The sequence below is a fragment of the Hypanus sabinus genome, chromosome 13 (genome assembly GCF_030144855.1).
Source record: "Hypanus sabinus isolate sHypSab1 chromosome 13, sHypSab1.hap1, whole genome shotgun sequence".
NCBI lineage: Eukaryota > Metazoa > Chordata > Chondrichthyes > Myliobatiformes > Dasyatidae > Hypanus > Hypanus sabinus.
Window position 1 is genome coordinate 103,812,803 of NC_082718.1, and position 72,089 is coordinate 103,884,891.

Consider the following 72,089-nt stretch of genomic DNA (forward strand, 5'->3'; position numbering starts at 1 on the left):
AAAAAACACAGAATATAAAAGCTATAAGACTGGGAAAAGTCTATAGTCCAAGACCATATCCAAAACACGGAAAACCTGGGGAACACTGTCCAGGCCCGGCATCAGACCTTCAAAGCCGCATTTATCCAGACCAGTGGAAAGTATGCTCACACCTTCTAGTCTGTCCCTTGGAGAAGGTGGAAAGACTTCGGAGGGAAGATCTGTTACCTGCCTTTCAACAACTTATTCTCTTGTAGACATGGTGTTTATATGCAAGATTCAGAATTGTTTTATTGCCATTCCTTAGCACACAAATGCAAAGGAAACAAAACGATTATTACTCCAGATCCAATGCAACATAAAAAAACACAATAAGCATAAAGAACATTTTTTAAAAACACAATAAATATAAAATATAAGCCTTGGCTGACTAAAATCCCTGACTAAAAACTTTGAAGCACTGTCTAAGAATTTGAAACTAGCACCATTATTGGGAGGTGGAAAAGCCATTGAGCTTCTCTGCATCACCGTTCATTAATGAGTTTGGTCTGCTGTGAAGCTCAAATTCCTCAACAACACCCCAGCATTCCCCTGGAACATCAAGGGAAATGGCTGACCTCACTTACATTCCAGATGGTTACTATGTTGTGGTTGTGTGGCACTTGTAGTGCTACCCATTTACCATCCAACGCTTGAATATTGTCCAGCTCGGGCTGCAATGACTACGTCAGAGTCTGAAGAGCCTAAGGTGGAACATCAACCTTTCAATAGGCTGCTATTATAAAATCTTTTAACACCTAATGAGTAGGAAGTAAATCAGTGAATTATATAATACATTTACGTAACTTATAGCCAATACACATTAATTTTGACTTCCAATGCATTTTTATTCGAAGATTCAAAGTATATTTATTATCACATTACATATTCATCCTCCTGCAGACAGCCATGAAACAAAAAAAACACCATGGATTGAGCCTGATGAAGGGTCTCACCCGAAACATCAGCTGTTTACTCTTTTCCACCATAGACGCTGCCTGGCCTGCTGAGTTCCTCCAGCACTTTATGTGTGTTGCTTGGATTTCCAGCATCTGCAGATTTTCTCATCTTATTCCAAGTGCAGTCAAACCATACACATACTCTTTCAAGGTTTACTGTTTTATTTTAATCTTTAAGTACTTTGTTGATACATATTGCTTATTTATTTATTATTTTTATATATGTTTGCAGAGTTTGTTGCCTGTTGCACATCAGTGTTTGTCTGTCTTGTTGAATGCAGTCCTTCATGGATCCGATTGTATGTCTTTGTACTTACAGTGAATGTACACAGGAAAATGAATCTCAAGCTGAAGGCATATGTACTTTGGTAATACATGTATTTTGAACTTTGAACTTCTGCCATCTCATTATATTTATTTTATTTAGAGATACAGTGCCGAACAGGCCCTTCCTTTCCAACGAGGCACGCTCCCCAACAACCCACCTGTTTAACACTGGCCTTAATCACGGGGCAATTTACAGTCACCAATTACCATACTAACTGGTATGTCTTCGGACTGTGGGAGGAAACCAGAGCACCAGGAGGAAACCCATCCGGTCCACAGGGAGAATACTCAATCACCTAACAGACAGTGATGGAATTGAACTCTGACCTCTGGAATGGCCTGAGCTGTAATAGCGTCATGCTAACCACCACATTACTGTGACACAAATTTTGAAACCTTTACTGTGGAAATTAGTTCACCAGCATCTCTCCTATCTATGCCCCTCATCATTTTGTTTATCCCAATTATGCTCCTCCAAAACAAAACAAAGGCTGCCTATCCAGTCTCTCCTCTTAACTAAAAGGTTCCATTCCGGGCAACATCCCAGTGAGCACTGCATCCTCTCCAATCCAATTATATCCTTACTGTATTGCGGAGACCAGGCAGTGTACTCTTAACCTTGCCAATTTGGAACAGGTTAACGGTGGAGCCCTCTTGTACCCTGCTGGCTTGCTCCCTATCAGCAACTGAAACTGGAGCAAGTATGCTTCATTCCTGCTTTAATCCATTGTGAGTTTGTAAAGTGTCATTCTACCCTTCATCATAGAGGTAATTTCCGAGATTGAGTTGCACACAGGACGGCTGCGGTTTGCACATCAGTGATGTGGCCTTTTAGCTTTTGCCAAGCAGATTAACCAGTTTGATCATGCTGAACAAAGAAGTGTTGTAATAATATAGACAAACTGGCATTTGTCAGCCATCTTAAAGAATTAAAGCACAAGACAAAACCTGTCTAGGCTGCTAATTTATTCCAAGAATCTAAAATAGGGACAAGGCTCATTTAACTACTGTACAAGTTACACAGCCATATGACTACCTAACCCATCACACAGTGATTACTATTCTCAGTTTTATAGTTACAAAGATGAGTTGTTTCCGCAAAATTCAAAGAAAGCCCCAATGCCATCTTAATTCAAATTGTGTCATTTTACCATGAGGATCAGCTACTTGAACCTTTGTAGCATTTGGATTAAAACTGGAATTAATGCTTCCAAAAATTCCATTGGCATGTTATCCATCTGCAGTCAAGCCTAATTGTACCTTCTCCAAGGCCTGAAAGTCTAAAACATTGCAGAATGCTCCCACTGTAACTTTACCATCATGTTGCTTTAGATCATTATTTGTTCTTGGGTGGTAACAAACAAAACTACGTTTGCTGGAATCTGAAACACAAACAGAATTGCCAGACAAACTCAGAATCAGGCAGCATCTGTGGAAGGAGAAGCCAGTCAACATATCAGATCAGAGACCCTTGCTCAGAAACACAAGAGATTCTGCAGATGCAGGAAATCCAGAGCAAAACAGATTCAATGGTGAAAGTAGTCAGCATCTATGGAGGGGAATCAACGTAATGCCACTGTGACACTTAATAAAGTATCTGTCTATCTATCTATCTATGTTTTGGGCTGAGACTCTTCCTCTGAACTTGAGGGAGAGTGGAGACTTTACAGTTTTCAATCAGACCTAGGAGAAGGAATAAACTGCTAGACCAAAGAATACATGGAGAGTGGTTAAGGCTGATCAAGCTTTGAGAAGCATGAGCAATAACCATTAGGGAGTCATTTTATAGGAACAGTGTGAGAAGCAGACAGGATGATATGATAATGGATAATTATGAGAAAGCAGTTCATCCGAAGCTGTAAAACAGGCTCATTCCAAAAGGTTGCAAAGCATCCAGACAGAAGATGAGATATAAACTTCTAGCTTTCTAGTTTGGTGAGGTGGGAGGTGGGGAGGCAGGGGGGGGGGATCTCATTGAAACCTACCAGATACTGAAAGAATTGGAGAGGATGGATGAGGAGAGGCTGTTTCCATGAGGAGGAGAGTCTAGGATGTGAGGGCACAACCTCAGAACAGCTTCTTCCCTCAGCCTCAGATACCTGAGCTGTCCATGAACACTACCTCACTGTTCCTCTATTCCTCTATTTATTTTTTGTAACTTATAGTAATTTTTAATGTCTTGCACTGCAAGCCACTGCTGCCACAAAACAATGAATTGGCATGACACATACCCATCAGCGATAATAAACCTGATTCTGATACTGATTGGCCTCCATGACCTTTTGTCATGGAAATTCATACAAGTTCACCATTTAGAGCGAAGAAATTTCTCCTCACCTCAATCGTAACTGGTTTATTGCTCGTTATTTGACTGAAAACTCCACCCATCTTACAGAATTACCCTCCCTACATCAACCTTTTACAAACGTAAGTCTCTGTCAAATTTTTTATCATTTCCAATGAGGTGCTCTCCCATCAAAATTCAAGCCTAGTTCCTTTGGCATATACTGCAGGAAGTAACCAAGCAACACAGACAAAAAGCTGGAAGAACTCAAAAGGCCAGGCAGCATCTATGGAAAAAAAAAATACAATTTTTCACCTGTGAAACTAGAAACAGTGGTAGAAAAATTATTAGAAAAAGTTCAGAGACACAATAATAATCGACATTGGGAAAGACAGGGAATAGCGACAATCAGCATCCCCTTCTTAGTAGGAGATCTCAAAGAGATTATATAACAGATCAATAAGGGCAGTTGATGTAGCCTATATGAACTTCAGTGAAGCCCTTGCTAAGTTTCCATGTGGGAAACTGCTTTCAAAGGTTAAAAATAATGCACCCAAAGTAAAATGGCAAATTGGATCCAAGATTGGTTAAGTGCAAGGGGGCTAATGGTTGTTTTTAGGATCTTAAGCCCATCACCAGCAGTGTAGAGCAGGACTGGTGGTGGAACATTTACTGTTTGATTGAATGCATCACTGATTTGGATATGAATGTAGGAAATGTGATTAGTAAATTCAAATGAGAAATCATTTGATAGTGTTGTTGATAGGTACAGAGACTTAGACTACTGGAATACCAGCTGTAACTACAAACCTTGCAGTAATACCCCTAACAGTTTATTTTTATTTCCAAACTCCAAAACCTGTAGTTCTTTTTTTGTTCTCAGATCTTGCATGTGTATTTTCCAGACGCTCCAGTTTGCTCCCACAGGAAAAATATCTTCATGGTGAATGATACCTTTCGAGAAAGTATACATAGCTCCTTCATTGAGAAAAACCATGCTTTTCATCCAATCTAGTATCATAAGACCATAAGCCGTAGGAAGCATTTGTTCTGTTGCTGTGTGAACAAAGTTAGTGGAGAAAAGTAGCTCTGAGGAACAGCAGATATCATATTGTGATTCTTTCGGAGGAAGAGGCCTATTAGATCCAACACTACATGATATTTTATTTGCAAAAGATCAAAGAACTGTTCTATCATTACAATGTATCTACAATGCTTTCTTTGAACCACCCATAACTCACACACACCCCTCTTCGCACCTACCCAACATTGTCTGGTCCTTCAATCAACTGCTGTTCTCACAGCTCTAGAATCCCATGGTCCAGAGCTCCACTTTAAAATTAATCTACAGTAATCTACACTCCATATTCAGAACTGAAGATTGGAGGCGGAAGTTATTTGTTTTATGTCCTAACCCCAAAAACCACTAACATAGCCCATTGAGAATACTCCAACATGTGATTGTGGCTGATATTTTATCCCACTCAACCCCATTCTCCTGCCTTCTCCCCATAATATTTGACAGCCTTACCAATCAAGAACGTAGTGACCTTTGCTTTAGTCCAGAACCTATCAACATCCATCACATCCTCCTTATAGTGTGGTGACCAGAACTGCACACAATAATCCATCTATGACCTGATCAATGATCTATAATACTATATCCTAACCTCCTAATTCATATATTCTATATCCCAGTTAATAAAGGCCAACATCCCATTTGCCTTCCTCATCACCTTAAGTACTTGTGCCACTACTTTCAGGAATCCTCTAGGACCCTATGATTCATTATGTAGACCTACCCCTGTTAGTCATCCCAAACTTCATGGCCTTTTACCAACCAGAATTAAATACCATATGTCATCAATCAGACTATTTTAACCACTGATTAAGATTAAGAGTGGCCAAACCACTGTTGGGCATCTTCAACAGTAGGACCTCATAAACACAAGAGATTCTGCAGATGATGGAAATCCAGAGCAACACACAGAAAATGGTGGAGAAACTCTGCAGGTCATGCACCATCTGTGGAAAGGAGTAAACAGACAACATTTCAGGCTGAGGCCCTTCACCAGGACGGGAAAGGAAGGTGGAAGAAAACAGAATAAGAAGGTGAGGGAGGGGTAAGAGTACAAGCTGACAGATAATAGGTGAAATAAAGTGAAGGGGAAGATAGGCTGGTGGGGGAGGAGAATCGAATGAGAAGATGGGGTGATACATAGAAAAGGTAAAGGGTTGGAGATGAAGGAATCTGTTAGGAGAAGAGAGTGGACCATGGGAGAAAAGTAAGGAGGAGGGACACCAAACGGAGGCGACAAGAAGAGAAAGGGTAAGAGAGGAGCCAGAATGGGGAACGAAGAAAGAGAGAAAGAGGAGGGCAGAGTGTGGTGAACTACATATACCTGTCTGGACACGCCCCTCTGCTGACTGCTCCTGTGGCTCCTCCCACGGACCCCTGTATAAAGGCGATTGGAGGCACTGCTCCTCCCTCAGTCTCCAGGATGCTGTGTGGTGGTCACTTGCTGCTAATCGTGGTCTCTTGCTGCTAATAAAAGCCTATTGTTCGCCTCCCGTCTCCAAGAGTTATTGATGGTGCATCACAGAGAAATTACCTTGCATTAGAAAAAACAATTTTCACACCATCAGGTTGGAGGCTACCCAGGTGTAATATGAGGTTTTGCTAAGAGTGGCCTCATCTTGGCTATAGACTGACATGTCTCTCAAAGTTTGTTTAATGTAACGAAACCCCTTTACTTATCCACTCTATCCCTCATTCCTGATGTCTGTGAGGAGCAGACTGTTGGTTCACATACTGGTCCCACCATCGCTCACTTGTGATACAAACCTGACAGATCAGAACTCAGAAATTTAGATCAAACACATGGACGTCGAAAGCTGACAACGTAACTTCATTTCAAGCATTGCAAATATATTCCCTCACAGAATCAGGCATGAAGATTGTGTTGGATTCTGATGTTTCTGTGATCCAAAGTTTCTCAAAGTTAAGAGTGGGCATTAAACTTGTTGCTAACAATTCTATTCAATGTTACAAGAGTGGAAAATGTACAAGAGGGGGCAAAAGAACAAAGGAAAGACAAAGGATAAACGTTGTCATGGTGTTCTCATTCACAAACAGAGATGACACAAAAATTCTAGTGATAATTATTAAAATATAAAATAGCTAGATTCAGTTGGTGTGAAACTTGCTACAGAAAACTAAGAAACTTCTAGAAAAATAGAGAAGCAACTGTACCATCTTTGCTGGAAAAGATCACTGAATGATTACATTATATAAAAATATGAGCAAGCATAGGAAATTTAAACTACAAGAAAAATACAAAATCCAACACTAGCCATGAAGTTTCTGCACTTTTTGGCATAACTTCCTGACATGTCTTCAGCCTGTTCAATTGTCTTTACATTCTTGTCTTCCTTTCACTGGCAGGTTCCAGGAAGTCCAGGGAACAAGAACACTCATGGTTAAAATGTAAAGGCTGTGCTTGTATGTCTCCAGCTGAATTGAGTCTCCACCTCTCTCGAGGGATTTGCTCATTTGCAACCTAATGCCCTGCTATTAACTTTGCGAGTTTGTGGCTTTGACTTGGCTCCCTAGTGCAATGTACTCTCCCCTGCCCACTACCCACTCCCAGACACACAGAAACCTGCACAAGTAAAGTTCAAAGTAAATTTAGTATCAAAGTGCGTATAGCATATACAACCTTGAGATTCAGCTTCTTGCAGGAACCAATGGAAAAAAAGGAACACAACAGAATCCATGAAAAATCAAGACCGACAAGCATCCAGTGTGCAAACTAGTAAGAAAAAGCAAACAAGAAATACTGAGATGCAGCATTCCTGAACGTGAGTGCACGGGCTGCAGAACCAGTTCAGCGCGAAGGCAAGTGAAGCAGGTCCTGAAGCCCAGTGGCTGAAGGGCCACAACTGATCCAGAAGCAGTGGCGTGGGACCCAAGCCTCCTGCACCTCCCCCACTCCACCCCATGATAGGAGCGAGGAGAAGAGGGAGACCCCGACAAAATCTTTCGCCAGTTTTCTTTGCTCTGTTTCGGATTGTTCTCTCTTTAATTGGCTTGATGCTTGCTGAGGTTGCTCATTTCTACACGCCTCAGCATTGAAACATGCAGGCTGACCTGAGCTCATCTTTAATTTCAGTGATTCACTCATGGGATGTGGGCATCCCTGGTTAAATTAGCATTCACTACCCAACACTAATTATGTCTACGTTGAATGGCTTTGTGGGCCATTTCAGAGAGCAGATACCAGTAAAGAACAACACTGAGAGATTGAGGTCATATCAAGGCCTATCAGGTTCGACTAAAGGTTTCCTTTACTGAAGGCTGCTAATGAACCATTTGCTTTGTTTTCTGCTGACATTCAAACCACAATCACCAACAATCCATTACTCAATGCTGAACATAACGCGCACATTGCAAAATCCAGCGTAAAGTTCAGGACCAGATGCCAAGTACGTCCTGCCCCTTTGCCGAACATGATCTCATGCAAAAGCCGGGGGAGACTAGGTGGTTAGGTCAAAGTCTTAGAGATAGTAAATTTATTATCAAGGTACATGTATGTCACCAGATACTACCTTGTGATTCATTTTTTTGCAAGCACTTACACAAAAAACTCTAAATAACTATAAACTTTAGAATAGAAAGACTATATCTAAAAAGACTGACAAGCAAACAATGTGCAAAAAAGACAAATCATGCAAGTAATAAAAAAGTAAATAAATAATACTGAGAAATACTGTGGAATCAATTCATAGTTGTGGCAAGCAAAGATATCCACAGCCCTTCAGGATGATTGAAGGGTAATAAATGTTCCTGAACCTGGCATGTGGTACCCAAGGTTCCTGACTTTTGCCAGTAGGTGGAGGTGTGCCAGTAGGTGGAGGTGTGTCAGTAGGTGGAGGTGTGCCAGTAGGTGGGGGTGTGTCAGTAGGTGGAGGTGTGTCAGTAGGTGGAGGTGTGCCAGTAGGTGGAGGTGTGTCAGTAGGTGGAGGTGTGTCAGTAGGTGGAGGTGTGTCAGTAGGTGGAGGTGTGCCAGTAGGTGGAGGTGTGCCAGTAGGTGGAGGTGTGTCAGTAGGTGGAGGTGTGCCAGTAGGTGGATGTGTGCCAGTAGGTGGAGGTGTGTCAGTAGGTGGAGGTGTGCCAGTAGGTGGAGGTGTGTCAGTAGGTGGAGGTGTGCCAGTAGGTGGAGGTGTGCCAGTAGGTGGGGGTGTGTCAGTAGGTGGAGGTGTGCCAGTAGGTGGAGGTGTGCCAGTAGGTGGGGGTGTGTCAGTAGGTGGAGGTGTGTCAGTAGGTGGATGTGTGCCAGTAGGTGGAGGTGTGTCAGTAGGTGGAGGTGTGTCAGTAGGTGGAGGTGTGCCAGTAGGTGGAGGTGTGTCAGTAGGTGGAGGTGTGCCAGTAGGTGGAGGTGTGTCAGTAGGTGGAGGTGTGTCAGTAGGTGGAGGTGTGCCAGTAGGTGGAGGTGTGTCAGTAGGTGGAGGTGTGTCAGTAGGTGGAGGTGTGTCAGTAGGTGGAGGTGTGCCAGTAGGTGGAGGTGTGTCAGTAGGTGGAGGTGTGTCAGTAGGTGGAGGTGTGTCAGTAGGTGGAGGTGTGCCAGTAGGTGGAGGTGTGCCAGTAGGTGGAGGTGTGTCAGTAGGTGGAGGTGTGTCAGTAGGTGGAGGTGTGTCAGTAGGTGGAGGTGTGTCAGTAGGTGGAGGTGTGTCAGTAGGTGGAGGTGTGCCAGTAGGTGGAGGTGTGTCAGTAGGTGGAGGTGTGTCAGTAGGTGGAGGTGTGCCAGTAGGTGGAGGTGTGTCAGTAGGTGGATGTGCCAGTAGGTGGAGGTGTGTCAGTAGGTGGAGGTGTGTCAGTAGGTGGAGGTGTGTCAGTAGGTGGAGGTGTGCCAGTAGGTGGAGGTGTGTCAGTAGGTGGATGTGTGTCAGTAGGTGGATGTGTGCCAGTAGGTGGAGGCGTGCCAGTAGGTGGATGTGTGCCAGTAGGTGGAGGTGTGCCAGTAGGTGGAGGTGTGTCAGTAGGTGGAGGTGTGTCAGTAGGTGGAGGTGTGTCAGTAGGTGGAGGTGTGTCAGTAGGTGGAGGCGTGTCAGTAGGTGGAGGTGTGCCAGTAGGTGGAGGTGTGTCAGTAGGTGGAGGTGTGCCAGTAGGTGGATGTGTGCCAGTAGGTGGAGGTGTGTCAGTAGGTGGAGGTGTGTCAGTAGGTGGAGGTGTGTCAGTAGGTGGAGGTGTGTCAGTAGGTGGAGGTGTGTCAGTAGGTGGAGGTGTGCCAGTAGGTGGAGGTGTGTCAGTAGGTGGATGTGTGTCAGTAGGTGGAGGTGTGTCAGTAGGTGGATGTGTCAGTAGGTGGAGGTGTGTCAGTAGGTGGAGGTGTGTCAGTAGGTGGATGTGTGTCAGTAGGTGGATGTGTGCCAGTAGGTGGATGTGTCAGTAGGTGGAGGTGTGTCAGTAGGTGGATGTGTCAGTAGGTGGATGTGTGCCAGTAGGTGGAGGTGTGTCAGTAGGTGGAGGTGTGTCAGTAGGTGGAGGTGTGTCAGTAGGTGGAGGTGTGTCAGTAGGTGGAGGTGTGCCAGTAGGTGGAGGTGTGTCAGTAGGTGGATGTGTGTCAGTAGGTGGAGGTGTGTCAGTAGGTGGATGTGTGTCAGTAGGTGGAGGTGTGTCAGTAGGTGGAGGTGTGTCAGTAGGTGGAGGTGTGTCAGTAGGTGGAGGTGTGCCAGTAGGTGGAGGTGTGTCAGTAGGTGGATGTGTGTCAGTAGGTGGAGGTGTGTCAGTAGGTGGAGGTGTGTCAGTAGGTGGATGTGTCAGTAGGTGGAGGTGTGTCAGTAGGTGGAGGTGTGTCAGTAGGTGGATGTGTGTCAGTAGGTGGATGTGTGTCAGTAGGTGGAGGTGTGCCAGTAGGTGGATGTGTCAGTAGGTGGAGGTGTGTCAGTAGGTGGATGTGTCAGTAGGTGGATGTGTGCCAGTAGGTGGAGGTGTGTCAGTAGGTGGAGGTGTGTCAGTAGGTGGAGGTGTGTCAGTAGGTGGAGGTGTGTCAGTAGGTGGAGGTGTGCCAGTAGGTGGAGGTGTGTCAGTAGGTGGATGTGTGTCAGTAGGTGGAGGTGTGTCAGTAGGTGGATGTGTGTCAGTAGGTGGAGGTGTGTCAGTAGGTGGAGGTGTGTCAGTAGGTGGAGGTGTGTCAGTAGGTGGAGGTGTGCCAGTAGGTGGAGGTGTGTCAGTAGGTGGATGTGTGTCAGTAGGTGGAGGTGTGTCAGTAGGTGGAGGTGTGTCAGTAGGTGGATGTGTCAGTAGGTGGAGGTGTGTCAGTAGGTGGAGGTGTGCCAGTAGGTGGAGGTGTGCCAGTAGGTGGAGGTGTGTCAGTAGGTGGAGGTGTGTCAGTAGGTGGATGTGTGTCAGTAGGTGGATGTGTGCCAGTAGGTGGATGTGTCAGTAGGTGGAGGTGTGTCAGTAGGTGGATGTGTCAGTAGGTGGAGGTGTGTCAGTAGGTGGAGGTGTGTCAGTAGGTGGAGGTGTGCCAGTAGGTGGATGTGTCAGTAGGTGGAGGTGTGTCAGTAGGTGGAGGTGTGTCAGTAGGTGGAGGTGTGTCAGTAGGTGGAGGTGTGCCAGTAGGTGGATGTGTCAGTAGGTGGAGGTGTGTCAGTAGGTGGAGGTGTGCCAGTAGGTGGATGTGTCAGTAGGTGGAGGTGTGCCAGTAGGTGGAGGTGTGTCAGTAGGTGGAGGTGTGCCAGTAGGTGGATGTGTCAGTAGGTGGAGGTGTGTCAGTAGGTGGAGGTGTGTCAGTAGGTGGAGGTGTGCCAGTAGGTGGATGTGTCAGTAGGTGGAGGTGTGTCAGTAGGTGGAGGTGTGTCAGTAGGTGGATGTGTCAGTAGGTGGAGGTGTGTCAGTAGGTGGAGGTGTGTCAGTAGGTGGAGGTGTGTCAGTAGGTGGAGGTGTGCCAGTAGGTGGATGTGTGCCAGTAGGTGGAGGCGTGTCAGTAGGTGGAGGTGTGCCAGTAGGTGGAGGTGTGTCAGTAGGTGGAGGTGTGCCAGTAGGTGGAGGTGTGTCAGTAGGTGGAGGTGTGTCAGTAGGTGGAGGTGTGTCAGTAGGTGGAGGCGTGTCAGTAGGTGGAGGCGTGCCAGTAGGTGGAGGCGTGCCAGTAGGTGGAGGCGTGCCAGTAGGTGGAGGCGTGTCAGTAGGTGGAGGCGTGTCAGTAGGTGGAGGTGTGTCAGTAGGTGGAGGTGTGCCAGTAGGTGGAGGTGTGTCAGTAGGTGGAGGTGTGTCAGTAGGTGGAGGTGTGTCAGTAGGTGGAGGTGTGCCAGTAGGTGGAGGTGTGTCAGTAGGTGGAGGTGTGCCAGTAGGTGGAGGTGTGTCAGTAGGTGGAGGTGTGTCAGTAGGTGGAGGTGTGCCAGTAGCTGGAGGTGTGTCAGTAGGTGGAGGTGTGTCAGTAGGTGGAGGTGTGCCAGTAGGTGGAGGTGTGTCAGTAGGTGGAGGTGTGTCAGTAGGTGGAGGCGTGTCAGTAGGTGGAGGCGTGTCAGTAGGTGGAGGTGTGCCAGTAGGTGGAGGTGTGCCAGTAGGTGGAGGTGTGTCAGTAGGTGGAGGTGTGTCAGTAGGTGGAGGTGTGCCAGTAGGTGGAGGTGTGTCAGTAGGTGGAGGCGTGTCAGTAGGTGGAGGCGTGTCAGTAGGTGGAGGTGTGCCAGTAGGTGGAGGTGTGCCAGTAGGTGGAGGTGTGCCAGTAGGTGGAGGTGTGCCAGTAGGTGGAGGCGTGTCAGTAGGTGGAGGTGTGTCAGTAGGTGGAGGTGTGTCAGTAGGTGGAGGTGTGTCAGTAGGTGGATGTGTGCCAGTAGGTGGAGGTGTGTCAGTAGGTGGAGGTGTGTCAGTAGGTGGAGGTGTGCCAGTAGGTGGAGGTGTGCCAGTAGGTGGAGGTGTGTCAGTAGGTGGATGTGTGCCAGTAGGTGGAGGTGTGTCAGTAGGTGGAGGTGTGCCAGTAGGTGGAGGTGTGTCAGTAGGTGGAGGTGTGCCAGTAGGTGGAGGTGTGTCAGTAGGTGGATGTGTGCCAGTAGGTGGAGGTGTGTCAGTAGGTGGAGGTGTGTCAGTAGGTGGAGGTGTGCCAGTAGGTGGAGGCGTGTCAGTAGGTGGAGGTGTGCCAGTAGGTGGAGGCGTGTCAGTAGGTGGAGGTGTGTCAGTAGGTGGAGGTGTGTCAGTAGGTGGAGGTGTGCCAGTAGGTGGAGGTGTGTCAGTAGGTGGAGGTGTGCCAGTAGGTGGAGGTGTGTCAGTAGGTGGAGGTGTGTCAGTAGGTGGAGGTGTGTCAGTAGGTGGAGGTGTGCCAGTAGGTGGAGGTGTGTCAGTAGGTGGAGGTGTGCCAGTAGGTGGAGGTGTGTCAGTAGGTGGAGGTGTGTCAGTAGGTGGAGGTGTGTCAGTAGGTGGAGGTGTGCCAGTAGGTGGAGGTGTGCCAGTAGGTGGAGGTGTGTCAGTAGGTGGAGGTGTGCCAGTAGGTGGAGGTGTGTCAGTAGGTGGAGGTGTGCCAGTAGGTGGAGGTGTGCCAGTAGGTGGCTTCCAATATGTTTGAGACTTCCATGTTGCCACATTTCACCAGATTATTGAGACACAAGAGGGTGCAGATGTTGGAATCTGGTGCAACAAACTATCAGCTGGAGCAGCTCAATGGATCAAGCAGCATCTCTGGGAGAATAGAAATGATGTGCGACCACCAGCAATGGAAGAATGCTTGGCTGTAATGGCAAGTCTTGGTAAGAACATGATCAAAGAGCCAGAGAGCAGTGGGAGTGACAGAGGCACAGTGGTCTCACGAAATTTCCGGTCAGAATCAGGATTATCCCTGGCATATGCTGTGAAATGTGCTATTTTGCAGCAACAGCGCAGAGCAATACATAAAAATTACTATAAAATGCAAAAAGAAATAAATTGTGGAGAAGACAAATAATCAGGCAGTGTTTATGGGTTATGGGCCATTCAGAAATCTGATGGTGGAGAGGAAGAAGCTGTTATTAAGACATCAAGTATGAGCCTTTCAACTCAAGTACCTCCTCCTCAGTGAAAGTAACACGAAGCCAGCATGCCCAGGATGCTGAGGGACTCTCATGACAAGCACACCCTCTTAAGGCACTGCCTCTTGAAGATGCCCTTGGCGGTGGGGAGGCTTATGCACGAGGCTTGAAGAAGCTTTGCAGAGGAGCACTACAATGGAGACAGAGGTGGAGAGTGCAGATGCTGGAATCTGGAGCAACAAACCACTGGGGGTGTAGGTTGTGGCAAATAGAATGAAGTGAGGTGTTTTATGTTTAATGAAACCTATGACACATTTTATTGAACTCCAAGACCTAAACGCCAAATCATGCCAAGAATCCTTATGTAATGACATCATCACGTCAGATCAGCCTCTTAAAGTGAAACCCCAACTCAATATTGGTGCTTATGAATTATGTACATTCTCCAAATTCTGTTACCCTACACACCAGAATTTACTAAAGCTGGCTCTGTGAACCTGTCTGGAGCTGAAGCTCGGAAGAGGCACCAGGCTCGGCTCCTGTGTTTGGTGGGTGGAGGAACAGCAGGTGCCCCTAGCTCGTCCAGAAGTTTGTTGAGGCACTCATAGTCATGTTGTGATGCCAGGGGCATGGCAGTGGAATACTCCCAATCTTGGTGGGCCAGTTTAAGGCAATCTACCAAAATACATTCAGGTTTACCCCTCTGATCAACGTTAAAAGTCTTTTCTCCCCGTTCCAAAATGCAGAACAGGCCATCGTAAGGAGACCTAAGGGGGTGTTGGTGTGCGTCAAGGGGACAAAATCAAACAAGGTGGGATGTAGGTCAACAGGAACCCAAGTGTACTGAATGCCATGATAGGAGAAAGGAATAGATGAAAAGGAATTGAATTTAATGAGGAGGGTGGAACATGGCTGAGGCCAGGCAGTCATGGTGTCATGAATAAAATAACCTGGCACTCATAACCACTGTCCAAATGCCAGCTCAACCAGGGTCAACTGCAGCTCCTCTTTTGGAGCAGTTCTGCGCTCCAGCAGGACCCACAGGGGATGATCATGCCAACACTTATTGGTCAATGTTTCAAGATGAAACCCTGAATCAGTTCCTCCAGTAGATTCAGCCAGATACTTGATTTTCTCTCCAGAACTACAGAAGAGTGAACACTGTGATCAGCATGATCTGGTAAGACTAAAGGATCCATACTGTATTGCTTGATGACTCTATATCTACCGATTTCCATGGCAACTTGCCATGCAGTCTTTTCTAACTAACCCTCATGCCCTTATTATGCACCATGCAAGTGCAATTGCTTAACTCCTTGAAATTCCTTCATGTGGTTCTAAGTAACCATCTAGTTTTAAACAGCCGAATAGCAATGATTTCGTCTTGACTCCCAGTCTCAGACTTTAGTTCTAAAGCAGCCAAACCAGGCCAGGCAATTTGTTCCACCTGAGCTAAAGGCATCGGAGAAAAGCAGTATATTCTGAGGAGGGGACTGTGTCCTAGTAGTGATGTGAGATGCTGAAATTAAGTTCACTTGTCCACCTGATCGGTGTGGTACCTTTCCAAAAGCGAATCTGGAAAGCCAAACTACTTTTTGCATTTGAAAATATTCCCAGTTCTCAGGATCAGGTTCAATTACCTTCTACCTGAATTTTTTGTCCTCTGGCTAACTCCACCTTCAATCAAGCTGTAGCTACCCCTTATAAAACTTGTAGTTAAACGTAGCTAATTTAATCAATGGGCAATCTGGCTTCCAGTGCCGCTCCCTTTCAATGGTTCATTTCCTTTAATACTTGACTAAACATTTCCTAATGTGTACCTATTTGTCAATGTGACTTCCACAACACACCTCCTTTACTTTTTGTAAAACATTAATCCAACAGCCCTGACAAGTATTTGATAAAATTAAGATTTTTCAGAAGATTATAATACTTTTTAAAATGTCCACTTTCTTGTTTTCAGAAGATCTTTAGCAATATTGCCCTGACATGGATGAACTGTGTCATCATACACACAGACAAGATTTCAAGGCAGATGCCTTTAATTTCTTTCTCTTGTTTTCTTTGCCTGGAGCAGCAAGCTTGCAATGGGTTATGATAAAGAACTGGAACCCAAGCTTGAGCATACTTATTAGTTGCTGTATATGAATAGACTCGAGGTGGATCTTGCCAATGAACTCTGGGAGGCTGTCCTATTTGAACAGCAATTGCTTTTTCTGTATAAATAAAACAGGGAATTATTTCACTACAAAGCAAGAAGGGAGATTGGCAAACTTTGTATCTGGGTTAAAACTGTGGTACATTCAGGAACCAGTGAATAAAGTTTGCTGTCTCCGCTTGAATTCTCCTTTTATTTCAGATTCTGATTGATTTATCACATGTACGTTGAAAGGTACAGTGAAATGAATCTTTTGCATTAAACAGCCAAAATAACCTAAGGATATACTGGGAGCAGTACGTAGGTGTCGCCACACATTCTGGCGCCAACATAGCATTCCAATGATGCTCGGAAAAACAACACTGAACACATAAAACAGAACGTGACAAACAACAAAACAACAACAACAAAGCGATCAATCCTCAATCCTCCCTCCAACCTCAGAACAGGCCAGCTCCAGCAGACTTGCAGAATTACTTCATTCTCACATTAAATTGTACCACCAAAACACATACATTTTTTCTTTTCAATAACTATGAAATTATTTTCAATATTTATAGAATAGAATTTGCATTATTCTGCAGTTGAGAAACAGAGAGGCAGGAAAGTCACCAAATGTGAACAGAAGCCACCTAGAATCAAATAGATCACACCCCTCTGTATTCAGTGGCACCTGGAGAAAATAATTTGATTAATTAATTAATTAATCCAGAATTTTAAAAACCCAATTATCTGTAATAGTAATTGTGAGCTGTTGCCAAATTCTGCCTTGTTCACTATTACCCTGGAGAATAAAATCTATTGTGCTTACCTGACCTAGTTTTTGCACAAGCTCTAGGCACACAGCAGAACAGTTGACACTAAAGTGACCCAAAAGGGCCATGCAGTTAGATCGAACCCCCAACCAGTTTGTCATAATAGTAGCCTGGTAGTTAGAAATGGCCAATACCTGCTGAAGTCTTGCAGCACAGTAACAGGAACTTCTGGCTCACTGAGCACCAACTGGTAGTTATCTTCATTCTACACTACTCTCATGTTATTCTCCCCACACGGCTATCAACAACCATATCCGATGGATGGATGTTAGAAAACACAATTTATCCATATCCTACCAAAATATTTCTGTTGGCTCAGTATCTGTGTGAATCCATGCTTTATGACAACAGAGTTGTGTTATGTGAAAACTGAAGCATCAGTGCAGCTCCTGCTGAACAAATACACACGGAAATGTAAAGACCAGGGGACAAAACGTATTCACCGGGGGACAAAAGTCGCTAGTGAGGGATGTGAATGTCGCCTATAGGCCCTGGTAATTAAAAATGAGGTGGGTATTAAAACCAAGCAATGAAGAGATAGAGTATACCTTTAACTACATTGAGCAACCATTTTCTACAGACTTTTTATAAAGAGCAAGAAAGTGTTGGAATCATTTGTGTTTACATAGCTTGCCCAGATCTGCTTCAGGTTTGAATTGGAGCCAAGGTAACTCTCATAAAAAAAAAGGTCAGGCTCTGTCCAGGCAGGATTTATCCTATGCAGGATAATATACTAAATTTCTAGATTTTGATAATTGTACAAGAAATTAAAACAGAACAACCTTTTCATTGTCTTTCGTTTTGCTTTAAATCTGGCTGGGATCAGTAGGATTAGGTTTTCCTCTTCCTGCCAATTGAAATGATCCCAATCACAGCGTGAATAAGAAAGGTCGACTGCAGCTGGAGAATCACGTTGTTGAGTTGCCCAGAAGGTGGCACTAAATCACCCGATGTGACCAGGAGTGTGGCAAACTATAATGCCAATTGAAACACTGTTAGCATGCATTAACAAGTCACAGGAACAGCAGTTAAGTGGAAGAGACAACCATATGTCCAGTCCTGTTTACTCATTCAGCTCACATTGATTCCTGATCTACCAACTATGCAGAGTTGGAATTTTGATTTTTGAAGTCAGGTCACTCCAGTGCTTTCCCCACCATCTCCATCTGCAACTATTCCCTATTTTCTCTGATTTTCTGTAGGCTGTAACTTCCAAGAATCCAAATATGTTTAAGAAGTATTTAGGTAGACACTAATCTAGACATGGCACAGAAGGATATGGAGTAACAAACACATAATTATGGAGTTCTTGAGTCCCTCCAGCATTTTCTGCATTTTGCCTTGGATTTCCAGCTTCTGCAGAGTCTCTTGTGTTGACCATAGAAGGATATGTTCCTATTTTCAGGAAAATGGGATTAGAGTAGGTGGGAAAAAGGTCATCATAGATATAGTGGGATGAAGGGCCTTTTTCTGTATTGTACAACCACATAACTCTATGATTTTAAGATTCAAGATTGGTTAATGTCATTTCCAGTACAAAAGTGTAAAGGAGAATGAAATAATTATTACTCCAGATCTGAAGAAGCAAAAAAAAAACACAATAAGATAAAGAACACAATAACAATAAAATACACAATGAATATAAATATATAAGGTAGCTTATATACAAATATTGATTGTATGTCTATAAAGTGATGCTAGGCACTGGAGTCTCTGTACATAAGGTGACTAACAGAAAAAGATAAAGTAGTGGTGTTTGGGGGTGTGGGGAGGGGCAGTTTAGTGGTGGAGGTGTTGATCAGCATTACTGCTCGGGAAAAGTAACTGGATTTAGAGCCTGGCGGTCCTGATGCGGATGCTACGTAGCCTCTTCCCTGAAGAGAATGTGACAAATAGTCCATATGATGTTACTGGCCCTTTTCCAGCGCTTTTCTGTATGTCCTTGGTGGCGGAGAGGCTGGTGCTGGTGATGAGTTGGACTACCCATTGTAGAGCTTTCCAGGCTGACACAGTACAGTTTCCATACTGTGCAACGATGCACCTTCTTCAGCTGCTCTCTACTGCGCCTCTGTAGTATGGTCCAGCTCTCTTCAGCCTCCGCAGAAAGCAGAGGCGTAGACGAGTTTCCTGATTGCGTACGTTGTGTTCCTGGAGGTTGTGTGAGACTGGCACTCCAAAGGGTTTGAAACTGCTTGCAGTTTCCTCTGCTGTGCTGCCAATGTAGACAGTGTTGCAAGTCAAGCGAGTTCTTCTGAAGTTGATAACTTCTTACTTCATCCTGTTGAGGAAGATGTGGTTTGCTTGAGCTCTTCTATAACTCTTCAGAACTCTTTACTCCTGCGTCTTTAAAAAAAAAATGAGTTTTCTGCATCCTCGCCTCTTTTTAGCTGGTCATTGGCATCACTGCCTTCAGTCATTTATAAACTCCGGAATTCCTTCCCTACAACACCCTGACAGATAAGGTCCTAGGCTTTTTTTGACCAAGCTTTTATTTATCTTCCCTAATTTCTCCATTTTTAGCTTGGTGTCATTCCAGTGAAGCACAATGGAAACATATAGAATCACTTTGGAAACGTTCTTATTGTTGTCGCTGCTGGTTCTGTTTGTTATCGAGAGCATGTTGGCCACTTCATTGCAGCAAAGTCTCAGTGCTTTCTCAAGTGCAACCTGGACAACTTTAAAGCGCAGTAGTCTTTACTGCAGGATCTTCAACAATGCAGTGCTAAGATGTAGAAAGTTCAAAGTAAATTTTATTATCAAAGTACATATATGTCATCATATACGACCCTGAGATTCATTTTCTTGTGGGCATGCTCAGCAAATCTATAGAATAGCAACTGTAACCAGATCAACCAGAGTGCAGGACTCAACAAACTGTGCAAATACAAATATAAATGCCCTACATTTTACTTACCCCGGGAGATTTTTGTGATTGTTTTTGTAGCAGTATACATTCCACCTCAGGCCTATGTCAAACAGGCTCTAGATGATCTGAGCAATGGGATCAAAATGCATGAAACAGCACACCCTAATGCCTTCAGCATCATTTTGGGGGATTTTAACCAGGCCAGGCTGAAAAAGTCACTAAATAATTCCCGTCAGCAGATCACTTGCAGTACTAGAGGAAACAACAAACTGAACCACTGTTACACCACCATCAAGAATGCCTACCGTGCTATTCCACGCCCTCACTTCAGAAAGTCTGATCAGCTGGCTGGACTTCTACTGCCGGAGTACAGGCAGAGACTGAAGACTGCAACACCAGCAGTGAGGATCAAGAAGGAATGGACAAGGGAAGCACAGGAGCGCCTACAGGACCGCTTTGTTGGTGGACTGAACTGTTTTCAGGGATTCATCTTTGAACTTGGATGAGTATGCTGCAATTATTACTGACTTCATTAAAACCTGTGTGGATGAGTGTGTGCCTCCTTGCTGTACATTCTCAAACCAAAAGCTGTGGATGAACCAGGAGGCTAGATGGGGTCTCGGTCAAGTCTGATTTCTCAGGTCTGGACCAGAAAACCAGTTATGACTGGCGGACGGCTATTTCAAGGGTGAAGAGACAATTTTGAGTGCGGCTGAATGCAATATTGGATGCACCTCAACTTTGGCATGGTTTGCAGAGCATTACTTTCTACAAGGTGAAACCCAAAGGCACAAATGACAATGATGCTTCACTACCAGATGAGCTCGGCTCCTTCTATGCCTGCTTTGAAAGGGTGAATATAACTACAGTTGTGAAGATCCCTACTGCACCCAGTGACTCTGTAATCTCTGAATCAGAGACCAGTGTAAGGCTGTCTTTAAAGAGAGTGAACCCTCGCAAGGCAGAAGTCCTTTGTAATTGGTGAGGCTCTGAAAACTTGTGCCAACCAACTTGTGGGAGTATTCAAGGACATTTTCAACTTCTAACTGCTACAGTCAGAAGCTCCAACTTGTATCAAAAAGGCAACAGTTATACCAGTGCCAAATAAGAGTAGAGTGAGCTGCCTTAATGACTATCACCCAGTAGCACTCACATCTACGGTGAGGAAATACTTTGAGAGATTGGTCATGGCTGGAATGAACTCCTGCCTCAGCAAGAACCTGGACCCACTGCAATTTGCCTGTCGCTACAATAGATCTATGGCACGATGCTGTTCATAGACTATAGCTCAGCATTAATCACCCATTCCCACAGTCCTGATTGATATGTTACAGAACTTGGGCCTCTATACTTCCTTCTGCAATTGGATCCTCAACTTTCTAACCAGAAGACTCCAATTTGCGTGGATTTGTGATAATATCTCCTCCTCGCTGACAATCAACATTGGTGCACCTCAGAGTGGAGCTTAGCCCACTGCTCTACTCTCTCTATACCCTTGACTCTGTGGCTATGTATAGCTGAAATACCATCTATAAATTTGCCAATGATACAACCATTATTGGTAGAATCTCAGGTGGAGATGAGAAGGCGTACAGGAGTGAAGTACATCCGCGAGTTAAGTGGTGTTGCTGCAATAACATGGCACTCAATGTCAGTAAGATGAAAGAGCTGATTGTGGATTTCAGGAAAGGTAGGACAAAGGAACACACTCCATTCCTCGTGGAGGGGTCAGAAGCGGAGAGAGTGAACTACTTCAAGTTCCTAGGTGTCAAGATCTCTGAGGACCCAACCTGGTCCCAGTGTATTGATGCAGCTATAAAGAAGGCAAGACAGTGGCTATATTTCATTTGGAGTTTGAAGAGATTTGGATTATCACCTCAAACACTTGAAAGCTTCTATAGATGTACTGTGGAAAGCATTCTGACAGGCTCCATCACTGTCTGGTACGGGGGTGGGGGCTGGGGTTTGCTACTGCACAGTACAGAGAAAAGCTACAGAAAGTCATAAAATTAGTCATCTTCATTTGGGTACTAGCCTGCATAGTACCAAAGACACTCTGAAGGAGCAGTACCTCAGAAAGGCAACATCCATTACTGAGGACTCCCATCACCAAGGACATGCCCTCCTCTCATTGTTGGTTGTCTTCAGGAAGCCAATACAGGAGCCTGAAGACACACACACAGCGATTCAGAAACAGCTTCTTCCCCTCTGCTATACGATTCCTAAATGGACATTTAACCCTCGGACACTACCACACTACCTCATTTTTTTAATATATATTATTTCTGTTTTTACACTATATTTAATCTATTCAATATAAGTATATATACTTACTGTAATTGATTTTTTTTTCTTTTTATATTATCATGAACTGCATTGTACTACTACTGATAAGTTAACAAATTTCACAATGCATGCCAGTGATAATAAACTTGATTCTGATTCTGATATAAATAAATAGCGAGAACATGAGATAATGAGATAACGAGTCCTTAAAGTGAGATCATTGGATGTAGGAACAGTTCAATAACACGACAAGTGAGTGTATTTTATCCTCTTTTATTCAAGAGCCTGGTGGTTGAGGGGCAGTAACTGTTTCTAAATCTTGAGGTGTGAGGTCTGCGGCTCGATATGTCGACATTGTATCAAATATTGAAGTTCAAAGTCAAAGTTCAAAGTAAGTTTATTATCAAAGTACATTTATGTCACCATATCAAGTCAAGTCAAGCCAAGTCACTTTTTATTGTCATTTCGACCATAACTGCTGGTACAGTACATAATAAAAATGAGACAACATTTTTTCAGGACCATGGTGTTATATGACACAGTACAAAAGCTAGTCTGAACTACGTAAAAAATACAACACAGAAAAAACCTACACTAGACTACAGTCCTACCCAGGACTGCATAAAGTGCACAAAACAGTGCAGGCATTACAATAAATAATAAACAGGACAATAGGGCAGTAAGTTGGTGTCAGTCCAGGCTCTGGGTATTGAGGAGTCTGATAGCTTGGGGGAAGAAACTGTTACATAGTCTGGTCGTGAGAGCCTGAATGCTTCGGAGCCTTTTCCCAGACGGCAGGAGGGAGAAGAGATTGTATGAGGGGTGCATGGGGTCCTTCATAATGCTGTTTGCTTTGCAGATGCAACATGTAGTGTAAATGTCTGTGATGGCAGGAAGAGAGACCCCGATGATCTTCTCAGCTGACCTCACTATCCGCTGCAGTGTCTTGCGATCCGAGATGGTGCAATTTCCGAACCAGGCAGTGATGCAGCTGCTCAGGATGCTCTCAATACAACCCCTGTAGAATGTGGTGAGGATAGGGGGTGGGAGATGGACTTTCCTCAGCCTTCGCAGAAAGTAGAGACGCTACTGGGCTTTCTTTGCTATGGAGCTGGTGTTGAGGGACCAGGTGAGATTCCCCGCCAGGTGAACACCAAGAAATTTGGTGCTCTTAACGATCTCTACTGAGGAGCCGTCGATGTTCAGCGGGGAGTGGTCGCTCCATATGTTATCTTGAGATGCATTTTCTTGCAGACGTTTATGGAAAGATAAAAAAAAAGCAATAGAGTTTATGAAAAAAGCTATACATAAGCGAAGACTAACAAAGACCCAAAGTGCAAAAGAAGACAAGATATGCAAACTAAAATAAAATAAAATAAATAAATCATACTGAGAATATGAATTTGTAGAGTCTTCAAAAGTCAGTATGTAGGTTGTGGAATTCATTAAGAGTTGAGGTGAGTGAAGTTATCCTTGCTGGTTCAGGAGCCTGATGGTTGGAGGGTAATAACTGTTCCTGAACCTAGTGATATGGGACATAAGGCTGCTGAATTTTCTACCTGATGGTAGTAGTGAGAAGAGAGCATGGTCTGGATGGTGGGTGTCCTTGACGATGGATGTTGCTTTCTTGTGGCAGCACCCTTTGTAAATGTGCTCAATGGCTGGGAGAGCTTTTCCTGTGATAGACTGGACTATATCCACCACTTTCTGTAGACCTTTCCATCCCTGGGCATTGGTGTTTCCATGCCAGGCTGTGATATCACGGTGCACTCCACTGTGCACCTATAGAAGTTTATCAACATTTTAGATCACATGCTGAATTAATTCAAACTTCTAAGAAAATAGAGACTCTGTAGTGCCTTCCTTATGATGGCAGATACATGCTGGTCCCAGGACAGATCCTCTGATATGATAATACCAAGGAATTTAACGTTCCAAAGTGTGCCTTAAATCCACATTCAAATCACACAAAGACAGCCTTAGTTTGGATCATAATTTCACCAATCAACATCAGTAATTTTATCTTAAAGTAATACAAACTGCATACACTGATCTTTTCTCAGTATTATGCAACCATACACGAGTATTATCACGAGAGATTCCAGAGTAACACAGACAAAATGCTGGAGGAACTCAGCAGGCCAGTCAGCAATTAGTGCTGTTATGTTTATTTTGTTGTCCTTTTTACACGCATGTAAGTTATGTAAAAATTGCAGTAATTTAAGTTTATGTTAACTTGTGATTGTCCTCATCTTCTAATACACTGTGGTACTGCTACTGCATGAAGCTAATATTCCTGGCATTTTTGCCCTGTGTATAGTATGTATGCCTATGACAACAATAAACTTGAACATTTTTTCCCAGAGGAACTATATCTCAGACATTTTGAGTCACTCCAGTAATTTGACCGGGCACATTCAAGCCTGAGTTATCCTGACACAGCCGTGTGATTTCCACATCAGACATCGATGGAATGATGTCATTCATCATGTAGTGCTCAGGAACATTGCCGGATAACTTAGATTCTATTATCCTGGGAAAGCCAGCTACTGGATTGTCCCAGGGCAAGCCAGCCTTTCTAAAATAGTTTCAGACTGGGATTCCTGTCTGGGAAGCGAATTACAAGCATTGATCATGTTTCAGACTCCCCCGTCTCGATACCGCACTGACAAACTCAACCAACCATCTCCCAACCTCACTGCCAGAGAGCCTCACGACTGATCCTCTGCCCAGCCACAATCGTCCAAGGCCCATGCTACAATCTGCTGCCCTCTCCATCTCCAGCCATCTAAAGATTCAACATCAACTTCCTCCTGCAGCACAGGCCTAAACAGGACTCCAAATCAGTACAGCGTGGCACAGTTTGGGCACTGAAAACTCCCATTTTCTTGTCAGTTCAAGACTTTTGTCCTTGCTTCAGATTTGACTGTGGTTTTCAACAGAAGGTCATGTTACTGGTTCTCTATAGTTTGTTCATCTATCTACCCATTGGCAAAAGCTACACCTTTACACTATTAAATGAAGCTGCAAGTTTTTGCAATCCCTATGTATCAGTCTGGTTTTCTCACCCAAGCAGACACACCACATGCCTTATTTAGATAGTGATGGCACTCGGGTTAACGTAACCAATAGTCTGGTGGCATGAATGGTTACGCTCACCCAAGATTGAGTACTTAGAGAAAGTAGGTTCGAGATACAATGGCCATAACGTGCAATTACTGAGTACAAAAGGGAAAAGTGAGCCCAATTCCACTTCTTGTAATTCTGAGATAGCATTTGTGCCACTTTGATCTACAGAGCCAAGCCTTCTATATGAAGCAGTCATGCATCATTGGTAAAATAGCTTGGCCTGTCTAAAGACAGGAGCCCCTGAGTGGGACACAATAAAAGTCCTCTATACTTTCAAGATTCAAGACTGTTTAATGTAATTTCCAATACACAAGTGTAAAGGAGAACAAAATAATTGTTACTCTGAATCCAGTGCAGCACATAAAAACAAGGAGATAAAGAATACAAAAATACAACATACAGTAAGTACACTGTAAATAAATAAGATAGCTTATATACATAGATAGTATGCCCATAAAGTGACGCTAGGCACGGGGTGTCTGTACTGTACATAAGGTGACTGACAGAAACAAATAAAGTGGTGGGGTTGAGGGCTGGGGGTTAGTGGGTAGAGCTGTTGGTTAGCCTTACTGCTTGGAGAAAGTAGCTCTTTTTGAGTCTGATGTACCTGGCATGGATGCTACACAGCATCCTGATGAGAATGGGACAAACAGTCCATGATCAGAATGGGTGGCATCCTTCATGACATTACTGGCATTTTTTCAGCCTCCTCAGAAAGTAGAGGTGTTGGTGAGCTTTCCAGATTCCATGGAATGTTCTGGAACTATTAGAGGACGTGTGAGATGTCTCCATTGGCAACTTCCATTGCATCTGACCAGGAATATTTGAGTGACTGGACAGTCTATAAAAAAGAAAGCAAGTTGTGGTCGAAGCATTTATGTCCACATATTTAGAAACCAGAAACTAAGGCAGATGCTTAGTCCTGCATTACATCAGCCTAGATAGCATCCTGTTTCCTGGAACATTAATCCTCTCTGAAACACCCTATACCTCACTTGCAGACCCCAGCCAGGTCTGATTGATAAGAATATCTCCTCCACAATCACCATCACCTTGAACATCTGAATTTTAAAGCTAGGTTGTAATACTAATGTTAATGACCAACAACCTCTGTATCAATTTAATTACACTCCCAATTTATTATTCTAGCTGCATACCAAATGAAGTCAGCTTCAAACGTTTCAGACGTCTCTTATTATTCATCACCACCCCGTCCGATCTGCATACTGATCTAATGCATTGTGTTAATTGAAAGTGACAATTTATGTAGTTACTGTGAATGTTGCTGGCTTTAGTAACATGCTTTATCTTTTCGAGGACTTTGCTGAGATCCATCACAATGCCACTCCAACCTTGAAACATGGCCATTGCCAACACACATGCTAATACAGTGAACTTGCCCTGTAGTGACTGTCTCATTGCATATCATCAAAGTCAAATCTAAGTGCTTAAGAGCAGAGAAGCAGATATAGTTATGTGTCAGAAATCCTCAGCATAAGTATTTGACGTAATTGTTTAATTTGACAGAGACATTTCAATTTCAGATTTCCTCATACCTTTCTCTTAAAAGAACCTTGCCACAGAGAATGGCAGGCACTGTCCACTAAAATGCCTGAAACTGCCCTCTCCACACTCAAAGTTCAAGGTAAAATTTATTATCGGAGTACATGCACGTCACCACATACAACCCTGAGATTCTTTCAGCTGCGGGCAAACGCAGCAAATCTACAGAACAGTATCTGTAAACAGGATCAATGAAAGAGCAAGAGCTTAGAAGACTACAAACTGTGCAAATGCAAATATAAATAAGTAACAATAAATAACGACAGCATGAAATAACAAGCTGAAGTGAGATAATTGGTTGTGGGAACATCTCAATAAATGAGTGTAGTTATCCTCTTTGGTACAAAAGCCTGATGGTTCAGTGGTAGTAACTGATGTTGAACCTGGTGGTGCAAGTCCTGAGGCACCTGTACCTTCTACCTGATGGCAGCAGTGAAAAAAGTGCATGGCCTGGGTTGTGAGGATCTTTGATGATGGGTGCTGCTTTTCTATGACAGCATTCATGTAGATGTACTCAATGGTTGGTAGGGATTTATCCATGATGTACTGGGCCAAATCCACTACCATCTGTAGGAATTGCCACTCAAAAGCATTGGTGCTCCCATACCAGGCTGTGAATACACTTCCCGTTACATGTCTACAGAAGTTTGTCAAGGTTTTTGATGACATGCCAAATCTCTGCAGACTGCTGAGGAAGTGGAGGCACTGTTGTGCTTTCACTCTCAGTAGTTTAGTTGTTCTGATCTACCAGTAGCAGAGCCTTTCATTGTCTCTTCCTGCTCTCTCAAACAATTGCTTTAAACCCCTCTGCCTCTTACACTTTTAAAATCACTAACTTAGGTGAGAAATTTCGTATGTTTCAGAAGTGTGATTCTCACAGTCAGTGTAGAAACTGTTTCCTTCATCTTCTTTACTGACTGTTCAGTCCTAGCCAGAGGACAAGCGGTAAAGGCCTGGATGACTGTTCCCATCCCCATGTTCAGACAGCAGCTCCTTGGCATGGCTGGTGGATTCAGATTGATTGATTGGCTGATTAAATCATTCATTCATTCAGATACAGTGGCCCCTCGAGCTACACTGCACGGAAACCCACAATTCAACCCTAGCCTCATTAAGGGACTATTTCCAATGACCAAATGTTAGGTCTTTTGTCTGTGGGAAGAAACTGAAGCACCCAGAGGAAATCCACATGGTTACAGGGAGAACATACAAACTCCTTACAGGCAGAGGCGGGGATTGAGCCCGGGTGGTTGGTGCTGTAAAGCTTTGTGCTAACCACTACACTACTGTGCCACCCCATAGTTTTACATCTCCCCAGTGGGAAATTGCACCCCGGTCTCCCGCCTGACAGACAGGGATACTGACCACTATACTCTGAGGACTCAATCACGTCTCCATCGAAATAGGCATCATTTATGCTAACACTCCAACTAAACCTACCAACGTGCTTAACTTGCCACACATTCTGGCGCCCACCATGTTCACAGAACACATGAACAACAACAACATAACAGCAGCCGCAAACAACAAGAGAAGAACAAACCCCTTTCCTCTATCCCACCCAAACGTGCACACTGATGGACAGTTCTCTGTACCCAGGACTGGCCGTCTCTGAGTCGCCAACATCTAGTGGACTTGTGAATTCTCAGACACTGGGCCTTTGACTTTCCAAGTGGACTGACAGATTCACAGAGCTGCTATCCCACAGGGAGGGCTGCCGCCACATAGCCCCAGTGACCTGGTTTTGATCTGAGTCTCTGTCTGTGTGGAGATTGCAATACTTCCTTTTCCCTCCAGGGTTCCACCCTACTCTACACTCCCACATCACGTAGATCGGTAGGTTAACTGGCCACTAAAAACTATGCTTGGCATGCAGGTAATTTGTGGTCAGTGGGTTATGGAGTGGAGGGGTGCGGGATGAAGAATTGATAAGAATGCATGGAGCATGAAATGGGATTAGTGTACGTGTGTGTGAGGGTCCGTATGGATTGAGTGGGCTGAAGAGCCTGCCTCCAAGCTATATGATTCCATTGCTCTATGACTTTCTTCCTGTAACATCGAAGTTCGTGCTTGTTTCAGCAGCACAGATACTAACATTGAAGCCATAGAGGGAAGGTCCCAAAGGAGAAGCCCTTTCCTCCTTGCTCAGTGGTAGGAATGGACGAGCAGGGACCTCTGTCAGATGGCTTCATCCTGTGCTCGGTCTCTCTCTCTCTCTCCACATAATGCCACGTTAGGTCAGGGAATCAGCCCATCATTTCTGTGCTGACCATCAGTTCACACACTCCCAGTAACTCGGGTCAGGCTCCACCACTAAGCTACACACTGGGGGCAGATTACTACAGCCAATTCAATGTACATTTATTAGTGAAGTTCATATATATCATCATATACAACCATGAGATTCATTTCTTGTGGGTATTCACGGCAAATACAAGAGAGACAATAGTGCGCCTGACAGTAAGGACAGAAAACAGACAGTACAACAAACTGTACAAATACAAAAAGAAAGAAAGAAAAAGGAACCATGATATTAACAAGAAAAGAAAACACATCATAGTCCCATGATGGAAAAACTGTCAACAGAATTTACTTCAAAGCTTTAGAAAATCTCCCAAACCGAGCTCAATAATAAAAATATAACAAAGGCAATAAACACTTCCACTATACCCATATTAACATATTCTTTTTTGCATAATATCTTGGTCCAAAACCATTCTAGAAAATTTACAAAGAAAAGTAAGAAATGAAATTGCAAATTTTAAAAAACTCTATGTACACTCAAATTAGCACTATCCAGAACAGAAGGAGGGAGAGGAATAACAGACAGAAAAAATAAATTATACAACAGTCAGATAAAAAATTTCTAAGGATATATTTTCATCAACGAAAACAGGATCCAGCACTGCATGTGGGCATATGCAATTCTGATAAGAAGTACTCACCACTAAACTTAAATGAAAATGCAACCTGAAACAATGAAGGAATTATCACTACAGAAGAAAAAGTTAACCAATAAAAGAGCATGAGCTTCCATGGAAGATATCCCCACAATCTGAGCGGACTAGACATCGATAAGGAAGCGTTGAATGCCTGACTTGGAGTTGGAAACTTCTTCCCAAAAACAGATGGGTTCCTTCTGTCAATACAGGACCGGATGGTTAACACAAAACAAAATATCACAAACAGATAATAAAAGACCAACAAATTCAAGATGATAAATGCAGAAAATGCATAGGGAAACTAGAAACACATTACAGGATCCTGCAGCAGTTTCGCTCAATCTGATTACTCACACAGACACAATCAAGTCACAAACATCATTCAGCGAAACCTTTTTTCAAAGTACCATCTCATAAAAGACACCATACCTTACTATAAATATAAACCTTGTCCAGTTTTAGAGTCAGAGTCCCACACATTATATTACGGCTGATCTGTTATTACAGATATGACAATTCCTAATAACTGTCAGGATATAACTATACATGATAAACAAGCAAGAACAACTTACTTAATATATATAACCATTCCAAACACACAAAACATACAGAAATCAGTAAGTGGAAAACACCAGAAATATAGTGAATTAAAGAGGAAATTTAAAAGACTGTGGAGCATGAACAGGGTATAACTTGTCCCAAACTATTATTTACATCTGGTATCAATCCAAAGTCACCACACAATGGCATTAAACAATTAGGCCTACACAGCAATATTTATGTAAATCTTCAGAAACCCACAATACTAAACGCCACTAGAATGGGACCACTTGGTGAAGGAAGCCATTGAAACAAGATTAAAGAATAAGAATTTCAACAAAGATGAAGGTCTTGCTCTAAGTAAGAACTGGAATATGATTTTAAACAAGGTGGGACAGAGGAAACATGACTGGTTTAAGTCAAACCAGTCAGGAGGGAGATGATAGGAGACAGACCTGACATGCCTAGGCCACCATTCCTAATGAAGATGGTGGAGTTTGGCATCAAAACATCAGTTAAAATTGACACTTGGACTCGAGAAGAGCTTATGCACCAGCAGAATAGTCCGACAGTTCCTAGCAAATGAGAAATGAATGTGCTTGGTTGTGCCTGTTCCTCAGGTTTTACCTGAGCTTGAACTGAAAAATATAACAATAATAATGATAATAAAACAGTAAATACTGAGAACATAAAATGAGGAGTCCTTGAAAGTGAGTCTATAGGTTGCGGGAACAGTTCAGTGAGGGGCCATTGAGGTCTAGTGAAGTTATCCCCTCTGGCTCAAGAGCCTGATGGTTAAGGGCAATAACTACTCTTGAACCTGATCATGTGGGCCTTGAGGCTCCAGTACCTTCTTCCTGATGGCAGCAGTGAGGAGAAAGCATGGCTTGGATGGTGGGGGTTGTTGATGACCAAAAACAAAAACAGACCTGTGGGCAGGCACAGTTTCTGAGAGGTGAGTGGTAACACTGCTTTAGTCCAAATGCATAAACGTTAATGGACACAATGGAGGTAAAAGTGCTTCACTTGGGTATTTACTGAGCAAACTTCTAACACTATTCAGTAACCAGGGAAATAGAGCACTCACAACAAGAAGCATTATACTAGCCTCAGCATTTTTTAACAGAACTTTAAAGGTTCTGGAAGATAATGTTAAGATTTGCAGCCTTATATCTTTATAGCAGGCAGAAGAATCTATTGAATTCTGAGGGGGAGGGGGAAGGGTTTGCACTATTCATTTGCTCTGCTTTCACTGGGGGAGAACCTCCCAAACCATTGAAAGTAGTCCCATAAATCTTGGCAGGCAAGGAATGTGGTTGACAATGGCCATTGTGGCTGTGTCTGATAGGTGAAGTGTTTTTATTTTGGTGTTAAATCATTAACACATTTCCTTCTTTGAGCCTTCTCCTATATATAGCAGCTTATAACAAACCCTATAAAACTGTCCCAATTAAATCTTTGGATTGGTAACTGTTTTCTGTCCAGCTTTAAGAAGCCCTTTCAGGGTTTTTGTGCATGATTTTGTGCTGAGAAGCTGTGGGTGCCTTTGCCCCTGCACCATCTGTGCGTTGAGATTTATTGCAAGAACCTTTCTCGTGTTGTGTTCCAAAAAGGTGGTTGATCCATGGCAGAGTAGCTGGGTGCTGAATATCTGCCGAATTTCTTCATGGTTTTCCTTGAGTTACACAAAATGGGCACGTGGGGGCTTAGTATGCCTCCCACTTTGGTATTGGAAATGTTTTATTATAATCACATGGACTAAGATGCAGTGAAAAGCTCATATTGCACACAGTATATACAGATCAAATCATTACAAAATAGGTTAATTGGTCCTTGTAAATTGTACCGTGATTAGGCTGGGGTTAGATCGCGGATTGCTGGGCGCACAGCTCAAAAGGCTTAAAGGCCTATTCCGTCCTGTATTTCAATAACTTTCATATTTTTGCCATTTCTTAGATCTTTATGTTTTTCACATTTTTTTCTCTGGAAGCTCTTCTCTTGGACTGGGTGCACAAGGTACTGGTATTACAACAGGACACGCTCAAACTTGGCATTGTCTCTAAAGAGCTGTTGTATGGCCATTCAGAGCAAAGCAAAACCAGAGAATTCTTTACTATTTGCCAAGTATTGTATATGTTAATTATAGTTTATTTTCGGTGTCTGCCTCATGAATTTTGATACAGTTTTGGAGACTATTGTCCAGAATTTTCACTCAATAAGTGTATGCACATTCTGTGTGAAACTGGGATGTTCAAATAAGTCCTCATAAGTACATCAATTATATTTAACAGCCTTGAGCCATTATAGTTTAGATTATATGTTGAAACTGAGCAAGTTTAGTGACCTATTTGCTTTCATTAGTGGTACAACCAATTTTAAAATGGCTAGCAGTTGTATCCATTTCTATTAACCTAGATTACTGGGTTATAACCAACTGTCTTGGAGCAGAAATTCCCCATTATTGGTATTGGTTTATTATTGTCACATATACCAAGATGTAGTGAAAAGCTTGTTTATACAGATCAAGTCATCACCCAGTGCATTGAACAAGGTAATATAATAACAATGTAGAATAAAGTGTAAAAAGCTCCTGAAAAAAAGTGCACCATAGGTAAATAATAAAGTGCAAGATCACAAGGTAGATTGTGAGGCCAAGGATTCATGTTTCTGTACAAGAGATCCATTTATAAATCTGATAACAATGGAATAGAAGCTGTCCTTGTGCCTGGTGGTGTGTGCTTTCAGGCTTTTGTAATTCCTGCCTGAAGAAGAACAAAGGCATGATTCCCTCCATCCTGGCCATTAAATCTCCCCAGCCAGTGTCACTCAGTATCAGATTGCAAGGTTGTCTAGCTCTCTCCAACTGCCCTCCAAAAGAAGCAGGAAAACCCCTCTAGGGTGGTTTGAGGGTGTAATGCTGTCACTAATGGATAATCAAGATTTGTGAATGAATATTATAAGGTGTTGTTCTTCATAATTGTCATGTGTTTTTTACTGACAGGAAAAGATCATGTATCTAGACAAGTCCCAAAACTTAAACAATCGGTGTTCTACATTCTGGCACATTTACGTACCTTCCTTCCTTGAAGTTAAGCCAGAAATGTTCAAAATGAAAAGGTGCTGGCAAATTTAAGAACACAGGACAACTGGAGTCCTTGTTTGATGTTGCATAGTTGTAAGGGTGATACTCTAAAATAGAAGGTTAATCAGAGGTAGAAGCTTTTTATGAAGTTCAAACTATGTGATTATTTGCTTTGAAAATCTATTTCTACACTGGCATATCCCTTCCTTATTGCTGTAACAATAATCTCCACGGCTTGTTAATAACAATGGGAAAACCACTTTGTGTAACCAACCTGATGTTGTGACAGTCTCTTTAAATTGTGTTGAATTTTTTTTTAGATAATATAATTTTCTATATTTACATCCCAGAGTTGGTGCACATTATATAATAGCAAGCAATAGTTTTCAGTAGACAAATGAGGAGGGAGGGGGCTTTAATGTTGAACATATCTACCGGATAGAGAGATTTTCTTCATTAAACTGTGCTTAGCAGGACTGCACTGGGTTACTGAGAAGACCCAACTTTATGTTGCAGCCCTGCGTGAGAAACATTTCTGGAAACTTCATCTGAGTCGTCAGGAGTGAGCACGATGTGCCTCATCAACAGACAGCAGGAGGACAAAGTTTAGTGAGGGATACAGGAGACAGCAGATAGTGGATGTCTGGAGCAACATACAAAGGAGGTGAAGGAGCCCAGTGAATCAGGAGGCATCTATGGTAGGAAATGGGCAGCTGATGTTTCAAGTCAGAATGTCATCTGTCTACTTCCCTTCATAGGTGCTGCCTGACCTACTGAGCTCCAAGATTTAGTTGTGGCTTTCAAGAGCCAGTCACAACATGGGCTTGTTGGAGGAAATGTAAAGTCCAACTTGCTCATCAGTTTTGGCCATGAGAAAAGTTCAAGACTTCATTATCTGTATGAGCTGAGTTAAGGAGGTGGGAATTGTTCCAGGTCTGTGAGACTCACTTGTTTCAAATGTGTGTAGTCACTGTCCATCATATTCAAACATGGGTTTGAAGTCCATTTCTCCCAAGCAAACAAGAGACTGGGATCTGACCATTTCACATTCAAAACACCGGGATGAAAAAAGGCAACAAAATAGTTATTGCTTGGAATACTTAATCACAAGCATTTCAGATTAAATGCTTCTATGATTATTTTACTTTGAATAGAGATAGGAGGAATGTTGCACAGTGATCATGACCTTTTGAAACCAGCAAAATAAACTGCAAGGAAACAGCTAGACAGACATGCCACCTTGTTAATAGATAACTGAGTGAAGTACTATTATCACTGTAAGTTGGTCAACTACAAATGAACTGAATGTCAACCTTATCACTGCGTACAAAATGTAATAACTTCCTTGTTAACATAAATCTAAGAACATTATCAGCTGCCGAGGAAGGCGTGATTTCGATCTTTCCTAGTAAAATATACTTAATGGAGAAAAAAAATGAGAACTGGGCACATATTCACAAGTCCAAGTCAATGTGAGCAAACGGAGTGAAAATGGTTAATGTCTATAATGTGGGTGGATTTTCCCACTGGACACTTCACAGGCAGTAAGAAAGGACTTATTAGATTCCAACATTTACCCACACCACTTGATGTGCTGTAAAGATTTTGACCAAATAATTCTGGAATTACAGTTTATGAGATAGAAACAAGATCCAAAAGCTAGACATAAAAACAGCAAAAGCTGGGAACACTTAGCAGGTCAAGGAGGGTCTGTGGAAAGAAAGAACAGCTAGCATTTTAGGTCAAAGATCCTTCTTCAGAACCAGAAAAGAAGGAAAATTGTTATTTTTAAGTTGCAGAGAGAACGGTGGGGGGGGGGGGGTAGAGAAGAATGCTACATCAAAGGGAGGAGCTGCGCTGATAAGACTGTAAATGAGGGTGGGTCGTGAGGAAACTAAGAAAGGAACACATGAAAGCAGAGAAACACAGGACAGATCACAGGAAATGCCCAGCAACTCAGGCAGTATCTGTGGAGAGAGATAACCTATGACAACAGAACTGTAGAGACCTTATCTAAACAAAATAAGTTAGCTATGTGATGTTGTTGAATTTCTTATTGTGTACAAAAGGCTGCGACATATCCAGAGGGAATATAGACCAAAGACAAGGAAATCTGCAGATGCTAGAAATTCAAACAACAACACACACAAAATGCTGGTGGAACATAGCAGGCCAGGCAGCATCTATAAGAAGAAGCACTGTTGACGTTTCGGGCCGAGACCCTTCATCAGGAATATAGACCACATTATGTCAGTGCAGGATACCACAAATGGCATGGCAGTAGGTCACAGGTAGGAGTGGTTGAAGAATTAAAGTAGCAAGTAATTGGAACATTGGGATCATCACTTCAGACTGAACACGGATACTCCACGAAGCAGTCACCCAATCTGCACTTGATTTCTCCATTATAGCAGAGAGCACTGAATGCAATGCATTTGACTGGAGGAAGCACAAGGGAATCACTGTCTCGCTTGGATGTTGGAAATGGATGAAGTAACAAGACAAGTGTTACAACACCTACAATTGTATGGGGAAGTGGCATGAGAAGATTGCTGAAAGGAGAAGCGAAAGGGAGATGTGTGTGGTGATGAAATCTCTCCAAAAGTAGTAGAAATTGCAGAAGTTCACATTTATCAAATGTACATGATGAAAGATGGAAATTGAGGATCAGGGAGTTCTAATCTTCTTCTGTTTGGGTGGAATGGTGTAAGAGGTGAGGAGAGGGAACTAAAGAGATGTGAACATGAGCCCTGTTAAACTTGGGAGAGAGGAAGCTCTGAAAGGAATCTTTGTGTAAAGTCATATCAATAGAGTGTACTTTATGGAGACAGAAGACCTGGAGAAAGAAATGGAGGCATTGTAAGGTTCTCCATGGAAGGAGATATTGTCAGGGTAGCTGTGGGCTTGAAATGGATGCATGTAGTTAAGCTACCTTCTGAAATAAAGACAAGTCAAAGATAAGCAATGTGAAGATGAGAGTTTTGTGGAAATTAGCAGCAGAGCTATAAAATTATCAAGTTCTCAGCTAATACTAAAGGGCATAATTTTATGGTGATTGGAGGAAAGTATGAGGGGGGACACAGAGGGCAAAGGGTATGTGGAACATGTTGCCAGGTGTGACAGTAGAGGCGGACACACTCGAAGATTTAAGAGACTCTTAGATCGGCACAAGAATGAAAGAAATCGGAGTGCTAAGTGGGAGGGAAGTATTAGATTGATGTTGGAGTAGATTAATAATCTGTACTGTGCTGGCCTGTTCTATGATTAAATGCAACTCTCCTACATTCATCTATGTACTAAAGTTGCAAGAAAGAACCTGAGTAAGGATGAAGTAAGAACAATTTGCCATACCTCAGTGCTCCTACCACTCATGAGGAAGTGGGCACTCTCCACTCTCCTCGAGCTTACTGAGGAACAGAGTCTCCCTTTTTTATGTGTGTGTGTGTGTGTGTATGTGTGTGTGTGTGTGTGTGTGTGTGTGTGTGTGTGTGTGTGTGTGTGTGCGTGTGTGCGTGTGCGTGTGTGTGTGTGTGTGCCTGTGTGTGTGTGTCTGTGTGTGTCTGTGTGTGTCTGTGTGTGTCTATACATGAGTAGGTGTCAGGTTTGAAAAGCAGCATTTATGCGCTTTGGGGGTTACCTTTGACTTCTGCAATGATATGATGCCTGCAATGCACTAATATCCATTGGCCCTCCTGCCATGTTCTTCAATGTGAAGAACCTTGGTTCACTTTTTGTGTGCTCTCCAGCTTCTCCCTTCCACAGCAGTCATTATACATGCTGCTATCAGATTGCCATGGGGAGTGCATCTTATAGGAGTAGGGCAGTTCCGATTAGGATCCATGCTACATACTCAAGGGTCAACTTACCTCACCATATACATTTATACATATTAGGAATTTGCTGTTGTGTGTTGGTGTGATGTGCAACCAAAAAACAACGTTCAACAATTATAAAAAACAATGATAAAAAGTATGGATATGGAATAAAATGTACATAAATGCATAAATGTCATTGTATACTTATGATGTAAACAACATTATAAAAAGTGGTTCAAAGTGAGTTCAGGTTAAGTTCAAGTTTAAGTTCAAGTTTATTGTCATTTCAACTGTATACATGTAGAGCGCCAAACAAAACATTCCTCTGGACCAATGTGCATCACGTGGTGTGTAAAACTCTCTCACACACACACACACACACACACACACACACACACACACACATACACACACTAAAACTAGCAACACACACACACACACACACACACACACACACACACACACACACACACACACACACACATACACACACTAAAACTAGCAGAAATAAATTAACAAATAATAAGGTGCATTTATATCATAAGTTAAAAAACAAACAGTCTAGCACTATTGGGACTTCATATTTAGTGAGATGAGGTGGTGGCAGGGAATTCAGAAGGCTCACGGCCTGGGGGAAGAAGCTGTTTCCCATCCTAACAATCCCTGTCCTAATGCTATGGTACTATGTGCCTGATGATAAGGAATCAAAGAGATTGTTGGACAGACGAGAGGGATCACTGAAAACGATAACGGCCCTGTGTATGCAGTGCTCCTGGTAAATATCTCTAATGGGTGGAAGAGAGACGCTAATGATCTCACAATCCTTTGTACGGTCTCGCAGTCGGATGCCTTGCCATTCCCACACCAGACGGTGATGCAGCTGGTCAGTACCCCCTCAACGGTGCACCTGTAAAGCTGGTTATAATGGGGATAGATTGCTTCACTCTGCTCAGACTCCTCATGAGGGTTAGTAATCAGAATCCCAATTAGCTTTAATACCACCAGGATGTGTTGTGAAATTTGTTAGCTTAATGGCAGCTGTACAGTGCAGCACATGATAATATAGAAAAAAGTGTCAATTACAGTAAGTATATATTTATCTTAAATAGTGCAAAAAAAGAAATAAAATGTAGTGAGGTAATGTTCGTGGGTTCAATGTCCATTCAGAAATCGGATGGCAGAGGGGAAGAAGCTGTTCCAGAATCACTGAGTGTGTGCCTTCACCCTTCCTTCCATCCCTCCTTCCTGATGGTAACAGTGAGAAGAAGGCAGGTCCCGGGTGGTGGAGCTCCCTATTGATGGACACTGCCTTTTTGAGCCACCACTCCTTGAAGATGTCTTTGTGGCGACCCACTTCCTAGAGCACTTGAACCAGCTCACAAATAGCCAGCGCGCCGGCATAAAGGCCGGTCCCAAAAGGGCGCCAGGTCTGCTTCACTAACAAAGGGAAAAGCTCACGCGGGACTGTGAGTACGTGCCCCCCTACAGCATCCGCGCCCGGGGAGGGCGGGATCAGGGAGGCTTTAAAGCGAAGCCGCGAAGTTCGAATAAAATCTTCTTTAACTGCAGTTTACCGGCTCCGTGTCGTTATTTCAGCACTGCGTGTAGCACACCACTACAATTGGTGACCCCGACGGAAATGAACCGCATCTGTTCATGCGGTTTCGTTGAAACTGCCAAGCTTCTGGACGCTGCGACCTCACCTATGGTTCCAGCAAGCAGAAGCCCAATTCAACGTTTGGCAGATAACCTCAGAGGACACACGTTACTACTACGTGGTGAGCTCCCTCGATCAGGAGACAGCCGCCCAGGTTGAGGAGTTCATACAGTCGCCCCCGAAGGACGGCAAATACACAGACTTCAAAACCCTACTCATAAGGACTTTCAGACTCTCACAGCGCGAGCGGGCTGCCCGTTTACTGCACCTGGATGGTTTGGGGGACAGACCTCCATCGGCTTTAATGAATGAGATGTTGTCTCTGGCCGACGGACACGCACCCTGCCTCATGTTTGAGCAGGCATTCCTGGAGCAGCTGCCCGAGGACATACGCCTGCTGCTGTCCGACGCAGATTTCAGCGACCCCCGGAAGGTGGCAGCCCGGGTGGACTTGCTATGGAACGCCAAGAAGGTGAGTGGGGCGTCCGTCGCACAGACCACCAGGCCACACTCCCAGCAGCAAACCAGACCCGGCCCGGCCACAGAGCCCACTAACCCCAACAAACAATGGTGCTTCTACCACCAGCAGTGGGGCGCAGAAGCCCGCCGCTGTAGCCCGCCCTGCAAGTTCCCGGGAAACGCCAGGGCCAGCCGCCACTGATGGCTACGGCGGCTGGCCATCGGGATAGCCTCCTGTATGTGTGGGACAAGTGGTCGGGACTCGGTTTTTTGGTCGACAACGGTGCCGAGATCAGCGTCTTACCTCCGACGAGTTACGACACCCACAACAGGGCACCGGGTCTCCCCCTGAGGGCCGTGAACGGCAGCACAGTAAGGACCTACGTGGTGCAGCTACAGTTCGGCTCCAGACGGTTCACATGGGACTTCACACTGGCCGTCGTAGCCCAACCGCTTCTGGGTGCAGATTTTTTGCGGGCTCACAGCCTACTGGTTGACCTGCCGAGGCAGAGACTGGTCCATGTCGAGACCTTTCAGACGTTCTCCCTGGGTGCAGCCCAGTTGCCAGCCCCACACCTCGACTCCATCACGCTGTCCGACAACGACTTCACCAGGGTCCTGGCGGATTTCCCATCAGTTCTGGCACCGCAGTTCACAGCGGCCATGCCCCGACACGGCGTACAGCACCACATCCCGACCCAGGGACCACCCCTCCATGCCTGTGCTCGAAGGCTTCCCCCGGCCAAGCTCCGACTGGCGAAGGAGGAGTTCAAGAGGATGGAGGAATTGGGGATCATACAGAGGTCCAACAGCCCATGGTGCCCAAAGTGGCAGGGGACTGGAGACCATGCGGCGACTACCGCAGGCTGAACGAGGCTACGACACCAGACCGCTATCCTGTGCCACACATTCAGGATTTTGCAGCAAACCTGCACAACGCACGGACCTTCTCCAAGGTAGACCTCGTCCGGGGATCAGGTCCCAGGTGGTAGAGCTCCCTATTGATGGACACTGCCTTCTTGAGCCACCACTCCTTGAAGATGTCTTCATCTATATTGAAATGTTGATCAGATTATCTTCCTGGGGAAGAAACTCGAGATGGTTTGTGAAGTTATTGTTTTAATGGCTCTACAGATCTTTTCCGGAAAGGAGCTATTGGTAGAGGCAGTTTGCACAGTGGGTAGTGCCGTAATGACTTATTCTGCCTGCTCCTTTGTCTTGGACACCTACCAGTTGTGCTGTGATGTTTTCCCATCATCAGAGCTGCACCTAAAGATGTTCATCCCTTGTAGCTTCCTGCTCCAGCATTTCGTATTCACAAGCAAACAAGTAGCACAGCCTGTTGTGTTTGATCCTTTTTAAAGGATCCAGTTAGCTGCAAACAATTCACATAATGATGTTTTAACACACCAAGGGATTCAAGTACAAGATAAATATCTTGGCTTTGCTATCACTGGTCCCCTGCATTACAATAATGCCAGTGTTTCAAAATGTAATTCACTGATTTAAAACTCTTGGTAAAAGCTGCCTCCTTAATTTTTATTGTCAAGCTTATTAATAATTAGAATACTGTATTGGTTATAAATTAGCAGCTCAGAAAAGCATTGTGCAGTCTTACCAGAGACAGATGTTACTTCTAATAATAAATAGTTGTTCTTTTGTAATTCTTAAACAAAAACTTAGCTAGCGGGGTTTATAAAGGATGCATTGCATAGTCACTGCACTATTGGCTTTCAGTGACCATTTGTGCACCTCTACAATATATTCATTTCGCAAGTGTTATTACATTGTCAAATTGGCACAACTGTGTGTCTAATAACTATTATCTATTTAAATGTAACAAGGAAGCTTTCAGTATTAATGACAAGATGCAAAATAGTGCTGGCGACACATAGGGACATTTTGCGGTGGCACGCAAAACTTCTAGATATACAGTAAATCTTCTGAACTATAATTGCCGCAACCTGCAGCCTGTACTTTCCCTTTATGTAATATACATTTTGTTACTTAAAGTTTTGTCACTTTTGCTAACCACCTTGATGAACTAGTGATCAGAACCAGGTTTAATATCACCAGCATATGTTGTGAAATTTGTTGTCTTTGCAGCAGCATTACAATGCAATACATGATCATAGAGAGGGGAAAAACAATCAATTACAGTAAGGAGGCAACATCAGGAAATGCCCAGGCTCCACCTTTCTACCCCCTGTGGTGCAGGTGTCCGCAGTTTGGATCCCAGTGTTGGCGGTCCAGTAGGGCTCTTGGGCTTGATCCCTTGTACTCACGCTACAACTGCCCACAAAAACCTCCAGATAAGAGTGACGAAAACAAGAAGAGTCACACCGGCTCGGACATTGACCGGATTAACAAGGTTTGTGCCAATGGTTGGCAACCAGGACCATCTGGTGATAAGTTGGTTACCAGAACGAACCATAAATGGACGAGACTACACAACATGGAATTAATGGAATGCTACTTTAACTGTAACCCAATGGAAGAGGATATATCGAATTCATGTGGGGACTCTGGCAACAATGAAGACCGTTGTCCTCATCAACAGAAAACCAACTGGTTACCCAGTCATCAAACTTTGTTAAAGAGGATTGATATTACATCTTGAGTTGGAAGACATACAATCACAACGCACCATACCAACATCACTGCAGAACTCGGCCAATCAGGAAACACAAGTTCACATCCTGCCTCCACAACTCATGGTGAAAATGGTGCAAACAACAGATGGTGCAAAGGTAATATCATTGCCTTCTACACAGGAAATGCAAGTTCGAACCTCATTACGGGCCATATCGACACTGGCTGCTGCAATCAGCGAGAAGATCACAGCTAAACTGATGGCTGTCAGTCAACAAACTAGGCTCCCCAGACTGTGATAAAATTCCATCAGACAGCATGCTAGAAGCAGCCAATGAAGCACTACTCACAATTGCAACTTCCAACGTAACTGAGACCAATAACCTGATACATGCATCAGCAGCAGCAGACCTAGAAATGCTGGACTACAAAATGAGATACAGTGGAGAGTCCTGTCATAAACCCTGGAGACAACGATTGGAAGCCAAGGTGAAAACCTCAAGGGCGGAGTTCAGCAGACTCACTGTGCTGCAGAAAGGTGCGAAGATCAAAGACTCACCTTGGCTACTAAGGAAGTACAGAGGTGAGAAGCCCTGGAAACTGAAAAGCAAGGTTAACAGCTCTGGCTACCAGTCTACAGAGGTACACTAAGGATTCTGAGGCCAAGCAAATGAATGCATTCTTCTCTGAAGAACCAGGCAAAGTATTGGCACAGTTCCAGAGCAACAACACGCCAATACCTGAACCAAATATAACAGCAACCAAGGAGTACTGGAAAAATATATGGGAGAGAATCTTCACATGACACCAGATCCCACTGGCTGAAAGGCTTGCAAGCAAGCCCCTGTAATCTCCCAGAGGAGGAACCAGCCACCATCATAGCAGCAGATGTCCAGCAATGGGTAACAAGAATGAAGAACTGGACATCACCAGGACCTGACATGATCCACTCCAATTGACTGAAGAAACTAACAGCATTACATACACAACTGGCAGCTTAAATGAACCAGCTGCCTGAAGCGGGCTCCAACCCTGACTAGTTAACTCAAGGAAGGACAGTGCTCATATTGAAAGATCCTCACAAAGGAGCACCACCATCAAAGTGCCATCCTATAACCTGCCTGTTAACAACATGGAAGCTCCTATCAGGCAACATGGTCTCCAAGCTGAAGAAACATGTGTGTAATGGAGTCCTTAATGATGGACACCACTTTTTGAGACATCATTCCTTGAAGATTTTATGATTTTCAGGAGGACTCAAAGGACTTAACGCTCAGGAATGCATGTATGGCTCTTTTAAGTGGACGAAGGTACATTGTTATGACCAGAAGAGTGTATGGAGGAGAGGACCCCAAGACAGACAAAAACATCGAGGTGAAAAGCTTCCTAAACCAAGTATCTTGTTAGCAAATGAACAGTCTATGGAGAACAAGATTGAGTATCTGAGGGCAAGGTTGCTGTATCAGAGGGAGATGAGGGATTGCTGTGTTCTGCATTTCATAGAGGTATGGCTCACTCCAGACAAGCTGGATATGTCAGTAAGACCACAGGGCTTTTCGATACACCAGAAGGAATGGACTGCTGATTAGAAGAAGGCAAAAGGTGGGGTCTGTGTTTAATGATAGTGCTACAAACCAAGTACTAAAGTAAAAATACTAGAATAATTGAGAAAGGTAGAGAATAATGTCCACATGTGTGCAATGCACCCAAGCTCAGCCCATCCTCAACTCGCAAAGAGTCGAAAGATCTGTTTTATCATGAAACAGGTCGCCTTGGGCAGGACAGCAAAAACGAAGGAAGGTGTAACGGAGGCTTCAGTGGAATACAAACAGGTTGAATGAGTGGACAAGAACACAGCAGATGCAATATGTTGTGGAAAATTGTGAAGCTGTCCATGTTGTTACACAAAATCCGAAATGAAAATACGTGGTAAATGGCAAAAGGTTGGATAATGTTCAAAAGCACCTGAAAGTCCTTCTATATAAGTAACTGAAATCTGACATTTAAGTGTTGAAAGTGGTTGCAGAAATGATACATTGGCATTTGTCCTGAGAGGTTTTGAGTATGACTGTAAAGATACTGCAAATATACAGTGCCTTACTGAGACCTTACATGAAGCATTGTAGGCAGATTTGGGCTCTTTATTGTAAAATGATGATTTACTTGCATTAGGAGGAGTGCAATGAAGATTCTCTAGAAAAGTTCCAGGATGGTGGGTTTGTCATATGAATTGACCAAGACTGTATTCTCTAGAGGTGAGAAGGAAGAGAGAAGATCTCACTGAAATTTGCAAAATCCATCCAGGATCAACGGGCTGTACACAGGGAGGACTTGTCCCCTGGCTGAGGATCCCAGAATAACAGCTGGCTGTTTAGGACTGAGATGAGGGAGAAGTTCCTCATGCAGACACCAGTGAATCTTTGGAATTGTCTTCACTGGAGGTCCCTAGAGGTTCAGTCATTCAATTCCCTTGGAATAGAGATAGGTTTCCGGATTTTAAGGAAATCAAGGGAAATAGGAATAGTGCAGGAAAATGGCACAGAACCAAGATCTTGGTAAAAAAAAAATAGAATAGGCTTGAGGAGCCAAAAAGGCTACACCTGTTCATTTTACTGATGTTCATATTCTCTGCTCTTCTAGCTTCTAGGACCAAGAAACACTTTCTTTATTAAGGGAGAGAAATGACACAATTTCCTATGTGCATAACAAGAACAGTTTCCAAGCGCAAAGGGGAGGTAGTTCAAGTTCAATTTCAATTTTATTGGCAAAGGCATACATACGTACACAAGGTACAAATACCATGAACATTTGCTTTTTGCAGCACCAGCTAAGTACATTACAAGAACAATAAACTTAAGTTAATATAAACTTAAAATAACATAAATTATGCAAAATGTACGCAACAAAACAAATAGAATAACATTAGAGCAATTTGTAATTGTGACATCTGTCCTCATTTCTCTTCCTTATGATACACCTTCCCTCCAACACTACAAAGTCTATCAGGAAATTTCAACATCCTGTAATTGGTAATTCACTTTGACTCTGGCCTCTCTAATAATGGCCTGATTACATATACCATGGGAGTTAACCCATTAGTTCCCAAATCCGGAGATCGACAGTACTAGGAAGAGTCAAGTTAAAATGTGAAGAGGGGTTGACTGAGCCTCCTTTTAATAATGACTGTCACAAAGGGGCTGAAGGATCAACATTCAGATCAATAACCACTAGTTTCAGTGTCTCTCCGGTGACTTTATTCACATTATAACAACAGGGACAAAGTCCATTTATGGACAAAAATGGAACCGGTCATTACTCAAGGATAGCCAGAAGAGATTTTTTTTATAGAAATAATGTTTTAAATTGTTTTTAAGTGTGTATACTCTAGTGTACTACATGTGCAGAAAACTGAGATTATATTGAGAATATTTTTATTTTTATCAGGTTTTCACATGCTGTACTCAGTCAAATCAAACCACTGGGATATAAAGTCCAGTGCAGGGGTGTGGACAGAGACACACTGTGAAAAAGAATGAAGTCGGGTAACATGCCTTTCACGTCTGCCATTTCAGGGTCGAGGAAGTTTTGTGGATCCATCATAGCAAAATATAGTTGTGACTCTGGACCACTTGCTTGCTGTGCAGAAAGCATGAGTGCACCATTTGATGTGGTGGACCACATAAATTAACAGCATATCAAAGCACAAATGTTAATTATTAATCTTGCAACAAAACAAAACCAACACAAAAACTTACGCCCATCAGAACTTACATTTCTCTTGTGACACAGCCTCAATGTGTGTTACAAAATTCTTGACGTGTTCGATTTGTTGTCGAATTTTTATTTTTCTTGTAGCTTAAATTTCTAACGCCTGTTTGTATTTTTATATAATCACCTATATACACGTGATTGTTCAGTGAGTTTTCCAGCAGTTACAGTTGTTTCTCTGTTTTTCTGGAAACTGTGGTGGGTGTCATATTCCTCGATTCTGGCTATCTCATTGGTTCATTATTGTCAATAGAATTTCTGGTACCTGTAGTCGGGTATGAGAAGACCACACTGTCACTTTTAGTCTTTTTCTTTCCTATGTCCCTTGCCATGCATCTTCTTTGCTCTTGTAACACCTAATAATACGATTGTAAGCAACAAGTTTGATGCATCATTCTTGACTTCCGAAGAATGTTTGGATCACAGGAACATCAGGATCTAACACATGTTTGTCTTCAGGCGAATGCAGTGAAGGGTCACAAAAATGACTCCTGGAGTGGCAGTTCCATCACATGAAGAAGGATTAACCAGAGCAGGCCACTGGTGTTTTGAACAAGGAGAGGTGACCTCATTGAAACATCCAGAATTCACCTGGCTAGGATGTCAAGAACAAAGGGTAACGGTCTCGATGGATAGGACTGACCATTCAGGACAGAGCTTTAAGAAATTTCTTAGAGAATCTTTGGAGTTTTGTACCCAACTGTAGAGACTCAATTGCTGTGACTGTGCAGGAAGAGTTTGATAAAGGTTTGGAGTCTAATAAATGAACGGACATGAAGCTTATGCAGGAGAAATGTTCTGAATGAGAGTGTGCAAGTGGGACCAAAAACTGATTGACCACTGATTCAACAATTTGTATTAGAAGTGGTTTCAACTTTATCATCGTTCATACACATGTATACAGCTCTATGAAACATTGTTCCTCTGGGACCAAAGTGCAAAACATAGTACACAAAATCACACACACCACATACAGTATATTAACAATATAGCACACAGACTGTAGTTACGATGGAATCGATTTGTTATGTCATGTTCAGGAAGATCATGACATATATAAGTACATCGTGGTAATAAAAAGAAAACAGAATGTAGAATATAATCCAACAGCTACTGACAAATGCAATGCAAAATAAAGAGGAAGGCTCGCAGTATGGTTGATTGGTAGATTTTGTTCTTTATCATAAGCCAGAGATATATACTATTTATTCTAACACAGGGAAACTAACCAGTCATTGAATTATACAAGATTACATAATAAAGTTTTGTTAAGAAATAGAAAATGCTGGCAATACATAACAGATCAGTGAGTATCTCTGGAGAGAGAAGCAAGGCTATCTTGTCAGATCAATGACATTTCATGCTGATAAAATGTAGAAGAGGGAATGCTGTACCACCCAACCCAGAGGCACAGGAGATTCTGCAGATGCTGGAAATCTTGAGCAACACACGCAACATGCTGGAGGAATTCAGCAGGTTAGGCTGCCTAGCCAAGTGACTTCCTCCAGCATTTTATGTGTGTTGTACCACCCAAACTAAGATAACTTGATGGTTGACTTTCCACGGCATCTTTTTGTTGAGTTAAGGTGTTACAGCAGTATTCAGAAGAACTCATTGATCAGGAAGGACTAGAAAATCTGGACCCAAGCTTTTAGTTGGAACTGGAAAGGTGTGAACAGGAATAGAAATGGCCAGCCAGTTCATGTATAATTGAATTGAATTGACTTTATTACTTACTTCCTTCATATACATAAGTAGTAAAAATCTTTACGTTATGTCTGTCTAAATTGCAATGTGCAATTTATAATAAATAATATGTATAACAGGATAGTCAATATAACAGAGAAATACAGTTGTGTCAGCATCAGTTAAGCAGTCTGTTGGCCTGGTGAAAGAAGCTGTCCCGGAACCTGTTGGTCCTGGTTTTTAAGCTGCAGTACCATTTCCTGGATGGTAGCAGCTGGAACAAACTTCTTCAACCTTCTTCAAATGTAGAATGGATCTATTTTTATTACCATCTTTTGAGGATCGCTGGTTAATTCACTCTCCTACAAGACTGCATTGTCAGTCTGGATTACACATTCAAATTTCTGAAGTTGGACTTGAACCTATAGCCTAGAACTTTGAAGAGAGTATATCACCACTGACAGATATCTGCATATAATGGTGGGAATCTGTCCAAGAGTAAATGCTGCTTTTCAAGTATTTAATTACATACTTATTCTGTAATTTGCTTCATCTGTCTTCCGTGAGATGCATTCTTGAAAACATTTTTGTCCTTTGAGTAACTTCTCCTTTGAAAGATGCTCTGGTTGTTTAGAATAATGAAGAAGTAGTTGCCTTACATCAAAACTTGTAAAGCTACTGGCTCTTCTTCTCCACAGCACTGAATTAATGAAATTGTTCAGAAAACAGCTAAGCTGATTTTGTGTGCAAGTAAGAAATAAACTAATGCACTCTTTCAAAGGGAGTTTTCCTATTGACTAGGTGGTACTGAATCATAGAGGAAGGGAAGGTTGAAATATATGGCTGCTGCAAAATGCGTGTCAAATCTATCAATTAAAGAAGGACGTAGAACAGTGCAGCACTGGACAGGGCTTTTGGCCAACAATGTTGACCTAACCATGATGCCAAATTATACTTAATGTTCTCCATCATTCCAACATCCCAATATCAGTCCTATCAAGCCTCCTTAGGATCTTATATAAGGTTGCCCCTCATTCTTCTAAACTGTAAGGAATACAGAACCAGGCTGTCTAGCCTCCGTTGTTTAGACAACTCTCTCATGCCAGCTATTAGACCAGCAGCTCTCCCTTGGAGGACCTGCAATGGCCTTGATCCTTTTTCTAGGAAGTGGACCAAAGTCATTCACAGTATTCCAGATGAGGCTTCTCCCAACACTCTGTACAATTGTAACAAAACCTCTCTGTTCTTAAACCCCAACCCCTTTGCAACAAAGGCCTAAGGCCGTTTGCCTTCTTAACTACTTGCTGGATCTGCCTACTAGCATTTTTGTGATACAGTCACTAGGACACTTAAATCCCTCTGCAGTCTCTCTCTATTTAGGAAATACTCCACCGTTTGATTCCACTGACTGAAGCGCATTGCCTCACACATCCGCACAATACTTCTAAAAGATTTTCATCCTATCTTCATTGCAGAATCATGATGCTTCGATTACAACATCCCCCTGCCTATTTTTATATCATTAGTTGCCTTAAATTTTGTTTCCTTCTCCAGATTATTAATATAAATAATGAACTATTGATGGCCATTAAATGACCTTTGGGGGCCTCCCTTAGTTCTCTTCAACCAGTCTGAAAAAGGCCTATTTCTTCCAATGCTTGATTTTCTATATGCCAGCCAGTTTTCAACCCATATTATCACACTTCTTGAAAAACTTGTACTCCTAATTTATACAGTGTACCAGTCCCTTGTCAAATCCTTTTGGAAATCTGAATACACTACATCTACAGGTCCCCCTCTATCACCTCTCCTTGTCATATCCTCAAGGATTTCTATCAAAGTTTTCAAATATGGTTAACCTTTCATAAAACTCATTGACTAGGTTTGATTTGTTTTCCTAAATGATTACTTGCTTCCTCTTTGATTATTCACTCTAGCATCTTGCCAAAAACAGATGTTGAAAGAATTATCCTATAGTTATTTACCTTCTGTTTCTATTTAATTTAAACAAAGAAGTCACATAGGCTGTTTTCCAATCTTTTTGCACCCTTCTGGAGTTTAATGAGTTTTGAAAATTTTCAATCAATGTGTTAACTATCTGCATTCCTTTAAAACCCTTGGGTGCTAGCCATTGAGCTCTGGCTATTTGTTGGTGTATAGTCCTGTGAATTTCTCTTCTACTTTAACTCTTGTAATTGAATTTTTACAAGTTCCTCTCTGTTATTTGAATGTTAGCCAGTCTTAGAGATATTTGCAGTATATTCCCAAAATATAAGCAAAAATATGATTGGACATATTTTCCATGTCTTTGATTCCTGTTATTATTTCGCCAGCTTCCGCCTCTAGAAATCACTCACAATCTTAGAGATCTTCCTATGTACAGATCGATGAAAAGTCTTGCTGTTTGTCTTGACATAACATGCAGGTTAATCTTAAAATTAGTTTTCTCTCTTCTTGTCCACCTTTTAGACTTTCAATGCTGGATTCGAAGAACTCGCCCTTGCCCCTTCGTGTGCCCAAATTTTCAATTTAACATTATCCTTGACCTCCTTTGTTAAACACAAATTATGGCTTTTTTCTCCTGGAATACCCCTTTCAAAATGAGATAAACTCATGCTGAGTGTTTTGGATCAGGTAATTGAATACCTACCACTGTTCATCTACTAACCTGTCTCTTGGGTCAAATGGCCTAACTCTTATTTTCCCTGCTCACCTAAAACAACTCCACCTTCATGCCTCAATAATTGACCTTAGTTCAGCTGAAGACATTGATTTTGCTCCAGTGCTATTCACCTTTAAGCTGCACCTGGAACTCATGAAAGAGAATAGGTTGCAGTTGTTCGGACAAAGAAGGAGTGTGGAAGAGGGGCCAATGGGAGAGTGCTAAAACAGAAAGCTCATTAGGGATAAAGACATATCTACATCATTCACATCTGGGTGCTTGATGTAGATAATTCTCAATCTCTCGTTGCTACAGTCTGAAGTTTCCACCTGCATCAGTAGGACAACAATTATTCCAATAATTGTCCAAGAAGAGCAGGGTGAGCTGGCTTAATGGCTATCGTCCAGTCGCACTCACATCTATGATGATGATGTGCTTTGAGAGGCTGGTTATGGCTGGGATCAACTTCCACCTCAGCAAGGACCTGGACCCACTGCAGTTTGCCTATCGTCTCAATAAGTCTATGGCGGACAAAATGTCACTAGCTTTTCATGTGACAGATCACCCGGTCGGTACAGCTACCTATGTCAGGAAGTTGTTTCTTGACCACAGCTCAGCATTTAACACCACCATTCCTACAGTTCTCATCAAAAAGCTCCTGAACCTGGGCCTCTGTACCTCCCTCTGCAACTGTATCTTCAACTTTTTAACAAGAAAATCACAGTCCATGCATATTAGAAACAACATCTGCACTCACTGACAATCGACACTGGCTCACCTCAGGAATGCGTGCAAGGCTCACTATTCAACTCTTTACACCCTTGACTGTGTGGCTAGGCACAGCTCACGTGCCATCTATAAATTTGCTGACAATACCATCATCGTTGGCAGAATCTCAAACGGTGACAACAGGGTGTACAGGAACGAGATAAACCAGCTAGTTGAGTGGTATCACAGCAATAACCTTGTGGTTAACTTCAGTAAGAACAAAGAGTCGATTCTGTGGACCTTAGAAAGGGTAAGACAAGGGAACACACACCAGTCCTCATCGACGGATCAGAAGTGGAGAGAGTGAACAATTTCATGTTCCTGGGTGTCAATATTTCTGAGGATCTAACCTGGACCCAAAGTATCGATGCGGCTATAAAGGAGACAGTGGCTACATTTCATTAGGTGTTTGAGGAGATTTGGTCACCAAAGACACTCACAAATTTCTACAGATATACCATGGAGCGCATTCTAACTATCGCATCATGATCTGGTATGGAGGGGGTTTCTGCATAGGATCGAAATAAGCAGCAGAGAGTTGTAAACTCAGTCAACATCGTGGGCACTAACCTCTGCCGTACCCAAGACATCTTCAAGAACAGTGCCTCAGAAAAGCTGCGTCCATCATTAAGGATCGACATCACCCAGAAGATGCCGTCTTCTCATTGCTACCGTCAGGAAAGAGGTAAAGAAGCCTGTAGCCACACAATCAACAATTCAGTAACAGTTTCTTCTTCTTTGCCTTCAGATTTCCAAATGTTCATTGAACTCATGAACACTACGTCACCACTTTTATTTTCTCCTATTTTTTGTGCTGCTTATTTAATGTAACTATTTCATATATAGACTTACTGTAATTCAGTTTTTCTCTCTCTGTTATCATGCATTGCATTGTACTGCTGCTGCAAAGTTAACAAATATCACAACCTGCTATATGCCAATGATATTATCTGATAATACAGAAAATGCTTGGAGTAGAATAGAGAGGGGAACAGAAAAGCCAGTTCCCTCCCTATGGAAACTGCCTGACCTGCTGAATATTTCTAGATTTTCCTCTTTTCATTTCAGATTCCCAGCTTCCATGACATGTTGTATCATTGTCATTGGAACTCGACAATGCAAGTTCAAGGAGTACTAAGGGGGCAAAATCTGAATTTGCACAATGGGCAGAAAAATACTATTTTTAAGAGCTCCCCAGCCAGCCAACAGCCCAAGCCCTCCCTCCTGGTGATTTCCTTTGACTGCTAGTTGCAAAGTGCCTGTCAAGGAGTGGAACACATTATGTTTCAAACTGTTGTTCACCACACCTTAAGTAAATTGTAATTGTAAGGATGAGAGAAGTCTGATGACTCCCTTGAAGTCATTCAATGGTTCAGTGGTTCAATTTAATGTCAGACAAATGTATACAATATACATACTGAAATGCTTTTTCTTCGCAAAACATCCACGAAAACAGAGAAGTGCCCCCAAGGAGTGAACGACAGTTAAACATGAGAACCCCGAAGCCCCTCCCCATGCTCCCCCCTCCCACGTGTAAGCGGCGGTGAGCAACTATCCCCCCTCCTCCCACTGGCAAAAATTAAAAGCGCGCCTGCTACCAAGCACAAGCGCAAGCTAAGCAACAGAAAAGACACAGACCTTACAGTTACACCAAAGACTATCACAATTCATCCGGCATTCAACAAGCCACAGGTTCTCTCTCTCCCTGCTTCACAGCCAGTGGGAGTCATAACAACAACCTGTTGGTTTAAGATTTTAAAAAGTCTGTTTCATTGCTTTTTACGAGCTCTGTGCCCAAAGATCACAAAGATCTCGGGACTTCGGGCTCACAGCAAAAGATTTTCCGGCCTCGCAGACGACACATGAGTCTCCTGCCGTGTCACCGACACTCGATTCACCCGTCTCCAGAGCGCTGAGATCTTAGGCTTCTGAACACTAGGCCTCCTCTTAGGCCTACCCCTTGGCGTGCCAAACATCGATCACTCCTGAAACCCCAAGAACAGGTCCCATTCCCACAAAGAACTGAAGTCAGCGTGTAACTCCAGGTCAGGGTCTTCAAAGGAACCCTGAAAGGGAAAAATAAAGATATTAAAGATGGAAATAGAGTTGTTTCTGAAGGTGCAAGCAAAGGAATCACCATTTAGCATCATCTGGACTAAGCGCCGCCCTCATTATTATTGTTATTATAAATAGAACAGACAGTTCAATAAAAAGAAATGTTTCCAAAAATGCAAGCAGTCGCTGTTTAGCGCCGTCTGGACTTAAGCTCTGCCCTTATTTTGTGCTCTTTATCTTATTGTGTTTTTAATTGTGCTGCATTGGATCCAGAGTAACAATTATTTTGTTCTCCTTTACACTTTTATACTGGAAATGACATTCAACAATCTTGATGTCTTGAAATGCGGTTAAGGTCTGGTATTCACTGTCAGCGAAAGCAAATGAGGCAGATTCAATTGGCCCTTCAGAAACAATCTGGATAAGAACTTTTAATTATATGCTGGACTTTAGGGACATAACTATCAGGGGAATGGGGCTGATAGGATCCCTCTTACATTGAGTTGGTATGCACCTGATGGGCTGATTGGCTTTCTTTCATTCTGTAAGCTTTCTGTGCACCTGTAGATATTGGATAGGTAAGTTAGACAGTAACCCCTGATCATGGGCTGTGATCCCACACGGCTCCAAAGTTTCTTGCCACCTTTTCAATCGCTGCCTTTTAAAAATGATACTTAAGGGACTTTACTTTCTGCATCAGATTTTAAATAGTTTTGTTGCTGAAAATGTCAGGTTTCTGCTAACTTTGAATTCAATTGCTGAAGCAATTGGAAGGTGTGCACACTCTCTAATTCTTGTTCTCAGGGTCCTTTTTTTTGCCATTTTAATGTAAAGCACAAATATCCCTGGAATTCCCCTTTATAACCAAAGCTAATAATTACTTGTTGTGTTTACACACCTGCACCACTTCAAAAGTGTCTATCACCTCCCGGATCTCTTCACTCACTCTTTTTCCCTTACAAAGTCAAGAAACGGCGTTATGTTAAACCTTCCGTGAGAACCTTTCTCTCCCCTTTCCGCAGTGTCACGTTGTTATTTTTCACATTCAGGTTATTCTTTATGTTCTATATAAATCACACCAGTAGTAATTTCACTCAGTAAACAAGAGCAGTAAACATTTGACAAGCCTGACCAGAACATTATAAAGAGCCCTTGCAAATGTGCTGATGGTAATCATATTAGCACAAGTGACTATACCTGAGCCTTTGAAGTTGCTTTTATAGAAAGTGTTGATTGCTGATTAAGAAAGTCAAGAGTAGAGATTTGCAACCACAGAAGGTGGGTAATATATTAATAAAGTGACAGGGTTTATCTTATTGGTAGTATTTACCTGAACAAAGTCTTTGAAACTTACTAATTAATTAGACCTTATGTAGTTCTCTCTCATGAACTCTTAGCAGGCTAGCTGGACTTTAACTGAATGCAAAGCTAACCATTCACATGCCGGTTTAGTTTTCTCAATGGGAAAGAGTTTGCCAATCACTGCTATCTAACTGACTGAAGTTCAGTTGTCTGTTTTCATTCTTAACACTATTGTCTACAAATGATTTTATAGAGTCATAGAGTCACACAGCACAGGAACAACCCCTTTGTCTACCATGTCCATGCCAACCATAAGATCACCCACAGTACAGCGCAGTACTGTAGTGGTTAGTCCAATGTTTTACAGTACAGGCGACCTGGATTCAATTCCCACCACTACCTGTAAGGAGTGTGTACATTCTTCCCATGACTGTGTGGGTTTCCTCCGGGTGCTCCAGTTTTCTCCCACAGTCCAAGGACATACTGGTTGGTAGGGTAATTGGTCATTGTAAGTTGTCCTGCTATAGGCTAGGATTAAATAGGAAGACTGCACAGCTCAAAGGGCTGGAAGGGCCTGTTCCATGCTGTATCCAAATAAACAAATAAATAAGACATATTTCTACAAATCCCATTTACCAGCCCTTGGCTTACCATGCATTAGGGATCATTTAGCTCCTTTTAAATACTCCATCACAAATTTAGGCAGTATGTTTCAGATCCTAAACACTTTCTGGGTGAAAATGTTCTACACCTTCACCCTCAAGACCTATAATTTTTTTTACTCCTAAACATATACACTCTAGATTTAGAAACCCTATCCACATCCCACATGATTCTATATACCCTTGTCAGGTCCGCACACAGCCTCCTCCGTTCCAGATAAAACAACCCAGTCTATCCAATCTCTACTCATAATTGAAATCTATTATCCCAGGCATTCTGACGAATCTCCTCGGCACCGTCCCCAGAGCATCATATCTTTCTTATAGTTTGCTGATGAAGTACTTCAATTCTGGCCTAATTGATGTTTTGTACACACACTCAACAACTTCCCTGCTGTTATATTCCATACCCAGCTCAATTAGTACAAGTATTCTGTAAATCTTCTACCTGTCCTACCACCTTCAGAATCTTTGGATTTTTACACTGAGGTCACTGTTCCCCTGCACTCCCCAGAGCCCTACAATTCAATCTGCAGGCCCATCATTTATTAGGCCTCCTAAAGACCACCATCTGACACTGAACAAGATTCAATTCCATCGATTATTGATCTTTCTATCTTGCTGAACCGTCTTCAAATCAATGAGCAACATATGGGGATCAACTAAGTACAGGGTCCACACCAAGGTGAAGCTGTACCAGAGCTGGGTTCTGTCAATGCTCTCGTACAGGTCAGAATGCTTGACGCAAGACAGAGAAAGGACTTGCTAATCTGTCATCATTCCACACCACGAGCCTTCAGAAGATCCTCCATATTTTTTGGCCAGGGAAGATCCTCAACCATACCTTGTTCCTTCAGAATCACCAAGAGGACATGGCCAAAATCATCATGAGGAAACACTGGAGATGGATTGGGTACATGATGAAAAGAATTGACCTCTCCATCTCCATTGTCAGGACACCACCTTGATGGACCTCTGAAGGACGGAGGGAACGTGCGGGGGACTGAAGACAACGTCATGGCAGAAATGAGGACCCTGAACCACTTCTGGGGCACAATATGGAAGAAGGCCAAGGACAGACAGAGATGGAGGACCTTCATTGCTGTCCTAAATGCCAGAGGTGTAAGAGGCAGTAACTTACTACCTTGCTAATTGATGATTATCATCCTATAGTTTAGGATTAGCCTCATTATCAGTAACACCAGAATTTTTGTTTTATGATGATAAGTTTGCAGATATCTCCTACATGCGTTTTCATTTCATTACCGTATATAACAGCAATTACTGAAGTCATGAATACTGAAAAGGGGTAGCAGAGTTAGTGTAATGCGATCACAGCACCAGTGACCTGGTTTCTATTCCTGCCACTGTCTGTAAGGAGTTTGTACATTTGTTCCATGTGTGTGTTTCATCTGGGTACTCCAGTTTACTCCTACGCTCCAAAGGTGAATGTGTTAGTAGATTAATTGTTCACAAGGGTGTAATGGGCAGGCAGGCTCATGGGCCAGAAAGGCCTGTTACTGAGCTAAAAACAAATAAATAACAACTACTAAGGATCCCAGCACTGACCCTTTCCAATCAATAGTCAACTCTCTGCCTTCTTTTTTACGCAGCAAACTGTGAAACCAACTTGAAAATCTGTCCCAGACTCTAAATCTTTCCACCAAGGTCCTTGTAGACCACATCAACCACACCGCTGCTACCAATGCATTTTCTAAACTCTTTAAAAAATTCAATCAAATTTGTCAGGCAGCATACCCCCCCCCCTCCACCCCGCCCTGACTATCTTTTATTCTTCCCTGCTTTTCCAAACAGAGATCAATGCTTTCCTAGCAAATATTTTCCAATAATTTCCCCCACACCGAAGTTAGACTCATAGGTCTGGTTTATATCTATTGCTCTAAATTTACCTCATTTACTGTCCCCCGAAAATCTGGTGATTCACCTGTATCCAGCAAAGGTTTATAAAACTCTGTCAGGTCTCTGGCAATTTCCTCCCTCACCTCCCATAGCAATCTGGGGCACATCACACCAGGCCCTGGAGATTGTTCAGTTTAAGCCTCCTGGACACCTCGTACTTCATCCCTTCTAATGATAACATTCTAGAATTTCACCACCCTAAATTGAATTCTCCAACTACAGTAACAGAGTTATCTGTAGAAAGTTTTCACTTAAAACCTCACCGAGAGTCTGTAGATCCAAGCACAAATTGCTATTTTGGTCCTGAATAGGTCCTCCTTGTTCACTAGTTACTCTCTTGTCCTTAATATATTTACAAAATGCTCTGGGATTTTTCTTGATCTAGTCCATCAATGATTTTTGTGCCCTTTCTTTGGGCTCTTAAATTCATTTTTAAATAGCTCCACTAGGCATTCCTTGGTCCTGAGTGTTCTCTCTTCTCTGTAGCCATATCATTTCTATTTTTTCTTTATCCAGTCTTCAAATATCCCTTGGCATCCAAGTTTCTTCAGACATTTTGGTGTTACCTTCCCTTTTATTGAAAAACGTTAGTTCTGAACTTTTAATACTTCACTTTTGAATAACTCCCTTACGTTGGGAGTCAGGACAAGGAATCTCCAAGAAAGTCCGACTCCTCGACAATGATGGGACCCAGCAAATGAGTGTCCACAAAAGGGTGAAGCATTTGCAACCATTTTCAGCCAGAGGTGGTGAATTCATGATCCACCTCAGCTTCCTCCTGAGACCCCTCCATTACATAAACTGTATCCAGCCAGCCAATTTGATTCGCCCTCTGTGAGGAGAAGAAATGGTTAAAAATACTAGATAAGCAAAGGAGCAGGAATAGACAATATCCCAGCTCCTGTACTGAAGATCTACACCTCAGAGTTAGTGGCACCCCCAGCCAAGATGTTCCAGTACAATGACAATGATGGCATCTGCTCAAGAATGTGGAAAATCTGTCTTCTGCACAAAAAGGGCTAATTATAATTACCGGTCACTCTCTCCATTTTCTGCATCAACACATTGATGGAAGTTGTTTCTGGGCTTCTCTTGGTCCTGTGCAGTAGCTTCCCCCCCCCCCACCCCCAATACCAGACTGTGATGCAGCCTGTCAGAATGCTCTCCATGGCACACCTATAAAAGTTTTCAAGTGTTTCAGGTGACAAACCAAACCTCTTCAAACTCTGAATGAAATATAACTGCTGTCTTGCCTTCTTTATAGATATGTTAGATATGTTAGATTCTCAGAGATCTTGACACCCAGGAACTTGAATTGATTACAGGGTATAACCTATTTGGAAAAGTTAGATACATGAAGTGGTTGTATATCATGGAGAGAACTGTAAGCAACTAGTAATTCACAAATAGAATCACTATGGAGAGCGATTATAGTCTATAGAACACCCACCTGTGGAAGGGGAGAGGAAAACAAATTTAAGGAAATATGGCATAATAATCAATGGGTTTTCAAGTACATGAAAGGAATATGGACAGGAAAGGAGTGGAGGGTTATGGGCTGAGTGCGGGTAGGTGGGACTAGGTGAGATTAAGAGTTCGGCACGGACTAGGAGGGCCGAGATGGTCTGTTTCCGTGCTGTGATTGTTATATGGTTATATACCTTGAACTTAATTGGTTAGAAGAGGAAGCCAAGAGAGACAAGAAATGGAGCTCCTCAAATGAACTCCTTTCTATGAAGTGAAAGAGAAGATTGGTAGCTCGGGATGGCAGCTTGTTCATAGGGTTGTTTGCCAAACCTGGTGGATATGTTGCTAACATTTCATCACCTGTTGAGGTGACATCATCAGTGTGAAATTAAGTGTTGTTTCTACCGAGAGCTTGTGTTTATATTGGCCCAACACATTGTTCTGATTGTTTGGCTGTCACGCTGGCTGCTAGCCTCCGCTGGGTCCCGACCAACTATCCAGTTGGCCATTCTTCTCTGCTGGCACATATTCCTGGTTATCAGTCATCGTGTGGGTTAGTTCCTTGGATGTCCACGGCTCACCCCTCAGCGCCGATCCCACATTCACAAACTGTCTCAAATACGATGTAGGGTGGACAGAAAGAAAACTACCCACAAGACTACATGAACCTCAGCTAGCCATAAGAAGACATGATCGTCTGTCATGCATCTCAGTACATGAAGCCAAAGAAGGACACAAGTTTGTTTGGGAAACTATGTAAATCCTGGCAGAAGCACAAAACATGAATTCTTTGAACCTTGGTTCTCAATGGAAGACTCTATTAACAAGTATATAGAACTGAAGACAATTTATGAACCTACATGTTTGCGACCTAACCTCCAGGCTCAGCAAACAAACCTACAAAGAAAATTCTTTCTTTTCCAGTAATTAAACTATGCAATGGAAGATGTGTTGCTGGATTGAGCAACAGAGAATGAACCCGGGCAGATAAAAGAAGAGAAAGTAGAACATAATTTAATACGCTTGGATAACTGAGAGGAATGTATGATGAAGATCATGGAGAAAATCTAATTTTAAGGGTCAGATGTTCGAGCTGTGGAAGTGAAATGGACAACAAATTTAGCAACAATAATGCTCAATAGCAATGGGAAACATTTTGGTTACTTTCATCAGAGTCCAAGGAAAATGTATTCTGCCACAAAATAAACAATAATGAGACACTGGATGGATAAAGACGTGAAGGAAAAAGAGAGGGTTGGGTCAAAAGCACACATTAAATTATACATACAGCATGGGAGAGCATCATAAGGGGAATGTAGGGAGATTGGGATGGTATTAATCAAACCACTTGGCAAGCAAACAGTAAGTATGAATGCAGTTATATAACTTGTGTGGGACAAAGGCCAATGATAAGGGAAAATATAATATAACAAAGAGATAAATGGCAAAATAATAAATAATCATTTCACTTCCGTATTTATTAAGGACTTACATCAAGAGGACATCACATCAGAAGATTGTAGAAAGAATGAAGATATAATTAAAATACAAAGTGGAGAAATATTGACCTGATGTGCTAAAAGAAATTCCTCCATAACTGCAGGTGCTCAGGACAACTGCGTTAACGTACGTCAACATGGATGCCCTGAGCTCCCACATAGCTGTTTGCTATTGACAGTCCAGCTGTCTGGTCATGCTGCTCCCACAGTGAAGACCCTGCATTCGGGTGGACTCCCTTTCCTGCGATGCTGTCGGAGGATGATACCAAACTTCTGAATCTGCCTTTCACGGATTGGACTGTTGCTCATTTGGACTCTCTCAGTTTTGTGCCTTATATTCTGTGTTTCCGACCATTCTTCCTTGGTGCAATTTGTGTGGTCTGTTTGTTCTCGTTTTGCACAGTGGGGGAAATTGGGGCTTGAGGTTTTGATCTTCCTGTTGCTGTTTGTGCAATTTGTTTGTTTTCTCTTTTGTGCAAGGAGGTTTTGGGGTTTGATTTGTCTTTTTTTTTGCGCATGTGGGGGTTAAGGTTCATGTTGCCGTTTGCATGATTTGTGTTTTTTTTGTGTAGTGGGGGGGTGGGCTTGATGTTTTTTCTTTGAATGGTCTCACAGGTTTTCTTGTTTTGTGGCTGCCTGGAGAAGAGGAATCTTGGTGTTGTACATTACATACCTACACTGACAACAAAGCTACCTTGAACTCTGGAGAATGAACTGCAGCAGTACAGTGTTTCAGTTTGGATTCCTGCCCATTGGATGTATGCCAGGTTAGGTCTGGCAGCAAGTCAGTGTCTGCATCCCCTTCAAAGGAGAGGAAGTGCTACCAGGCAAAGGGCAAGCTCAGGTAATTGCAATTTTTGTTTAAAAGTTTAAATGCATTTATTTCCAAGTGTTGCTTTTGATCTCCTAATAATGCTAACAATGCCATTCAATCATTCTTTTAGCTTTTAACATTCTGAATGTTTTAAATGTCTGTGGATGGAACAGATAGTCACAACATTCAGCTTTCTTAGCTCTTGGCCCTGTGTGGCTTCACTGGTTGTCACCGGTCAGAGGCCACACTCTACTGGGTCTATGTTGTGGCACAGTCTTCCTATAACACAAGTGGTATCCAGGCTGCGTTGTACTGGGGTTACTATGGCAAATTTCCATACCCATGGACTACCAGGAGAGGCTTAGACCAGGGGGACCCAAGTGCAGAAGACAAGAAGGGATTTAAATAAAGAATATTTACTTGAGAATTGATTTGTAGCAAACACCAGTTAGGACTCCTAAATCACTATACACAGGGTCAGTAAGCTCAAGACTAAGCAAAGACAGGCCACACAGATGGAATTTAAATAGAGAAAAAAAGGCAAATTGGCACTGATGACTAGAACAAGACACAGATAAAAATAATCAACTAATAATCGGGGTGGGGGGGGGGAAGGAGCATTGTAGCCTGGAGAACATTGGCGCCTCCTGTTGCTCAGACCAAAGCCTGACAATGTGGGGATAGAATCATTGGTAAACTGTGAACAGTCAGATTTTGAGGACACTGAGACAAATATTGGTATTGTCGCTTAATTTATTTGTCACAAGTACGACAATGGAATAAAAAGCTTGTCTTGCAAACTAGTCATACAAACCAAATCATTGGAAAGTGCATTTAGCTAGAATTAGGTAAAGCCATAGCAATGAGAATAAAGTATAAAAGCTTTTGATGAAGTGCACTGGAGATCCATATCATAACGAGGTAGACTGTGCGGTCAAAATTCCATATTGACATCACAGGGATTGGGAAAGCAACTGGGGAGAGTCAATGAGTGGGAAGATTCTCCCATTTGCCTCCCGGATGGCCAACGGCATCAAGTATATTTCACTGAGAGAGACAAGGTTGCGGGGAAAGAAGTGAAGGAATGGAATGGAATGGGTGGGATTGCTCGAAGAGCTGACAATGGCTCAGTTACTTGAGTGACCTTGTTCTGTGGCTTCTGCAGAATTGGGAAAAGTAGCTGGGGAAGAGTAGAGAAAGGAACTCAAGGAAGGTACAGGAGAAAAATTCCAGCCTTTTTCCCTGCCTATGGGCGAGCTGAGTGAATCCCTTAAACCAACGCTAAAGTTAGGGCCAACTCTTCACTTCTTATTGGTCCCACACACATAGAACAGTTCAGCACAGTATATGACCTCCAACCACAATGCTGTGCTGAGCTGCATAAACCGACAACATGATCCACCTAAACCTTCCCTCCTACATCTAGCAGTCTCTTAAATGTATCTATTGCATCAGCTTGAACTGCCGCCCTCATATGCATGATAGAATTCTGCAGATTATGCTGTTTGATGATGCCCATTGTCACCACATGGAGTTGGGGTCCTCTATGTACCCATACATCACACATGTGGATGTACTAGCAATAATTCCAGTCATCTGACCAGGCTAATGCTGGCCCTCCATGCCTCAGTGCTTGTCCTTTATAACAATACACACTGGAGAGGGTCTAATAAAGATCTATGTGGATGATGCTGGAAATGTTACTTCAGACCTGTCAGAACTGCATGAGTAGGTTTGATGAGAGTGGACTTTGTAGTGGCCCAACAATTGTTTACGTTGTGCAAGTTTTAACACATCAGCTCAAAGGAGGTATTTTCAGTGGAAGAAATTAGAGATCATCAAAGTGAATAGGCACTGTGACACAAGGCACAGCAGGATGATGTTGCCCCACAGCAACAGGGACCTGTGCCTGACCCTCGCCTTGGGTCATCTCTGTTTACACGTTCTTACTGACAGTGTGCTGGCTTCCCCTTCAAGATGTGCTGATAGGTTAAATCGGCTTCTATAAATTGCTACTCAGTGTAGGTAATGACAAAGAGTTCAAAGGTGAGCTAATGGGTAGGTGTGAATGTCGAAGTTTTGTAGGAAATAGGATGGCTGGAATGGAAATAATAGGATGGTATTCCTGAGAGCCACATCAGAGAAAATTTATCAGAGAAAAGCTCCAGATGCTGGAAATCTGAGCCATACACACAAGATGCTGCAGGAACTCAGCAGGCCAGGCAGTTTCTAGAAGAAGAGTAAGATAAGGTAAGACCATAAGATAGAGGAGCAAAAGCAGGCTATTCGGCCCATTGAGTCTGCTCCACCATTCAATCATGGGCTGATCCAATTCTTCCTGTCATCCCCACTCCCCTGCCTTCTCCCCATACCCTTTGATGCCCTGGCTAATCAAGAACCCATCGATCTCTGCCTTAAATACACCCAATGACTTGGCCTCTCAGCCACTCATGGCGACAAATTCCACAGATTTACCTCCCTCTGACTAAAGTAATTTCACCTCATCTCAGTTCTAAATGGACATCCTTCAATCCTGGTCGTGCCCTTTTGTCCTAGAATTCCCTACCATGGGAAATAACTTTACCATATCTAATGTTCAGGCCTTTTAACATTCGGAATGTTTCTATGAGATCCCACCTCATTCTCTTCAACTCTAGGGAATACAGCCCAAGAGCTGCCAGATGTTCATCATACGGTAACCCTTTCATTCCTGGAATCATTCTTGTGAATCTTCTCTGAACCCTCTCCAATGTCAATATAGCTTTCTAAAATAAGGAGGCCAAAACTGCACACAATACTCCAAGCATGTCTCACAAGTGCCCTATAAAGCCTCAACATCACATCCCGGCTCTTATATTCAATACCTCTAGAAATGAATGCCAACATTGCACTTGCCTTCTTCACAACCGATTTAACCTTTAGGTATCTTGCACAAGGGCTCCCAAGTCCCTTTGCATTTCTGCATTTTGAATTCTCTCCCTATTTAAATAATAGTCTGCCATTTATTTCTTCCACCAAAGTTCATGACCTTACACTTTCCAACATTGTATTTCATTTGCCACTTCTTTGCCCAATTCCCTAAACTATCTAAGTCTCTTTGCAGGCTCTCTGTTTCCTCACCACTACTCCACCTATGTTTGTATTATCAGCAAGTTTAGCCACAAACCATTAATACCATAGTCCAAATCATTGACATACATCATTAAAAGCAGTAGTCCCAACACTGACCCCCATGGAATTACACTGGTAACTGGCAGCCAGCCAGAATAGAATCCCTTTATTCCACTCTCTGTTTTCTGTCGATCAGCCAATGCTACTCCCATATTAGTAACTTCCCTGTAATTCCATGGGCTCTTATCTTGCTAAGCAACTTCATGTGTGGCTGCTTGTCAAAAGCCTTCTGAAAGTCCAAGTACACCACATCTACTGCATCTCCTGCTTGTAATTTCCTCAAAGAATTGTAATAGGTTTGTCAGACTGAATTTTCCTTTCTTTTCTTTTTTCAATATTTTTATTAATTTCTTACATAAAAGAAAGAGTACAGTACAGTAAGATATATAAAATAATCGATTACAATATATTGACATCACAGATGAAGTGTGATTACCCCATATCCATATAAATTAAATGTTTTTCCTTTCAAGAAACCATGCTGGCTTTGGCCTATCTTGTCATGTGCTTCCAGGTACATGACAATAATAATACCGTAATTTCATCCCTAACAATCGATTCCTTCAACTTCCAAATACTGATGTCAGGCTAACAGGTCTATAGTTTCCTTTCTGCTGCCTCCCACCCTTCTAAAATAGCAGAGTAACATTTGCAATTTTCCAGTCATTTGGTACAATGCCAGAATCTATTGATTCTTGAAAGATCATAGTTGATGCCTCTGCAATCTCTCCAGCTACTTCCTTCAGAACCCGAGGGTGCATTCCATCAGGTCCGGGAGATTTATCCACCCTCAGACCATTAAGCTTCCTGAGCACCTTCTCAGTCATGATTTTCACTGCACAAACTTCACTTCCCTGACACTCTTGAACGTCCGGTATACTGCAGATGTCTTCCACTGTGAAGACTGATGCAAAATATGCATTCAGTTCCTCTGACATCTCTCATTACGATATCTCCAGCGTCATTTTGTATTTGTCCTATATCTACCCTCGACTCTCTGTTACCTTTCATATATTTTAAAAAGCTTTTAGTACCTTCTTTGGTATTAGTCACCAGCTTCCTATATCTATATATCCTATATATCCTATATCTATTGTCCTATATCTACCCTCGACTCTCAGTTACCTTTTATATATTTTAAAAAGCTTTTAGTACCTTCTTTGGTATTAGTCACCAGCTTCATTTCATAATTCATCTTTTCCTTCCTAATGACCTTCCTAGTTTCCTTCTGCAAGTTTTTAAAAGCTTCCCAATCCCCTGTCTTCCCACTAGCTCTGGCTTCCTTGTACACCCTCTCTTTTGCTTTTACTTTGGCTCTGACTTCACATGTCAGCCATGGTAGTGTCCTTCTTCCCTTTGAAAATTTCTTCTTATTTGGAATATGTCTGTCTTGCACTTCCCTCATTTTTCACAGAAACTCCAGCTATTGCTGTGCTGTCCTTCCTGCAAATGTCCCTTTCCAGTCAACTTTGGCCAGTTCCCCTCTCATGCCATTGTAATTTCCTTTATTTCACTGAAATACCGACACATTGGATTTTATATTTTTCCTCTCAAATTTCAAAGTGAACTCGATCATATTGTGGTCACTGTTCCCTACGTACAGTCAACACTTCCAGCTGAAACCCTTCGGCAGGACTGGACACAAAAAAGTTGAGGAGTATATTTTAAAAGTGGGGGGAGGGGAGAGAAAAACACAAGGTGATAGGTGAAACCTGAAGGGGGAGGGATGAAGTAAGGAGCTGGGAAATAAATTGGTAAAAGAGACAGAAGGCCTTGGAAGAAAGAAAGGGGGAAAGAGCACCAGAGGGAGGTGATGGCTGGGTAAGGAGATAAGGTGGGAGAGGGAAAAGGGGAGGAGGAATGGTAAAGGTAGGGGAGAGGGGCTTTACCAAAAGTTCAAGAAGTTGATGCCATCAGGTTGGAGGTTACTCAAACAGAACATAAAGTGTTGTTCCTCCAACCTAAGTGTGGCCTCATCACAACAGTGGAGGAATTGAATTGAATTGACATTATTACTTACATCCTTCATGTACATGAGGAGTAAAAATCTTTATATCTCTGACTAAATGTGCAATGTGCAATACATAGTAATTTATAATAAATAGTATGTACAATAATACAGTCAATATAACATAGAAATACAGTTGTGTCAGCATGAATTAATCGGTCTGATGGCCTGGTGGAAGAAGTCTGTTGGTCCTGGCTTTTAAGCTGTGGTACAGTTTCCCGGATGGTAGCAGCTGGAACAGTTTGTGGTTGGGGTGACTCGAGTCCTCAATGATCCTTCGGGCCCTTTTTACACACATGTCTTTGTAAATGTCCTAGATAGTGGGAAGTTCACATCTACATATGTGCTGGGCTGTCCAGACCACTCTCTGCAGAGTCCTGTGACTGAGGGAGGTACAGTTCCCATACCAGGCAGTGATGCAGCCAGTCAGGGTGCTCTCAATTGTGTCCCTGTAGAAAGACCATGGATAGACATATTGGAATGGGAATGGGAAGAGGAATTAAAGTGGGTGGCCACTGGGAGATATTGCTTGTTCTGGCAGACGGAACGTACGCTGGGGTCTCACTGATATACAAGAGGCCACACTGGGAGCACCAGACGCAGCATATGAATCAGAATCAAGTTTATTATCACCGGTATGTGACATGAAATTTGCTAACTTAGCAGTAGCAGTTCAGTACAAAACATAATATAGAAGAGAGAAAAAAATAAATAAAATAAAAAATAAATAAATAAGTAAATCAATTACAGTATGTGTATATTGAATAAATTTAAAAAGAGCAAAAAAACAGAAATACTGTATTTTTTTTAAAAGTGGGTTAGTGTTCAAGTGTTCAATGTCCATTTAGCAATCAGATGGCAGAGAGGAAGAAGCTGTTCCTGAATCGCTGAGTGTGTCTCTTCAGGCTTCTGTACCTCCTACCTGATGGTAATAGTAAGAAAAGGGCATGCCTTGGGTGCTGGAGGCCCTTAATAATGGACACTACCTTTCTGAGACACCACTCCCTGAAGATGTCCTGGCTACTTTGTAAGCTAGTACCCAAGATGGAGCTGACTAGATTTACAACCTCTTGCAGCTTCTTTTGGTCCTGTGCAGTAGTCACCCCATACCAGACGGTGATGCAGCCTGTCAGAATGCTCTCCACGGTACATCTATAGAAGTTTTTGAGTGTATATGTTGACATGCCAAATCTCTTCAAACTCCTAAAAAGGTATAGCTGCTGTCTTGCCTTCTTTATAACAGCATCGATATGTTGGGACCAGGTTAGAGCCTCAGAGATCTTGACATCCAGGAACTTGAAACTGCTCACTCCCTCCACTTCTGATTCCTTTATGAGGATTGGTATGTGTTCCTTCGTCTTATCCTCCCTGAAGTCCACAATTAGCTCTTTCATCTTACTGACAATGAGTGCCAGGATGTTGCTGTGGCACCACTTCACTGGTTGGCATATCTCACTCCTGTACACCCTCTCGTCAGTACCAGAGATTCTACCAACAATGGTTGTATCGTCAGCAAATTTATAGATGGTATTTGAGCTATGTCTATCTACACAAGTGTATATAGGGAGTAGAGCAGTGGGTTAAGCCAGTGTTGATCGTCAGCAAGGAGGATATGCTATCACCAATCCGCACAGATTGTGGTCTTCTGTTTAGAAAGTTGAGGATCCAATTGCAGAGGGAAGTAAAGAGGCGCAGTTTCTGCAACTTCTCAATCAGGATTACAGGAATGATATTGTTAAATACTGAGCTATAGTGGACGAACAGCATCCTGACATATGACCGCAGCAGACTAACAGGAGAAAAGTTGCCTCACCTGGAAAGACTGTTTACGGTCCTGAATGGTAGTGAGAGAGGAGATATAGGGGCAGGTGTAGCATTTGTTCTGCTTGCAAGGGTAAGGGCCTGGAGGGAGATCAGTAGGGAGGGACAAATGGACAAGGGAGTCATGTAGGGAGCAACCCTGTGGAAAATAGAAAGTTGGTGGGGGGGGAGAGAAAGATGTGCTTGGTGGTGGGATCCCGTTGGAGATCAGAATCAAGATCAGGTTTAATATCATTGGCATCTGTCCTGACAAGGGTCTCGGCCCGAAACGTCGACTGTACTTCTCCCTATAGATGTTGCCTGGCCTGCTGTGTTCCACCAGCATTTTGTGTGTGTTGCTTAAATTTCCAGCATCTGCAGATTTCCTCGTGTTGGCCTATGTCATGAAATTTGTTAACTTTGCAGTAGCAGTACAATGCAAGACATACTAATAGAGAAAAAGAGTGTTAATAGTTAAAAAATAGTTAATTAAATAACTAGTGCAAAAAAAAGATATGAAGAAGTAGTCAGGTAGTGTTTATGGATTCAATGGCCCATTCAGAAATTGGATGACAGAGGGGGAGAAGCTGTTCCTGAATTGTTTTCTTGTGTGAGTGGGTGAGTTTGATATTTCTCTTTGAACGTCCTCCATGGTTCTTTTTTGTTTCATGGCTATCTAGAGAAGATGAATCGCAGAGTTGTAAATGAACCTTTGCACCTTTTGAATGTGTTTTCCAGCTTCTGTACCTCCTTCCTGATGTTAGCAATGAGAAGAGGGCACGTCTTGTGTGATGAGGGCCCTTACTGATGGAGATTGCTATTTAGAGGCATCGTTCCTTGAAGATGTGAACAACTTATTTTGCCAGCATTGGTTGGATGGGCTTACACGTTGGTGCTGGGTTGGCTTGCATGTTTCTATCTTCTGTACCTTTGCGTAGGAGGATTAACACACTTGATTTCCATTACATCATTGTACAAAGTGATAGAACCCATGACATATTGTTCAAACCCAGAGCTTTACAGATGTGGCCCAGTTCTCATTAGCTGCTTAACAGCATTTCCTGGGAACATCATGTGAGTCTTATAGATTTCATAACCATCCTATATAGGGTTCGCCATTCACCAGCTAATTGTAAATTTACTTTAATTGCCTGAAGCTTGGATGCAAGCCTATATAACCAATACTGATTTCCTTTCATTAATTAGTTCAGAACTGATTTTCAGAATATGATGGAAATTCTCTCCTTGGTGAAATGGTGTTTGAATCTAAACATGCAGATGCGAGATGGTTAAATAGTAAATTATTAATTTTTGCAGAGACTACCGTCTTTCAAATCTGGCCACAGTGAAGCAAGGTAGATGTGACAAATGAAATCGGTATTTTTCTCCACATAAAATCAATGGCTTTTTTTTATGGTGCCATGTAGAATTAGCGTCTGAACCAATGGGTAATGAATCAAAGATCATGTGACCTGTGAGAGTACCATGTGCCCCAGGAAGAGGCTGTATATATTTACACATTATTCAATATCCTGAGGTAGGGTACCAAATTTGTCGGGTAAGAATTAGCAAACAGAAAAAAAAATCTTTCTTTTCAAATCTTTTTATTATTATTATTATTATTATTATTATTATTCAAAAATAGCACAGGTACATCAAAGTAACAACACTTACGCTGCCTCAAAAAAAGAAGTTATCTTAAAGATTGAAAATTTTTGTAAGTTAAAAAAACCCTACTAAGCAAGAAAAGTGAGAGAAAATAAGAAACCCATTGGGAGTACAACCCCGGAGCCGTGCGTCATACAAAAAGCTTCTAAAAATAAACATCAAACCACCAACAAGAAAGAAAGATATATCAAGAAAAAATTTACACTTAGATCGTGGAGGAAATCTATCAGTTATTTCAAATGATAGTAACGAGCAAATGAGCCCCATCTCTTCTCAAAATCAAATAAAGGTTCAAAGGTTCAACTTCTAATTTTCTCCAAGCTAAGACACAGCATCACTTGAGAGAACCATTGTGACAAGGTAGGAGCTGATAGATCCTTCCATTTCAACAAGATGGCCTAAAAAAATGATCTTGTGGGAAACTTGAAATAAAAACAGAAAATGCTAGAAACACTCAGCAGGTCGGGCAGCATCTGTGGAGAGAGAAACAGAATTAATGTTTCAGCTCAAAGTCCATTTAGCATACATGCTGTTTAATACACTGAGTACTTCCAGCAAGTTCTGTTTCTATTTTATGTAATCCTCAGGTTCGGCTGCTTGCGTTTGGCTAGGGGGAGACAGCCACTGGCTCAGCCAAACTTGAGAAATCTTGTTTGTGTGGATGCTGTGTGTTGTGTTGCCTGGTTACAGAGCCGTACCACAAAATATCAGACAGTACACCATATGTAATTAAACGATTTAGCTTTATTACCCTTAATCTGACTACAGGATTAGTAACGAAAACAAAAAGAAAAAAGGCATATTTTAATGAAACAGTCTAATGTGCACGTTGGAGCTCATGATTGTCTGTCCATTCCAAACATCCAAACATCGTCGACTCCCGGACCCTCCATCCAAATCCACTCCGTCCTGCGGTCTACCAACTCTCTCCACTCACATCCTCTCTCTTCATCCCTCGCTGACAAAAGACTGCAAAACCCTTCTCTCAGATGCACAAAAAAGAAACGACACACTTCTCATCGGACGGCTCACATTCCCAAGCCCCGTTATCTCTAGACATAACCCAAGCACTGCTGGTACTGAGAAACCATTACATTAGCAGTGAAACCTTACAGAGTGTTACATTTAGAATCAGAAAATGATTAAGGACATTAGCTTTCTTTAAAACCTTTGTTAATACACTTTACTACATTAATGCCAAAGGCGAGCACTGATTTTAAGTAGATTTTTGATTATTACTCATTGGTCATAAATGCTTAGTGGTGTTTCTCTTAATTACCAGCCCCTCAGTATAATCTCTTAATAATGAAAGTTTATTTTGCCAGTTATTTCACCTCCATTCTTTGTCAAAAATATTGGCTTCAGTTTGGGATATAATTAACCCCACGTGACCATTATTGATTGAATGCCAAAGGCTCCTCCTATCCCAGGGACCCTTCCAGCAAGGATTGGCTGACAAAACCAGGGAGCTGCAATGCAGGCTGACTCTAATGCTTTCCTATACAATCCTGGGACTAATTATAGTGACCCTCACCAAAATTGGATAATGAGGGAGGAAGTAGGATAGAATCCAAAATCAATGTGCCGTTAAAGGAGGAACCATTCAAGAGAGCAACAGTATTCCCATTCATGATGAAATGTTTCTTAGTTTACTATAGTATACCCAGCCATGTATGAAATAGTAACGTGAATTCCCACCTAGACTTTGGTTTGAGAGTGAGAACATTGGTTTATACTGACATCTGGCTTTGCTGGGTTCCCAAGTTGCTTGCAGTATAAATGCTATTGTACTAGTCAAAGCCGTTGAGGCAATAGACAAAAGGGTTAAAGCAGGACAATCCTATTTGATATCATGCTGCTCTTTGAACGATAGGGAATGAAGATCATTCATGTGAACAACTGTTCTGGGCAGAGAGCTGGAGCTGCCCATCGATTTTATAAATGCTTTCCTAATTCTCGTCCTCTGTGCTGCTGCCAAAGCAAACTGGCGGTGATCCCAGATGAAGGGCTTTTGGAACGAGAAGTGGAGCACTCTGTTCACTTTGTCAAGCAGCGAACCACATCCAAGGGCTTCCAAATGTCAGCCATAAAGTTATATCCTTTCATCAATACAGTTTGATCCAGGTGATCTAACTTATAACCAAGATTCAATGTTCTCATGATCCATGACTTTGGTCATCAATCTAAGATTAATGCAGGAAAATGCTGGAAATGGCTGCTTTATCAACGTAGTGGGTAAGTAAAAGTATGTCACCTCCATGTAGTTCAGGTGGAAAAATTTTTCTCAATCTTTGATCTCTGTTTCTCCAAATTACGTTTGCCCTTTACATCCAACCCACTTCCCTCATGCCATCGTCCAATATTGTTTTTAAACTTATGCAGAAGTGAATAATGCCTGAGGTGGCTCGTTAGCATAGCAGTTAGCGTAATGCTATTACAGTGCCAGATGTAAGACTGGGGTTCGATTCCCACAGCTGTCTGGAAGAAATTTGCATGTTCTGCCTGTGACTACAGGGGTTCCTCCCTGGTGTTCTGCTTTCCTCCCATGTTCCAAAGATACACAGCTATGGTTAGTAAGCGGTAGGAATGCAACATTGGCACAGGAAGCATGGCGACACTTGCCCAGAACTATCCCCACTGATTTCATCTGACACAAACGATACATTTTGCTCTATCATCATCATCATGTGCCATGTTGTATGACGCGGACGAACATAATCTTGAACAATGATTTTTCTTGGTAAGTGTTTCTACATAAGTGCTTTCCCATGGCTTTCTTCTGGGCAGAGTCTTTACAAGATGGGTGACCCCAGCTATTATCAATACTCGTCAGAGACTGAGGACAAGAAAATCAGCAGATGCTGGAAATACAAAGCGTCACACCCAAAATGCTAGAAGAACTCAGCGGCCAGGTAGCGTCTATGGAAAAGGGTAAACAGTCGATGTTTCGGGCTGAGGCCCTTCATTGGGGCTGGGGAAAGAAGATGAGAAGTTAGAGCAAGAAGCTGGGGGAGGGGAGGAAGAAGTACAAGGTGGTAGGTGACAGGTGAAATCGGGAGAGGTAAAATAAAGAGCTGGGAAGTTGACAGGTGAGAGAGATACAGGGCTGCAGAAGGGGGAATCTGATAGGAGAGGGTAAAAGACCATGCGATAAAGGAAAAGGGGATCACTAGAGGGAGGTGATGGACAGGTAAGGAGATAAGGTGAGAGAGGGAAATGGGAAAAGTGAAGGGTGGGGAAATTACCAGAAGTTCGAGAAATCGATGTTCATGCCATCAGTTTGAATGCTACCCAGATGGAATACAAGGTGTTGCTCCTCCAACCTGTGGTGAACTACGTGTGCCTGTC